Below are 72,089 nucleotides of genomic sequence, written 5' to 3' on the forward strand. Positions count from 1 at the left end.
GATTAAATGATATAGATATGTGTGTACATCCACATATATCCATATACTCGCCACCACTCGTAGCAACCCTACAAGACAGAGTAGCTAGAACTGCCTCATAGGGTTTCTGAGGTTGTAAATCTTTAGGAAATCAGATGCTTCAGCTTTCTCCCAGAAGTAGCTGGTGAGTTTGGACCATTGAATTTTCAATTAGCAATCTAATATTTAACCCACTGCACCACCAAGGTTCCTTATATATACATTTATAAGGGAGTATCTTAACAGAACAAGGGTACACTGCATGGTTTGAAATCAGAAAACGTATGTGACAGGGTTATAAGTTTCCTCCAAACCTGTTCAGTTTGTATGCTGAGCAAATAATTTGAGAAACTGGACTCTATGAAGAAGATTGTGGCATCAAGACCAAAGGAAGATTCATCAACAACCTAAGTTATGCATGCAGTTCAAATCCACCAGTTGCTCCATGGAAGAAGGATGGGCAACAACCTACGTTATGCAAATGATACAATATTGTCTGCAGAAAGTGAACAAGATTTTAAGTACTTACTGAAGAAGATGTGTTACACTCAACATCAAGGAAAAAAACCCTCTAGACTGGACCAATAGACAATGTCATGACAGATGGAGAAAAGATTGAAGTTTCAAATTATTTGATTTTACTTTGATCCACAATCAACAACCATGATAACAACAGTCAAGAAGGCAAAAGCTGTGTAATCCGCTGTCAAAGACCTCTCCAAAGAGTTAAGGAATGATGTCAGTTAAAGATTAAAGCACACCTGGTCCAGGTCGTGATATTTTCAATTGCCTCCTATGTATCTGAAAGTTGAACAATGAATAAGGATGATAGAAGGATAATTGATTCCCTTGAGTTGTGATGTTTGGAGAAGAATATTGAGTATTTCATGGACTGCCAAAAGAAACAACAATTCTGTCTTGAGAAAGTGCAAGCAGGGTGCTTCTCAGAGGTACAGGTGGCAAAATACTGGGTCTAACATATTTTGGGTGTGTTGTCAGGAGGGTCCAGCCCATGGGAAAAGATGTCATGCTGGGAAAAGTGGAAGTGAGAGAAAGAGCAGAAGACTCAACTGGATGAAATGACAGTGACTGTTAACAATGGGTATTGGGGATCCAGCCCCGATATGTCGGGAGAATTCCGCCAAAAGGAGGCACCAGGTTGAAATGAAGGCACGGAGAGGCTAATTGCTGATGACAAATAGCAAGTTTAATATTCTGGCCAGGGTACACACACACACACACACACACACACACACACACACACACCCACACAGACACAGATACACACACACACACACACACACACACACACACACACGTCTTAGGAACATGCCTGCAGGGTTAATTGCATTATCTCTTATCTGTCAGAGATGTTGACTGGTAGATCAAACATTCCCAGACCTCAACACAAAACAAAGATATCCTATGATATCTATTGGAAAACAAGAAGGTATCACATTCCTAGAATTCTGAGGCCTTTGGTCCCTCCTTATTCATTAGCATACTGCTTCCTGGAGTTGTTTACTGTAGAAAGGATGGTCAAGCCAAGATGAGTGGTCCTGCTGTTTTTACTATGCATCATTGATCCTGCTTTGCAGGTTAGCCAGGCCCTGACAAATGGGCTTGAGCCTATCGGAAATAATGTGCGTGGTTACCAGGCCAGGACAAGGTTCCGATCTGTTGTTCACAGGGCTGCTATGAGTCGTAGTGAACACAATTGCACCTAACAACAAAAAACCATACACATATATAAATATTACCTCTCAGCTAAAAATTAGTTCAATCTAAAGGTAGTGAAATTGAACAATCTCAATCTCTTAGTCGTATTGTTGTTGTTATGTGCAGTCAAATCGCCTGCAACTCATAGCGACCCTATGCACAACAGCCCTAAACCCTGCCCTATCCTGCGCCAATAATTTTGTGTCTGACACACCTACCCCCAATACCCAAGTCACTGAATCAATCCATCTCATCGAGGATCTTCCTCTCCTGTGTTGTCCCTCCACCCTCCCAAGCATGATATCCTTCTCCAAGGACTGGTCCCTGCTTGCAACATGTCCTAAGTATGTCAGACAAAGTTTCAGAATCCTTTCCTCCAAGGAAAAGCCTGGCTTCACCCTCTCTAGGATAATCCTGTTCATTTTCTTAGCAGTCCATGGTATATTCAATACTCTTCTCCAGCACCACAGCTCAAAGGCATCAAATCTCCTTCTATCATCCCTAGTCATTGTCCAGTTTCTGATGCATAACATGTAACTGCAAAGACCATGGCCCTTATCAGGCTCACCTTAGTCTCCAGATTGTGTGTGGAAGGAAGTGACTCAGCTCACCCGGCAACACATAGGTATGAACAACTACATCTCCCAGAAACCCGCGTGTCAAGACTGACACCTTCAAATTTTGGGAAGAACATTATATACCAAATCTATAGGATACATCAACCCTCCCTGGGAAACTATTGTAGCATAAATGGAGGAGAGAAAAAAAAATGGAGGAGAAAAGGCCCTATGGCACAAGAAGTCAATCCTGGAGCAGAAGTTCGAGACTCCTGAACTCAAGAGACACTGCTCGCAGTGGAAGAAACTGGCAGCAGCTTGAGGCATTAGAAATCACAGAAGCTCAGAAAGATTGACATACATGCCATCACATCAAGGGCTAGATAGGGGAGAGACGTTGAATGGAGTAGGTGGGAGTAGAAATGAATGCTGATGGAGCAGAGAAAGGGGTGAGTCAAAATACACCTGCCGTGGGCGGGGACAATGCGGAATCTATTGGGTTTTTTCTACTACTGGAAAATATATTTAATCTGCTCTTCTCTGTAAAATGTTTGTCGAGATAATGTTCTAAATCTAAGCATTAAAATTAAGACAGACTAGGAAGAAGTATTGGCCATCCACTTCTGAAATAGCAGGCCTTTGAAAACCCTATGCAGACATATTATTAAATGAATAATACAAAAGTGAAAAGACAAAATTACAAGCCAAACATACTACAATCTATTATTTACATAAGAAATAAGCAAACGACAGAACTTCTTTTCCTCTCTGCTTATGTATGAAGCACAGGACGTGATCTGTAAGGGTCCACAGTAAACACCTACCACGACCAGCAGAGAGACTAGATAGAGAGCAGAGGGTGGGAAGAGCTTCAGCTTCACCTGTAGATTTATTAATGGTTTTTATTATTATTACTATTATTATTGTAACTATGAGCTCTGGTGGCATAGGGAGTTGCATTGTTTTTTTGGTGTTTGGGGACTTTTTTTATATTTTAATAAAAGTTATATAGAACTTGAATTTCCATTCATTCATTGTTGCACATTTTCCTCCCTGGCCCCCACCCTAAGTTCACTTTTCTTTTTGAATAAAGTTCTTTCATCGTTGTACAATCTCCCCCTTCCCATCCCCAGTCCACTTTACAATGCAGTTTTTATTCTAGACTGTTGTCATGCAAATAATACCTAATCATATATTGCTTTCAAGCAGTTCTGTTCCTCATGCTTTCAAGCAGTTCTATTCTTAATCTGTTTCAATGCAGTATACATCATTTATCACCTCTTAGTTTCTCCAACTCTCATGTCAATCCTGTTTTATAACAGTGGTGTTATGCAGTATTTGTCCTTTTGTGAATGAGATATTTCACTCAGGAAAATGTCCTCCAGGGGCACCCATTTTGTATAATTCGTGAGTTTCTTGTTCTTCAGTGTTGCATAGTATTCCATTGTGTGACTATACCACAGCTTCTCTATTAATTTGTTTGTTGATGGGCACTTGGGTTGTTTCTATCTCTTTGCTGTTGTGAACAATGCAGCAATAAACATGGGTGTGCATATATCTGTTTGGATAGCAGTTCTGATTTCTTTAGGGTATATTCCCAGTACTGTGACACTGTTGTGTCAACTGGAATAATGGTTACCCATGTTGGACAGTGTTTGGTGGAGCTCCCTGATTAAAACAAGCTTGGAAGCAGGAGTGGAATCCACTTCCAAAATAGTTTGCCTCTAGAAACAATGAAAGTTATACAAATGTTCAGGTTTTTTGTTCATAGGGTTGCTATGAGTCTTCTACGATTTGATGGCACTTAACAACAACAACATATTCTATTCCCGGTAGTTGGAATTGCTGGGTCAAAAGGTATTTTTATTTCCAACTTCTTGAGAAAGTGCCACACTGCCTTTCAGAGTGGCTGCACCATTTACACTCCCACCAATAGTGAATAAGGGCTCCAGTTTCTCCGCAACCTCAACAGCATTTGTGGCTGCTCTGTTGAATTTTACTATTCTTACTAGGGTGAGATGATATCTCATAGTTGTTTTTATTTGCATCTCTCTTAGAGCTAAGGATTTTGAACATTTCTTCGTATGTTTGTCATTTGAATGTCTTCTTTGGTGAAGTGTCTGTTCATATCCTGTGCCTATTTTGTGATTGGGTTGTTTACCTTTATCTTGTTGTGGTACTCGAGTTTCCTATAAATTCTAGGTATAAGTCCCTTATCAGACATGTCATAACCAAATATTTTTTTTTCCCAGTCTGTGGCTTTCCTTTTTATCCTGTTGGAGAAGTTTTCTGATGTGTGTAGGGATTTGATTCTTTGAAGGTCTCATTCATCTATTTTATCCTCTCCTGGTTGTGGGGGGAGTTGCATTGTTAACCCAAAGGCGACACCTCTCTGGTGGTTTTAATCCACCTAGAGACCCTCCAAGAGAAAGATGGTAAGAAGTGGTAAGAAGCTGTACTGCAATCCAAAGGAACACAGTTCGAATCTACCAGCTGCTCCATGGGAGGATAGACAATCTCCTCCCAGGGGATTTACTACGGCCTCTGAAAACTCACTGGAGGGTCAGTGATGAGTCTGTTTGTATTCCAAAGGAATGCATTTAAGTTTTTTGGGTTAGGTTTGGTTTGGGGGTTTTGGGGGGGTTTTAGGGTGTTTTTTTTTAAGTTTCTGTATCACTTGCATAATTAAAAAATCATTTTTGAAGTTAATTTTTTTTTTCATTCATGCCTTTGCTGAAGGCACAGTATTTGCATGTCCCAGTTCCCACACCTTCTATTCTGCAACATTAGAGAAGGAAGGACAAACTCCCAGTTCCTCTCCATTGGCACTCTCTCAGGACCTTGGAGAAGCTGTGAATTCTCAGCATCCCCCCAGGTCTAGCACGGCTTGGCTGCAAAGTACACAGGCTTTGGCGCCAGACACTTCAAAGTCTGTTTTGCGCCTCTGCTTCATGCTGGCTGTGGGACCCAGTCAAACGAACCTCTGAGCCTCAGAGTTTCCAATCTAAGAGGACAGTACCTACTTCGCAGGGATCCTAAGGGATATTAAACAGATGTAAAAACCACTGAGCATTATAAAGTATTTTTTAAATGCAAAAATTCTAGTTCACGCCAGGTTTAGGAGTTGTCTTTCTAAATACTTTCCGCATCCCTCCTATGAACTGAAAGAAATAGAGATGGGCCCTGGTTCCTTCGTCCTTTCTTCTTTGTGTCCTGAGCTGTGCAAATGGCAATCTGCTTCTGGATGGTCGCAGCCTTGACGGCTCTGGGGAAGGGTCCCTTTCTGCAGAGATGGGCTCACTGAGAGTCAGCATCAACGAAACAGCAGGTAACATCCGCCCTCTCTCCCTCCACCGGTGCTCAAAAAGCTGTGCACACAGGTGAACAGTGACCCTGGTTAATCTCTTCCATTTAGTCTTGGTCTCGCCAACTCCCAAACCACACACTGCTCAGCAAATAGCAGAGGCTGCCCGGCCTCTGGTGATCACAGCTCCCCAGAGTCCTGAGCCTACGCGAACTATGCCGTTCCTTCTCTGTGCACGGGCCTGGCTGTTTCCTTGAAACCATGAAATGTCTTCTGAAACAGAGAGAGCTTATATGTCGTAATGTTTCACTCCACCCTTCCTGGATTCAGGCCTTCACACTTGCTCCTGAGGAAGCAGTAAACTACCCAGAACCCCTGTTCCACTCTCAGGCCTGCTGCTGATGGGCAGACACGGGAGGAAGAGGAGGAACAGGAACACATCTGACCACCTTTGGTCTGTTGGCCTGACAGGTCTCCCAGAATGCAGCTGTGGATGGAGACAGGGGGCAGCAGAGTCCTGCCCAAGTCATCTCCTGCAGCTCTGTATACCATCCGTCAGCCTGCCTCTCTACCTCAAAAATCATGCCAGTCACCTGGGAGGGTGCCTCACGCCTTGCTCTTTCTGCCTAGGACCATGGGAAACTGGAGGTGAGAGACCAAGTACTGAGCACAAGGCATTTCCATCTTCTTCGCCCTTTCTTCCCTCCCCATTTCCCAAGAGATATAACGACATATCTCTTCTCAGCATTGTGAAAGAACAGGTGTACACATGACCTCCTGTATAACCGCAGGATACACCCTGCAGGACCGAACAATGTCTCTAAAGTTCTCTCTAGTTCCTGCTTTTGGGTAGAAGGCCATGTGAATTCCACCTTATTTTTAGACTTAAAGACATCCAGGAGAAAAGAGCCTCTACCTTTAGTTACTTTGCAAGGCCTGACTCAAGCATCCAGCCTCTGTGAAGCCCTCCAGAGCTGCCCTCCCCCTCTCCATAGTGCCTTTTGCCTTACACCTTCACTTGAACAGTGAAAAGACACCAATTATAAACCTCACCTCATAGTGTTGCATGCTATGCTACCTACCTAGCTACTGGCCCACAATGTGTTATCCACTGAGCACAGTGTTGGCACTTCCTAGGCACCTATTGATGAATGGTGATGGAGGAATGGACGGAGAGCTTTCTTCCTTCATCTTCCTCAACCTCTAAGAACCTATATGAATACATGTCTCTTCCTTTTCGCTCTCAGCAAGCATAACTCTGTGGGTCTATGTAGGTATAGTCAAAGACCGTCCCCAGAGTGCAATCAGACTGAAAGACCAGTAGGTCTTGGCCTTATGGGGAAATTCCCTAAGACAAGAGAAAGAAGACAGTGTACATGTCTCCTAGGCTTCTGAGGACTCAGGTTCAGAATCCTGATGGTGGCCTACCGAAACCAGCACTCTCTCCTCTGGTTCAGAAGGACAGTGAGAAGTGGGCATCTAGTCTTTGTTGACTCTGGCTGAAGACCATTTCAGAGCATCTTTTAGTCTGTTGTTTTTCCAAAGTGCACACTTATTACTCCAAAATCAAATCCAAATTAATAACAAATAGTTCCTTTCTTTGGATTAACTGACTTAATCTTAGTAGTTGCTGAGTGGTACAATTAATGTTCTGAGCTGCAAATTGAAAGGCTGAGCTAGTCTCCCCAGAAGTGTCTTGGAAGAAAGGCCTGGTGACCTTTCTGAAAATACAGCCAATGAAAACCCTGTGGCTATAACCATACTCTGACACTCATAGGGCTGCCATGATTTTATTTTCTTGAACAACCTTAAGAATAGATTGCCCGTTGGCAGTGCTTAGGGTTCTGAAATCCTCAAGAGGGTCCAGCAGCCACAGAGTATGGTGGTGATGCCCATCTTGCATCATTTCGATGAGAAAGGCATCAAGCCCTTCCCACTTCCCTCACCTCAACAAGAGTTCTCTTCAGGCTCAGTGACTCGTCCTGGGCCTGGGAGTGTGCTGGTAAAGAGGCTCAAAGCAATCACAGAGTCTGCAGCCTAAGACCTGGGGGTGGGAGGCGAGGGAGGCAGGCGGGACTTGGCCCTTCTCAGTGGTAAAAAGCAATGAGGTTGAACTTTATATTTATTGATCACAGCTTCTCTAGACCTTTACTATCATTTAACTCTCGCTTCTAACCAAATCCCCTTTATCTCTTTTTGCCAACTTCACTGCCCAGAATCATTTTTTCCCCTCACATCGTAAACACATTTCCATTTCAGCGAGCACTAGGTCATCTTCGGAGAGCCCTCCATTGGCTTTATTTTTGGCCCTGTCCAACATCCTATTAATTTAGAAGGAGGAATGATCCGGAAGGGGTTAAATGCAATGGTTAAATAAACAGAGCAAGTTCTCCACGTTTGAAGCAAATGCAAGAGCTGCCCTATACAAACAACCTGAAACTATAGTTTAAACAGCATTTCTATGGCTTTTGAACAAGCTGAGCTGGGGGATGGGGAGTCTTTCTACAAGAATATGGATATTTCTCTAAGACGATCACAGTCCGGACTGTCCAAGAATTATAAACATTTCAAAGAAGATTGAAAAAATGACTATTTAAAGGAAAATAAATAATAAATAATAAATAAAATAATGAAATCACGGCTCAAAGGCTAATCTGACATTCCTTTCTTCCTCTTTATTTGGACCACTTCCTGCTGGGAGGTGGCCTCCTGGCAGAACTGTGCAAGGAAACAGCCTAAATGGATGTACCCTCTTTCCCTCTAAACTCTCTTGGTGTCTGACTTATCTTCTAATGAGGTGAAACATGTGCTACGTCTCGATTAGGAATAAATCTGAAGGCTCGCTCCTCTTTCTTGCAGAGCTCTGAGGGGGGCTAGGCCATGAGGTGGACTGTCACGTGTGGCCAGACGCCTCATCTCCAGCAGCCGCTGTGACACCGTCCCTTCCCTTCGCCGAGGCCTGTGACACACAGGTACATCTTGAGCACAAACGGTTAATTGGTGGAGCTAGATGTTGTCTTAGAGTAGAAATTAACTTGTTCAGAAAATAACTTGTTCTTTCCAACAAGCATGCACCTTCCTGGCCCTTAGAGGAGTCTTAGGAGGAACTAACTTTGGGGGTGACTCTCAATTAAAATGAAAAGCACAGGCCAGTGTGAGAGATCCTTATCCTCTTGAAAACTGCCTCCGCCCAGCTTAGGACAGATCAGTCTGGAAGCCTGAGAAGTGAGGAGAAGGTATAATCAAGTTTATAACACTATCCTCATTCTACCTCTTCTCTGAGTGTTGACTGCTGATTGGGCCACCTAAGGATGGGGGAAAAAGGCGCTCTGGTGGCATAGATTTTAAGGAATTACATCCACAGTTAACCCAAAAGCTGTGCATATCCACTGGTTTCAGTCCGCCAGTGGCCCCTCTGGAGAAAGATGGGCAGTTTCCTCCTGTGTTAATTTGTAGCCTCAAAATCCTACTAGAGAGTCAATTACTAGTTGGCTCCAACTTGATGACAATGTTCATCTCAACTCAAAGACAGAGAAGGCCAGGGATAGAGCCAGTGGAGGGTGGAGTTAATGTCCAGGGGAAGCCTTCCTTGACTCATAGAAGGGTAATGTCATAATTTATGTATTTTCATTGGCGTATTTTCAGAAGTAGATCTCCAGACCCTTCTTCCTAGTCTGTCTTAGCTCCCCTGAAACCTATCCACCAGCCTGTCGGTAATTCAAACACTGGTGGCATAGCTTCCTGCATCACGGCGACAAACACACAAACCTCCACAGTGGACAGAGAGGCAAGTGTTGGGTTGACACAATATCCCAGCAATGACTCAAACACTCGATGCACCAGTGACAACAGGATGGATGATGCGGGACCCAGCAATGTTTCTCTTGTTCGTGAGGTCACTGTGACTCAGAACCAGCTTGAAGGTGACTGATAAAACCACAGGATATCAATAAGCCCTTGAGATCTCTCTTCTGCATCCTGAGGTGTGAGTGATGCCTCTTCCACTTGCTGCTGACCCCAAAACCTCTCCACTTCTAAAAGTACATGTGTACCCCACACTAGCTGAGATCAGAGTTCTGACCTCTCTTTCTCCGAGTCTACCATCCCAGAGGAAACATGTCCCTTCCTGCCCTGCCAAATGCAAGGAAGGAGGCCAGCCTGAGGCCCCCTCATCCACCTCTATGTTGCCTCCTCAGGCCTCCCCAGGCCACCAAGCTCTCAGCATGGTTCTCTTGATAGCCCTTCAATGTGTTGGGTGAATGGCAAGTGGCCCTTTCCCTCCCCTATGCAAGAAGACAGAGCATAGTCAATCTATAGCTCCCTCCAGAGAGTCCACCCCACACCCAGTGGCCTTGTCCACCCTTCAGCATCCGTTTTTGTAGCTGTGAGGTGGACAAGGAACTAATGGTGGCAAACAAGTTTTACAATCTGGTGCTGATGGAGGAAAACCACTGTGCTCTCCTCAGCTCTAGGATCCCACTCACATCTTGCTTCGTGTGTGAGGGCTAGACTTGTAGAAGGCACCCTAACAAGCGTCCTTCAGCTCTCTGCTGTGTGCCAGGCACTTGCACTGTCCACCAAAGATAAAAGCTCCACGCGGCATCAGGCACCAACTATAAAGGCATCCACATGGCAGACCTGTCCTCAGTATGTATAGATTTATTAAGAAAGTTGTTTGTTGTTGTTTTTTACAGAAAGTCCCATGTGTACAAAAATAACAACACAGCAGTGTGAATGATGCCAAACAAGGGCTTAGAGGAAGGACTGGCAGTCTGCCAGGGCAATGTGTTTGGAGTGGTCAGGCTCCTGAGCTGATGCTGTGTGGGTAGGTGACCAGCAGACCGGTGGAGGTCATTTGCCAACCCCATTCCTCATCAGACAAAGGGCTGTTCCTTGGTACAGGCACTTGCCCACACAGTGCAGACATCCAGCACCAACCAGGTTGCATTTCAGTTGGCAGGTAGGGCCCAGTATTGCTCCAAGCTTTCTCAAAACACCTGACAATAGAGATCCAGGTCCTTGTTTTGGAGGCCCTGGATGGAGCTCGCAGTTAATGCACTAAGGCTGAAAGTCAGAGGTCACTCGAAATGCTTCAGAAGGAGTCTGATTACCTACTTGCAAAAACTCATCCATTGAAAACCCCACAGCCCACAGAGGTGACACATGTGGAGTTGCCATGCCTAAGACTCAATGGCAACTGGGAGCTGGCACCTCTAATTAGCAGCTGAGCAAACAGATTGAGATGCATAAGAATTCTGCATCTTCTGGATGGATGCAAGAACAAATCCCTTCTGTCCCCGAGAAGGTGGCATCCACTTAACCAACTAAACTAATTCAACATTGCCAAGTCAGAACGGATTCTTAGCTGACCCTCCAGTGGGTTTTCAGAGGCTGTAACTTGCATGGGAGGGAATTACCTATCTTCTATAGAGCAGCAAGTGAATTCGAACCATCTGCGATTGTGTTGGCAGTACAACTCCTTACCCAGTAGGCTATCAGAGCTACTTGCATCCATTTAGGAGAAAGCAAACTCGAAGCTATAGTTCCCACAGCCTGGGGAGTTGATCACTAAGAGGCTTCCACCCACTCCCCGCCTTTTCCTCGAAACCATAAAGGAAAGTTTGTCTAACTGCAGGTTCTTTGCATTTTGTTTAGATACAGAGACAAAAATGCGTTCATCATCCCATCAGTGGCCGCTGAAATGAAGGAAAAGTGCTTCTGTATTAGGCAACACAACCCACCCAAACCTTTTTAGTTCTATTAAAAAAGCATGAAGGTAATTTGCCGGGAGGCGCCTGTCACTGTTTGAAAAGCAGGAAGGCCTCCTTTATCTTCTGTTTTATTTCCAGGTGCAGTCTAGTGACAGAGTCAAGCGTTTTCCCAGTGCAGTGGCTCCGAGGGGCCGCGGGAGACGGCAGCGGTCAGGGTGCCCTTGCAAGGTCTCCAGCAGACACCTATCTTCACTGGTTCTGCCCGACAGAAGAGCCAGACTAGGTTTCTTCCTGATGTCCCCAAACTCCAGGTGAAAAGGGAAAGAGATTCCTGAGAGGGAGTCATTTGATCCTCAAGGCCAACGTTAAGTATCATCACCATCCAGGTAGGAAAGTGGAGGCCGAGCAAGAAGATCCAACAGGAGCAGTGACCAGTTCTGAAGTTTCCTACCTTCCTTCCGGAAGGAAGACATCCAAAGGACTCTCTCTTTCCAAGAATCTGCTGGGTTCACAATGTAGGCTAAGCATAGTTCTGACAGCATCCTTTTTTTTTTTAGTGGAATTAAAGAGATCTTTATCTTATTGGTTTTAATAAAATTTTTCTTTTATACTGGTTTACTTACAAAGTTTGTATACATTATTTTTCACATCTCTTTTTTCTGGAAATGTTGATGGTAGATCACGAGTCTCTCTAGGGTGGTCTTCACGTTGACTTACATTTTCACCAAGGTCCTCTCCCCCAGGGAGCCCTCTGGGTCCACTATCTATATCTCTACTGATGCTAAGAGGACCCTGAGGGAGCAGTGTGGTACAGGGGGAAGGTGATGGCACGCTGTGGCATACAAATCAACACAGGATTTGTCTGCAAATCAAGCACAAGGCTATTTACTCCCTCGTCAATAGTACCCATGAGGCCCCTCTGCAGCTGAGATGTGAGCCTGCTGGTGGTCCAGTAAAGGAGTCATGTGAGACACACACGGTCCAAAACATGAAGCAGAACTGAAAAGTCAGTAAGCAGAGGTTTCTGCAGTGTATTGTGGTAACACAGAAGAATTGCTTTTTAAATTGGAACTTTGGGAAGGCATTGTTTCCCCAAAAGGCAGCATTTACACTTGGTGTTGAAGAATGAAATATTTTCAGGAGAAAGTTGGGTGGAGGAGGGCTGATGGGCCTAGTGGTAGCATCTCGTACACATTCCAAGGCTCTGTCATCCTCCTGAGAAGGGCTCGGTCATATACTGAGACGGGCTCAGTCAGATACCCTGCTCTGGGCTCCCATCATCCTTTGGACTTCTCTCTAGCTCACTTCACACCCTGGTCCTCATTGCCATGTGCCAATGTTTGATACCAGCAAGCTAACCAGTTGCTATGAACATCCTTCTAGCAAAAATTCTTCCCTCCAAGCACCAGGATTCAGAGTGAACTGCATGGACAGGAGGCAATGGCTGGGTTAGAACTTTCAAAGCCACACAGATTGACCTATGTTGGAAGAGGTGGCCTGAGGGTGGGTTCTGGGTTCACAGCATTTTCTGAGTCATCCTGAAGGGAGTGAAGACACTGGGAGCCACTACTTCAGGTCTCCTTCTGCATGACAGCTAACAACCAATAACAGTTTCTCAGTACAGAAAGGGCCTTAGCCCACAGCTCTGAGCCTGGGCTTCACCCATGTCACCACCTGGTTCCTACCTGATTCCCCAGCCTTTGTGCCCCTGCATTCTTGGATCCTGTGCTCAACTTCAGCTGAGAGTCTCCTTCCCTCCATCCCCTTCTCTCCTTCCATCTTGTGTGCTCTCTTGCTCCTTGCTTGGAGCTTTCCTCTTTGGGAGACACTGCCATACTCATTTGAACCTCAAGGCAGGCATAATCGTCCCCACTTCCTAGATGGGGAGAAGGTGGTTTGTTCCAACTGGAATCCTAACTGGGTCTCATTGTCCCCTCTTTCTGAGCCCAGCGCTCCATCCCCCATGCTGATTTCCCTCCTTTAACTTCCCAGAACCCTTTATAGTCTATTTTTCTTCCCACTGAGCCCTGGAACACCTATGATGTCACCTCTAGCCAATCTGATGTCCTGAGTAGCTTGAGCTAACCACTATTAGCACTCTGCCTTGACACGATTCTGGCTAAAAGCAGAGAAGCCCGGTGTTTTAGTTCAGTGCAGCCTGAGTGCAGAGAACAGTGTGATTTCTGCCGGGCTATTTGAGACATTGACAGAAGCTCTCAGAGCTGATTACTACTTTCCCTGGGGGTCCAAAGACCTTTAGGTTGGGAACTACAGCACTATTTCTGCAGTGCCTACAATTTTCAGAAGAAAAACGAGGACCCATGGTGTGACAACTACGAGTACATGTGATGAGATAGGCTATTTGAAACTTGTGCTGTTTTGAGAAATCTAGGTTAGATGGCCACCGGTCACTTGTTTACTAAGCACCTACTATGTGCTGGGCACACCATGGCATTAGGTGCTGGGAGCATAAAGAAGACTAAGACATGCTCCTGCCCTCAGAGAGCAGCAAAGCAGCTTACACGTGATGAAGCTGTCACATCATTATGTGTCCTACCTGACGTGACATCTGTGTGGAGCTCAGCATGACTTCTGCCTCCAGGCCTTTATTTCCGGGCCCACCATCCTCCAAAGAGCCAATGGACCTCACAGGAGGCAGCTTTGAGGACTGGAAGATCTCTGGACATTGATCTGGGGCAGAAGATCTACGGTAGAGAGTCGTTATTTGGTTGCTCAGGATTCAGAGGAGTATGCGACACAGAAGTATGTGACTCAGCTTCCAAACCGAGTGTGAATCCAGGAGTACAAAGTTGTCTGTACTTCTTGCCCAAAAGTGTGCCAGGGACAGGGCTTGCCATTAGGAGTGAGGACTGGAGTAGTCAAAGGGGGCTTTCTGGAGGAGGTGACACTTGAATTGTGCCTATTGAGCAGAGAGAGAGGCTATGTGGTGAGTACTATGGGAAAAGCTAAAATGTCCAAGGGGCTAATAGAATGCTGAAGGAAGCATTACTAACTTGAGTGAAGCCAAGAGTTCAGGCAAAGGAGTAAACATTGTCTGCCAGGGGTTGGGCCTGAACTCCAAGTGCTTGAATCTCATTCCCTAAGATGCTAGGGCATGACTGGAAATGCATTGTCTATAGAGTGACATCATCGGGGAAGCATTTCAAAGGAGTCTGTGGTAGGGTGTGTGAAGAGGGCTCAGAGAAGGCAGGCCAGGGTGATGCTTGAGTCACGAGGGAGCTGCAAGGAATAGTGAGATGCAAGAAGGAGTGACCAAGAAGAAGCTGGAGCCCAGGTTCTCCAACTGAGAATCAGACAGCTTCAGAGGAGGCTCGGCCTGTGCAGAACAGAGGGGCCACAGCCTGATTGTCCGTAGGAGCTGGTGTCACTCCAAAACTCCATGACATCCACGTCTGGCTCTTCCACAAGATCATGCCCCAGTAAGCAGACTCTCCAGGGCTCTGCAAAGAGACTGGAGGCAAGAAGGTGGTATTGGGGCAGAGGCGTGCACCTCTTAGGTCAAGCCCATGGGATGTCAGGAAGAGGACGGTCCCCTAATGGACCAGGAACAGGCATTCACTTCCTGTTTCTGAGCATCAGCCCTCAGTCACTCCTGGCTCCCCACTTGACTCTTCTCTCAACCCCGGGGTTCAGCTCAGAAAAGTCCACATTCTGGTGCAAGAAGGCACTGCAAATACCAAAAGTCAAGGCCCAGAGTTGTGATCCATTCGTCTCTGCCAGGCACCGACGTTGAGGGCACTGAGGAGGGGTTCTCCCCGTGATTGATGATGTTTCCAGAGGATATTAAACTGAGCGGGACGTGGTCTCTTTGGGCTGATCTATGATCCTGGGACAGTTTTCAAGTATGTGGCTTTCTAGCACTGGATTATCGAAAAGAGCAAACATTGGAGAAGTCACTCAAAGCACTGCCATCTGTCAGAGAAGCTGGCCAGGGGCCTCGCAGGTGGGACAGGGCCATGGGGGCTGGGTCTCTGGCCCTTGTCATTTCCTGGGACATTGAAAATGCTTCCGTTGCCCTCCCACCACACCCCTGCTACCTCTGGGGCCTGGGCAGCTGGGTACAGAGCACAAAAGAAGGCCAGAGAGAGCTCGGCAAGGGGAGCAAAGGTGGGAACTTAACAGCCAGTTTCTCCACAGAGCAAGTCATTGTCATTGATAACTAATAGGAGTAAAATATGACTAGTTAATCTGGAGGGCAGGAGTGCACAGTAGTGGGTTAAGTGGTAATTGCTTGCCTTCTACTTGGGAGATGCAAGCTTGAATCCCAGTCCATGCATTTCATGGGTGACATGTCTGTTGGTGCAGGTTTGCTTGTTGCAACGATGCTGAACAGGTTTTCAATGGCGCTTTCAGACTATGAAAGACCAGGAAGAAAGGCCTGACAACCTACTTCTAAGAATCAGCCAGTGAAGGGTTTGATCTGTAGATGGCCATGAGGAGGGGGCAGGAGTGGGCAGACCCTTGATGCAAGGGGTTGCCACTCTGGGCTAACTCAAGAGCACTTATCAACTACCAAGTAAACACGCAATGAGAATGTGCTGTGGTCAGGCATTAATCAAGGTGCTATATTTGTATTGTCTTGTTTAATCCTGGTGGATAACCCTGGGAAATAGGAGGAATAAACTTGTTTATTGGTGGAAGCGGAAGGCACGGAAGGATAAAACAACTTGGCCAAGGTCAAGAGGTAGCCAGGATTTGAATGAAGCACAGCATCTGGATCACAGCCACACTGCTGCCATGAAGAGGTGGCCCGGATAACACACTGGATTCTCTCCTCCTTCCTTCCAGCCAAGCCGGCTCTGCTGTCCAGCTCAGCCAGTCCTGGCTCGCCCAGCTCACCCTCTGGATTCTCGGGCATCCAGATGGATGTCCAGGCCCCTTCCTGCCCAGGAGGCTCTGCCCTTTCACACCACTCCCTGGCTCCCCGCTCGGTTGCTTGGTGCATCTCGCCTGTCCTTTCTGTGCTGTCAGCTTCAGAGGGCAGGAAGTGAGTCTACATGTGTAAAGGTTCCATGAGGTGAGTGCCAGGGGTTGGGCTGACAGGCAGCCCCTTTGCTGTCCCCTGCTCTCTTCTTGGGGCCTGAACAGGGCTCAGTGGTGGGGGGATGGGCTGTGTGAGTCAGAAGCTGCAGGGCCCTGGCCTCTGAGGAGTCCCTGGGGCCAGTGCTGTCCAGAGCAGCCCTTCCTCACCACCACTGCCCCTCCATCTCCTTTAGAGACTCCCAGCAGCTCTTAGCACATGCCCAGGCCTCTCTGGCCTCTTCGCCGCGCTTTGCACTCTCCAACCCTCAGCCAGCCCCACCGGGTGCTCCAGCAAGACCATGAAATATTAATCGGGGATTAGAGCTGGCTGCTCATCCTCTCATGGAGAGTGTGGTCCAGAAACTGTGATGAGGGCTGAGGAAGGCAGGGGTGCAGGAGGGGCTGGGGAGCCCGGGTGCTGGCCACGGCCATCTGGAGCAGGCTGCAGAGGCCATTTCACCCCTGCTCCTGGCTGGCAGAACCCCACCAGTTCTGACGCAGGCTGCACCCTGGAGAGGGACAGTGGCTTGAGCCCCACAAAATCCCCATCAGTCCCCAGATCAGAGCACTAATACGCACCCTCCGATTCAGGCAGCTGACATTTCTCAATCTTATGTAAAGCAAGTGAATAAGAGTGTTTCTAATAAAAAAGTTTCTATTTTTGTCGATTTCTAAGAAACAATCCCTGTGAATCAATGTGTGTTGCCTGCGATGTGTGCTTAACATCAAGAACAGACAGTGCTCCCTCCCTGTCCCCCCTGCTACCTGGGTTAACTGACTTACTAGTGTCAGCTGCTGAGCTGTTCCCACCCTCACCCAGGCTAACCAGCTTACCAGTACCAGCTGCCGCCTAGTCAGTTCCAATTTGTGGTGACCCCATAACTGCAGAATAAGACTATTCCATGAGGTTTCCATGGCTGTATCTGTCAGAAGACTGCCAAGCCTTTCTTCTGTAATACATAGTGATGGGCCCAAGCCTACCATCGGAACCAATCCATAGCTGACTCTCCAGCGGGTTTTCAGAGACAGTAAATCACAGGGGAGGAAATTGTCCATCCTTCTCCCGTAGAGTGGATGGTGGCCTCAAACCATGTGCCTTTGGGATCGCAGCACAGCTTCTTGCCACTAAGCCACCAGAGAGGAGTGCTTAAACATGTGTGTCACCCAGGGTCTTGATGGTCCTTTATAGTAACCAGGTTGCTTTTCCCTGGAACTCCTCTTACAGAGCATCTTCTGGGGGCTAAGAGATCCAGCTTTCCTCCACAGTTTTGGGGCATCATCTCCTAGCACTCCTTCTCTGGCAGCAGCACTGGATGGAGCTGTGCTGGAGAGAGGCCTATTTCTAGCCCCAGAATGCCACAGACTTCTCTTCTGAGACAAAACCCTTTGGAGATTGGTTTCTTTCCCACCTTCCCCATCACATCCTCCTCCTCATGAAGGCAAGGACGCGGCCTGTCCTGGGTACCACCAGTGCAAGCTCAGTTCTGACAAACATTTGTGGATCTGCACAAAGGCCCCACGTTAGCTCCTGTCTCTGCTCGGGTGTTCTTCCCTTCCTGAATCCTCTCTTTCTTTCTGCTCCATTCTCTCAATCCCTCATCCCTCTCATTTCCTCCCCTCCATGTCTTGTTATTTTCCCCCATCATCTCAATTCCTGCTCTATTGTCTTAATGCTGCTCCAATGCCCTCCTCCCATCTCCTCAACTGACTTGGATCGAGATTTGATCCAAATGACGAGATCATCATAAAAATAAAGAAATAAATCAAACCATAAGCTGCTGATGGAAAACATTCATTTTCAAAATAAAAATTATAAGACATTGGTGGGGGGGAGCAGAATAAATCAGGTTGAAAACAAATTAGAAATGTTTGAAAAGCAGAGGGAGGACTGCAAATGGAAAACTCTAGATCTTTTCCTTTATTATTTCTTTTCTAGGGCTTATTTTGATCATTTTGCTCAATCTTCTTTTAAAAATCTTATTATAAAAGCAAAGCAGAAAAATATAGATGAGAGAAAGAACATAAAGTATAACTGTAAGTGAATCCATTACACACAGCCAGCTAGAGAATCTTGCTCCATATACTCACACGTAAGTAGTCTTCTCCGTGTGCGTATGCTTGTTCACAGCGCACTTCCTACTTCCCAAGAAAATTCCAGGACTTAAGTTTCTTGAGATACGTAACAAATAAAAAACTATCTGCAAAATCAAACTCCATGTTCAGTATCTAAAAAGTATTAAATATTTTATCCTCTTAGAGTTTTGTAATATTCATTTTTATGGCTATTCATTGTAAATGAATTTAAAGTTCTAGGGAGATCCACATTAAACAAACCTGCTTAACTTTGTTGTTTCATAAACTCTTTGACTCCAAAACTCCTTTTTCTTACTCACTCCTTTTTCTTAGTCACTGTTGTGTTTCTGGGGAAACAGTTTGACAAATAACTGTGTGTGTGTGTGTGTGTGTGTGTGTGTGTGTGTGTGTGTAAAGAGATTTATATAAACATAGATTGATAGATGAGAGAGAGAGATACACACTTAGCTCATTGTTGATAAGTGGGAACCAACTCATGACTAATCAATCATCTAGCAGAGTTTCAGAGACTGTAAATCACATAGGAAGAGATTGCCACATTTCTCCCATCAAGCAGTTGGTGGATTCAAACATCCTGCCTTTGGATTGACAGCTTGACAACACAACTTCTTATCCTCTAGGCCTCCAGAGCACACACTGACTCTCTCTCTCTCTCTCTCTGTGTGTGTGTGTGTGTGTGCGTGTGTGTAAGAAATCAGGAAATTAGAGAGCTGAACAGAAGATTTCAAAGGACAGCTTGGGAAAAGAAAGCAAAATAGTATAATGAAATGTGGAGTCAGAAGATCAAAAAAGACAAACTCACTCAGCATTTCTTAAGTTGTAGGAACTAAAGAACAAATTTGAGTGGCAATACTTACAGATGCTATGGGCAGAAAATGGAATGATCCAGGAAGCATCAAAAGAAGATAGTTGGAAGGGAGGTCTGGTGGTCCAGTGACAAGAAGCTGCCCTGCAATCCCAAAGGCACATGAATCCACCAGATGCTATGCTGGAGAAGAGGCAATCTCCTTCTGTGTCAACTGGATCCAATTCAACAGTACACAAAAAGAAAAAGGGGGAAGGGGAAGAAGAAGATGGAAGGAGTACACAAAGTCACGGTACCATAAAGAATTGATGACACAGATTAATTTCATGAAACAACATATGACAAAAAGCCTGTGGTGATGAAGGAGGAAGTTCAAGTTGCTGTGAAGGAATTGGCAAAAACCAAGATTCCAGGAATTGATGGCATACCAATTGACAAATTTCAACAAATCCCTGGGTGTGCTCACCAGGTCTTGCCAAAAAAATCTAGAAGACAATTACCTGGCCAACTGACTTGAAGAGATTCATATATATTCCTATTCCCAAAATAAAGTGTGTGGAGTATTGAACAACATCACTAATATCACACACAAGCTGGATTTAGAAGAGATTGTGGCACTAGGGACATTGTAACTAATGCTAAATAGATCTTAGCTAAAAGCAAAGAGTACCAGAGGGATGTCTATCTATGCAAAGGCATTTAAATTGGTGGATCACAACAAATTGTGGCTAACATTGAGAAGACTGAGAATCCCAAAACATCTCATTTTGCTCATGTGAAACCTATACTTGGACCCAAGAAGCAGTCATCACAACAGAGCAGCGAAACACTGCATAGTTCAAAATCTGGAAAGGAATATGTCAGGGATGTGTCCTTTCTCCATACCTTTACAAACGATATGCAGAATAGATCATCTGAGAGACTGAACTTTATGAGGAGTGATGCGGCATCAGGATAGGAAGTAGACTCTTGAACAATTATGTAACAGAGATGACACATGATGCTTGTTAAAACTGAGGAGGACCTGAATCATTTGCTGCAGAAAGTCAAGGACTGCTGTCTTCAATATGGATTGAAGCTCAACATCAAGAAGACAAAGATTCTCTTTGCAGGGTCAATTAACAACCCCCCCCCATGACAGATGGGGAAGAGATTGAGATTGTTAACAATTTCAGTTTGCTTAGTTCCACATTCAACACTCTTGATACCTACCAACAGTCAGAACATAAAAACATTATTTGCACTGGGAAAAACTGCTGTCAGGAACCTCTCTAGAGTGCTAAAGAGAAATAATGTCAGTCTAGAGACTAACGTGCACCTGATCCAGGTCATAATGTTTGCAATTATTTGCTACATATCAGAGAGCTGGACTATGACTAAGGATGACAGAAGAAGAATCAATGCCTTTGAGTTGTGGCACTGGAGAAGAGTATTGAACGTACCATAGACCACCAAGAGAACAAACAGGTTTGTGCTGGAGACAGTGAAACCAAGTTTCTCCTTGGAAGCAAGGATTTTTAAGCTCTCTCTCATACTTTGGACATGTGACAAGGAAGGGTCAGTCCTTGGAGTAGTATATCATGTGTGGAAGGGTGGAGAGACAGCACAAGAGAAGAAGACCCTGGAGCAGATAGACTGACACAGTAACTGGAGTATTGCTGGTAGGTGTATTGGAAATGGTGAGATTGGCTCAAGATAGGACAGGATTTAGAGCTGTTGTGCATAGATTGTTATAAGTTGCAGGCAACTTGACAATACATAACAACAAGGTGTGTGTATGTATGTGTGCCCGTGTGTGTGTGTACATAAACCCACTGCTATCAAGATGGTTCCAGTTCATTGAACATACAACCCTCCATTGGTTTCCCAAGGCTGAAAATCTTTATGAGAACTAATTGCCTATCTTTCTAGAGAAGGACGTCATGCTTATAAGAGTAGAGGGACAGCACAGGAGAGGAAGACCCTCGATGATGAGATGGATTGGCACAGTAATTGGGGCAATGGGATTAGGTGTGTCGGAGTCAGTGAAACTGGCTTAGGATAGGGCAAAGTTCAGAGCTATTGTACATAGAGTTGCTATGAGTGACTTGATGGCACATAACAACAAGAAGAACACCCTGATGACTTTAGTAGGTTAAATGTTAAGTGTTGGGCCATTAACCAAAAGATTAGCCATTTGAACCCTCCAGCTGTTCTACAGGACCAAGATGAGGAAGTCTCCTTTTGTAAAGATTACAGCCTCAGATTCTAATCAAGGGTTGCCCTGAGTTGGAATTGATTCAATTGCATTGAGTGTGTGTGTGTGTGTGTGTGTGTGTGTGTGTGTGTGTGTGTGTGTTCATAGATTGTTTACAAAACCCCAGAAACTTTATATTTTGGCTGGTAATACTTTATGTGTTTCCAACTGATTCTCATTATTAGATATTTAGGTTACTTCCAACTTTTTATTACGGTTTGTATTGCTGTAAACAGTGCAAAGCAGGAATAATACGTTGAATGGGAATGGGAAATAGAAAACACAAAAGGAAATAACTCAAATTCTGAAAAGTAGGTAGAAATGCTTAAAAGCACAAGTAAATTTGCAGAACCGTCCCCCTGGCACACTAACATTACCAATTCAAGTGTAAAAGAGTATCCACTCGTTTAACTGATATTTATGGAGGGCTCACAACATTCCAGGAGTGAGTCAGGGTTCTGGGGATACAATGAACAAAACAGACAGGAGTTTCCGTCCCCGTGGAGAAGACAGGCCAGTGGGGGAAACAGAGAATCCACTGAGTAAACAAGTGGAGGAGATTGTGCAGGAAAGCAGGGGAGAAGCGGGGTGGCACAGGGCATGAGAAATTTTAAGTGGGGTTTCAGAGAAGGCCTTACTGAGAGGGTGACATCTGAGCAAAGGGCTCGACAGAGGTGACAGGGAGCCAGAGCCTCCCACTCATCTGGAGGAAGAACATTCCAGACAGGGGTTGTTGTTGTTGTTGTTGTTCAACTACAACTCATAGTGACCCTGTGAACAATGGGTCGGAACTTTGCCGTGCTGTCCACCTTCCACATCATCTCTGAGACACTTCTTTCTTTCCATTGTGCTGCAGATACTGTGTAAATCTGTCTCATTGAAGGGCTTCCTCTCTTTCACTGACCCTCCACCTTTTGAAGCATAATGTCCTTCTCCAAGGACAGGCCTGTCCTAACAACATGCCCAAAGTGTGCAGGACAAAGTTTCACCCTCCTTGCCTGCAGAGTCACTGAGGTCTGTGTGAATGTGGCCTTGGTACCCCAGGCAGAAACTGACCCTCCACACACTCCTAAGGCCTGGAGACCCCAAGATCCAGGATGACAGAGTTCTGCCTGCATTTTCTGTTGCCTGGCTTCCCAGAATGGGGGCTGGATAGGATCATCTTTACTGAGGGGGCAGAATGGGACACATCCATTGCACCCTAAATTGCTCCGGGAGCAGAAATCTTTCTATTTGACTAAGTCATTATTTTTATCAATTACTATCAGAACCAACATATTTTCCACTAAACCTCCTGGTTCCCCACACTCATCACTCCTCTTTCCCTCCAAGGTTACTGTCTGCACACTGATAGCGCCTGACCAAATCCCCTCGCTCACCTGAAGCTCCTGGTCACCTGGTGCTTCCACCTCCCATCCCTCCCTCTCTGGCTGACCCTCTCCTGTCCATCAACAGACTCTGAGCAGAGGTCAGGGAGATAGGACTGGTCATGGAGTGGGCACACCAGGGTGTGGGAGAGCAGCCAAGAAAATGACCCCAAATCACCCAGGCTGCCTGTCAGGTGTGTGAGAAGCACCAACATGAGAAGGCTGAGGAGAAACCGACCTGGAAGAACCAAAAAGGAGCATGGAGAGATAGGGGAAATTCCCCGGAAAGGTAGAAACATGGGGATGTGTGCAGGAGACAGTGACAACTTCTAGGAGAAAGACTGAAGCAACAGAACAATTGACCCAAAGGGAAGAGAAACCAAGTCTTAGGGAAGACAGAGTAGATGTCAGGGAGCTCACCTTCAAGCCAGCTGCCCTTCCTCCACCAGCACAGGGAGCCCAGAAACCTCCTTCCTGGGAATGGGGTACTTTACTACGTGGAGGTGAGGAGACTCGAAGCACTGAGCAGGGGCTGGCCTCACCCCCATATGTGCAGAGAGAGAACCTGGACAAGCCTGACGTGTAAGCACCGTCTGCGACTGGAACGAGCTCAGCATCGTCTCCTGTGTTCATGCTTGAGAACGAGGAGGTCAGTCACCCCCTGGAAGAGAAAACACAAAAACAAGGTTAGAGGCACCGGCCCTTGGGCTGCTACTTGGGTTCATATTCTGGCACTGCCTATCATCTCAGAGCGATGTGATCTCAGGCCAGTTCAACCACTTCTCTGAACCCATTTCCCAGTCATTTAGTTGCTGAGAGATTGCAATTAGACGCTGCTCATGAAGCACTGGCCTCCAGTCCACCTAGTCCCTCTGTGAGTGCAGAGCACCTGTGAGAGAGCTCTGTGGGGTGTCCATTCCCCCCAGGCTGCCAGCTCCGAGTTCTGTTCCCACTCCAGGTGGACCTTGATAGGTGCGTGCAGCTTCCAGACCTGCAGACAAAGGGCTGCTCTCAGGGACCCAGGATCCAGTCAGAGCCTCCTTCTGGATCCTTTGTCCTATGGCGTGCCCCTACACCCTGCCCGTAGCTGCCCCCACAGCTTTCATTCCACAAGCACTCAACCAGTTGGCCCACAGTGCAGAAGGTCCAGACAGAACTGTACACAGAGTCACAGATGCTTGGGCCTGCATGGGTCCCTGCAGTTTTCCTTTTCCCAAATCTGAGATTCCTCCCTGTACCCAGCCTCAGCTGTAGACTCTGCCCCAGGCCTCAGCTTTAGGACTAGGGGATCAGTGGTTCTGTCCCGATGCCCTGAATTATAGCATCATGGCCCTCCATGCTGGTCCGGACGTGATAGCAGAGTGTGATAGCAGGACGTCTTTCTGAAATGCCCTGTCCTGCTATTCTCAGGCCATTCCCCTTCATAGGCCACCACTCCCCATCCACACAGGCCAGGATACTGCTGCCTGGATGAAACCATCCAAGACCACCAGATGCTGCCTCCATCACTCTACTCATTGTCAGGATACCTGCTGTTTCCTCTTGGCTGTTGTCCAATAACAACCAGCGCTGGGATCACTTGGGCTTCAAAGATTTCACCTATGTCCACCAGCTGTAATCTCTTATCTCCAGAGTCTGGCTCTGACACTCAGTCTCTTCCCTCACCCACCTCGGAGGGGTGGGTCTAGTCCCTGACCCTAATCCTGTCCCTTTGCCTGATCTGGCTGCAGACTACACTGAACCCTAGAACCCAGCACTTCTGAGCACTCCCACTGTCATTTTAGGCATCAGGTTCCCCACGAAGGAGGAGAAAGGATCTGTCACCAGGATGAAAGGGGAGGCCCCTGGATCCTCTTTGCACATGCTTCCTTGGGCCCAGGCTCTGCATGCCACACTGAGATCCTTTCTCTCCTCCCACAAGCCTGCTCAGCGCATCCAGGGAGACAGATGTTCTCCTCTGATATGTCAGGCTGGACCAGTTGCCATGGAGTTGATTACAATTCACAGTGACCCTACTTGTGTCAGAGCAGAACTGTGCTCCTAGGTTTGTCACCCCCAAATGGCTGTGGCCTTCCAGAAGCAGACCATAAGGCCTGTCTTCTGAGGCTCCTCTGAGCGGATTCAAACTTCTAACCTTTTGGATAGCAGCCAAGCACTAAAGTACGTGTCTGTGCCACCCAGGGCCTCCTCTCTTCTGATGCTGTTGTTCTGTGCTGTCTGAACATAGCTGACCCTCCAGTGGGTTTTCAGAGGCAGTAAATTGCCCTGAAGGAGACTGCTCATCTTTACCCCATGGAGCAACTGGCCAGTAGATTTGAACCCCATGTCTTTGAGGTAGCAGCATAATTGTTTACCCACTAGGCCACAAGAGCTCCTTTCCCTTCTGATAAATCTCATGACACACTGGTCTGCATTTCCTCAGTGTCTTCAGCTTCCTCCTTGACCCTCACTCCTTTGACAGGTTTGGATCTGTCCCAGCTCCCTACGGAATAAGAGGCAGTGTCTGTCCACACCCGCTGCCCAGGAATCTGGGCACAGAATAAATCTGACTCTGTCTCACCTTCATCTGTCTCGGTGTGTGCCCCTGGCTCTGACCCTCAGTCCCTCTGTGTGTTTCTGTCTCTTTCAGATGCTCCGTAAGTCTTCCTCTGCTCCTCTCTCCGTCTCTGCCTCTGCCTCCCTCCCTCCGGCTCCCCAAGTTACTGTGTTGTCAAGTATTTCCAATGTCAGCACTTGCCGAGTTGAAAGCTCCCCCACTTGTGCAGCGAGCCGCGTGGGCAGGCTGGGTAATGTCTGTTTTACCCTCTCTGTAATGAATCCCATCTTCTTCTCTTCTCCGTGATGGTTATTGATTCTGTCTTGACACCTTGGTTTGTTTTCTGCTGGTTCCTGCCTTCCCTTCATCTTGCAGTGGCCATTTCTCCTCTCTTATCTGTAATTTCCTCTCTTGTTACAGCGGCCTCCCTCCTGGGCTGGCTCGGCACCGAAGCCGGGAGTTTTGTATTAACTCAGTAGTGCAGTTCCATCAACCCTCTCTGATGGGGTGAGTTTGGGTGATGGCCGGGAACTGGCGAATAATGGCAGGAGGAGGGGAGAAGATGCTGGGAGCCAGACCTTCCTCATTGTTGGTTCTTCTCAAGCAGATCTTGGACCACACTGCCCTTCCCTGCTTGAAAACCTCCCACACTTCCTTTGGTCCATAAACAAGGGATATCTTTGGGGAATAAAGTCCTTCAATCACAGACTTGGACTACAGATTTAACAACACAGACATAGACAATTAGCTACTTACTCTTCCCTTCCAATTCTCCAGCCAGTTCGTGCTGTTGTCTCTGCCTGAAATGCTCTCACTCTATTGTTTACCTGATAAACTTCTGTTCATCCTTCAAAATCCAACTCAAATGTTACCACTTATGGGAAACTATTCCTGGAAAACCCCATGTACCTCTAAACTTTATGCACTGGGCTAATACAGTTCTTTGTATAAAATTACCATTCCACTGCTTACATGTCTGAGTATTGTTGATCTGGTAGGTACTCAAAAAAAATGTGCCGAGTAGAATTGAATGGTAATTACAAGTTGTGTTCTTAGGAGGTAAAATCAGACATTGCATTGGTTCTAGGAAACACCGTCTTTGCTAAGGCAAGGATGTGGGGACCAGGGACTTAGATGAGTCTGAAGTCAGAATGTGGGTACATACCAGATGCCCTAACATGGCTGTACTTCCAGCTTCCCAGACTCCCAGAGACCAAACAGCCTTTGCCATAGGCTGGCACCATCTTTGAGTAGCTCCTGGCACCAGAGGTAATGAGGGATCAATGTTGATTACTTTGGAGCTTCCACAGAACCGATGACACCACCATTAAATGAAATGAGTCAAGGGTTGGGGATAAGATAGAACTGAAACTCAGAGGCATTTACCAAACTCACTTTCCCTACACCCAGTTGTCTTACACAAACGTGGGTCATTAAAACCTGGCATCTCCCCCCTTCACTATTTCCCACCTTCCTCTGTTTTCCCTTGCCCAGTGCCTTTCTACAACCCCAGCAGCCTGCAGCGACCTCACACAAGGCTGGATGCTCAGGGCTTTTCCCTGATACTATTTAAATAGCCTTTTCTGGGATGCATTAGTATTCCATGCATTGACAAGCACAGCATGGTAGAGATTGGGCCTGCAATTACACAGAAGGAGAGGCTTAGGGGGTTCACTGGGTAAGAATTGAGGGGATGAATGTGAGATCCATGGGGCTGTCATAGGGAATGTCAGCCAGCCAGATAGGGAAGGAGAGGGCACATCTCCTGTGTTAGACCTCAATGCTGTGGTGGGCCTCCAGAAGTTTGCCCAGAGAAGGGAATCAGGAGCTACTTGGCCTGATCAGAAGACCCAAAAGGGGACCCTAGGCCAAAGTTGAAAGTCAGGTGACCATATAATGTAAAATACTCACCAACTTTTTTTTTTTACTCATCCACTTTTAACAGACAGGGAGCTGAGGCTATGAAAGTCAAGGCCATTTGCTCAAAGCCATATAGCTACTAAGTGTTCAAGGTTGGAATTCAATCCCAGATTTTTCTTTTTCTGATTCCAAGGTAAGCATTTTCTTATCCCCTAGGGTTCTGCTCCCAATTCTGTGAGAAATCTTAATCCTGATACTTCCTGACCCCAATCATCTCATCTCTGCTGTGGTAGCCAGGCTTCCAGGGAGCTCCCAGTGATCCCTTAGGATTCAAGCCCTGAGAAGCCCCACCTGAGACTATCTCTGTGGTCCAGAGAACAGGAGGAAAGTGATGGCATATGATTCCAAGGGTAGGTCAAAAAAGGCTTGTAGCTTCTGCCTTGACCTGTTGGGTGGGTCACAGTGGGGAGAAGAGTCTCCACACTAAGAGGACACTCATTCAGACTTCAGAAAACCCACAAGAAAAGAATCACCTTCTAGCCATGTCAGGGCACTATCTTGAAGGTGGACTTGCCTGCCCCAGTTAAGCCTTCAGATTGACACTACCTCTAACAAGACCTGAGTCAGACTCACCCAACCTGGATGGTCCTGGACACCAGACCCTATAGAGATGATACATTATTATTATTATTTTTGTCTTAAGCCACTCGGTTTGAGTGTTATTTGTTATATAGTGATAGGTAACTAACGAAAAGTAGGGAGCCTGAAGGAAGTTTCCAGTTGATAGCTTCAGAGCCTCCCATGCAGATCCCACAAGTTGAAGGTTGGAAAGTCCCTGCTGTTTCTCCTAGATGTAAGAAAAGTTCTGTGGTAGGTCTTAGAGCCAGATACCCTCTGGCAAGAATCCTTTTTTGTTCTAAGACACTTACCTTCTCTTACAGTGATCCAAAAACCCATCCCTCCCTGAGACCCCAAGATAGATAACACCCCTGGAAAATGCTTCCAGAGGATAAAGGTGAAGTTGTCCCACAAACCTCAGCAGAAACTATTTCTCCTTCCCTAATGAAGATAAATCCTTGCAACTGAGAAGGACACCAAATGGATACAAATGAACTGGCAGCTATCAGATGTGTCTACTCAAGATCTGCAAATGATGGCCCACAATCCTCGCCTCTGCTGACAGCCTGCCAGCATTCCCTCGGGGGACCCCAGAGAACGCCAAGTGGTCCTCCCTCTTAGAGAACCCTGAGATGATCTAAATATATATATATAGTCTCTCCTCTCATTTCCTCCATTTCTAACCACAGCGCTGAAGGATGTTGAAGGATGTGTGTTGAGGACACAGTGTCAAAACCAAGATGCCCAACTCAAAGACTTCAAGGATGAGTGGGCACTCAAGACCACATGCTAGTATGCGATCAAGTTCCCATAGACTATCATGCAAAGAAGACTCACACCACCACCTTGACTCCCTCTTCTTCTCCAATGGAGGCTGAGTGAAGTTTACTTTATACTTGTGTGCTGCAGAGTCAGAACCACCTCACAGCTGACCCCCCAGCAAGTTTTCCGAGACAGTTAAGCACATGAAAGGAAATTGCCTCTCCGCTTACTGAGCAGCTGGTAGATTTGAACCGCATCCCTTTGGGATCCACTCCTGCTTCCAAAGGCTTCAGGTCTTTTGTTCGTAGGGTTGCTATGAGTTGTGTTCGACCTGACAACAATCAACAACAACAACACCACTCCTTGAGAATGCAGAGCAGTTTCTTACCACTAGGCCAACAGAGCTCTCTAAAGTTTAAGACTAATTAATGACAGAAGAATGAATGCCTTTGAGTTGTGGTGTTGAAGAAAGTACTGAGTATCCCATAGACAGCCAAAAGAACAAACAGATATGTCTTGAAGAAAGTGCAGCGAGAGTGCTCCTTAGAGGCAAGGAGAGCAAAGCTTCATCTCACACACTTTGGGCATGTTTTTAGGGGTGATTATTCCCTGGAAAAGGACATTATGCTTGGAAAGGTGGAGGGTAAGTGAAAGAAAGGAGGACTTTCAATGAGATGGATTGATTCAGCAAATATACCTATGGGCTGTAGTGTGTCAGAGATGGTAAAGTTGGCACAGGAGAGGACAGGGCTCAGATCTACTGTTCTTAGGGTCGCTATGAGTCGTACTTGACTCAGTGATACCTAACAACCACATTATATTTTGTTCTTATCCGCAAGCCTGTCTCAGAAGGTAAAAGCACTGGCTGGTCTGACTAATCTGATTCATCAGTCTGTCACCCTCAGATGGGTTTAAAAAACTGTAGTTGTAGACATGGTGGTCTAACGTGTGTCAGTGTAAAATGATTCTCCATCGGGCCTTTAGTGGCTGCTTTTTCAAGAGTGAACCATCAGACTTTTTTTTTTCTTTTTGAGGCTTCACTGAGTGGACTTAAACTTCCAACCTTTCAGTTAACAGCCAAGTATTTAACCATTTGTATCACCTAAGGACTACTCTTCTCTGTCAATGTAGGGTTTCAGTCATTGCTGAATAATCTTCTGCAAGATTCTACTTGCATGTGATATTAATAGTTTTATTTAATAACTTTAATAACTTCTACCTTCTGCTGGATTTCCCCTTTTTTGGAATGGGCACAAATATGGAACTCTTCTAGTCAATTACCTATGTAAACTGTCTTCCAAATTTCTTGATATATATATGGGTAACCACACCCAAGGCTACATCTCTTGGCTGAAACATCTCAGTTGATATTCCATCAAATCCTGGGACCTGAAGACATTGGCAAAAAATGGGAATTGATGTGATACCATTTGTCATGTTTCAAATGACAGATGCCGTCCTGGATCCCCTCACTAGTCTATGCCAGGAAATTCAGAGGACAGCAGCCTGGCTGACTAACTGGAAGATATTCATATTTGTTCCCTTTCCAAAAAAATGTGATCCAACAGAATGTAGAAATTATTAAATTATATCAACAATAACACATGTAAGCAAAATACCACTAAAGATCATTCAAAAACATCTAGAACAGTACATAGACAGAGAGCTGCCAGGATGTGAAACTGGTTTTAGAAGAGGTCGTGGCACAAGGATATAATTTCTGATGTCAGGATGAGTTTTGGTTGAAAGCCGAGAATATCATAAAGCTATTTATTTGTGTTTTATGTACTATGTAAAGGCATTTAACAATGTGTGTCATAACAAATTATGGAAAGCATTGAAAAGAATAAAAATTCCAGAACACTTCATTCTTCTCTTGTGAAACATCTACACAGATCAAGAAGAAGTTATGCTAACAGAACAAGGGAACATTGCACAGTTTAAATCCTAAAAAGGTGTGCATCAGAGTTGCATCCTTTCTCCATATGTATTTAATCTGTATGCTGAACAAATTACTCAGGAAATTGGACTCTATGAAGAAGAATGTGGTATCAAGTTTGAAGGAGGACTCATCAACAACCTTCATTATGCAGATGATACAACCTTCTTAATAGAAAGAGACAAAGACTTGAAGCACTTACTAAACAAGTTCAAAGACGATAGCCCCTAATATAAATTACACCACAACATCAGGGAAACAAAATCCCCACTACTGCACCAATAGGCAACATCGTGATAGATGGAGAAAAGATTGAAGCTGTCAATAATTTCATTTTACTTGGATCTACAAACAACATCTTTGGTGGCAAGAATCAAGGAATCCAAAGATGTGTTGCAATGAGGAAATATACAGTCCAAAATGCTAAAGAGGAGCTGTCAGTTTAAAAACTAAAGTGGGCCTAAGGGAGTAGGGACCCCAAGAGAGGAAGACCCTGGATGAGATGAATTGACTCAGTGACTGGGGTAATGGAGGTAGATGTGTCAGAGGCAATGAAATTGGCTCAAGATAGAGCAGGGTTCAGAGCTATTGTACACAGGGTCGCTATGAGTCCCAAGTGACTCGACAGCACATAACAACAACTACAAGAATGCATGTCGTGATCTTTTCAGTTGCTTCCTATGCATCTGAAAGTTGAGCAATGACTAAGGACGACAGAAGAATTAATGCTTTTGAATCATGGTGTTAGTGAAGAGTATTGAGTATGGACCGTCAAAAGAACAAACAAAAATCTGTCTTGAAAGAAGTGTAACCAGAGTGCTCCCATAATTTGGGCAAGTTTTCTGGAGGGGTCAGTGCTTGGAAAAAGGCATTCTTGGAGAAGTCAACAAAAGAGGTTGAGCTGAACAAGATGGATTGACAGAGTGACTATAACATTGGGCTCCAGCATGTCGTAGATCGTGAGAATGGTACAAGACAGGGCAAAGTTCTTCATTGTTGTTCATAGGGTCTGTGTGAGTTCTGGTCAACTCAAGGGCACCAAATAACAACCACAGGGCTTCCTCTGATTGGCTTATCATCTTAGTTACCCCTCTGCCTTCAGGGATCTATTGTGTCTATAGCATAATGGACCTTCTGGAAGGAGCACAGGGGTAATCCTGATGCTTAGAGAGCTCAAGCCAACTGCCAAAAGGGTCATGGGCTATTTCTGTTTCTCAGTGTCTTCATAGCAAGGAGTTAGTGGCTTCGGGGTTGGGGGGGGGGGTGTGGAATATGATGCTAGAGACTCCCTTGATCTCAAAACTGAGAGCAAGCATTAGAAAGTTCATCCCATGGCCCTTTCATACCTGTGCTAGTCTATCAAGTGATGCCATTTTACACTGGCACGCTTCCTCGCCCCGATGCCCTCCCGATGCCCTCATTCCCCAGGCTCCCTGCTCAGCATCTGTCTCCTTATTTATTCGTCCTGGTTTCTTTGCTTTCTCGGCTGCAGCAGCCAACATGTTGTTTATCCTTGCTCAGGCCTGTCTCTGCGGCTGTCTCCAGATCCTGCTGGTCTCGCTAGCCCTCTGCCCTCCTCAAGGCACAAGCCATGGCTGCGGGAAGTTTCCTCTTTGACAATGTTTTCCAACCCAGCACCTGTGTCTCTGTGAAAAAGTCAGCCCTCAGCAAACTGTCCTGGGCAGTCCTTTTCCAAAAGTGTTTTCTGGTGTCACTGTGGGTGGTTTTGCCAAGTTTGCTCAGTGGCAGGAGGTCAGGTGGCATGAAGGATACAGTCTGGCACTGTGGAAGGAGCAGGGTGCTGGCTTCAGGGCATCTATTGACATGGTCGTTTTATTCAGTTCTCTGCATCTCAGTACATTCCCTGAAAGGTAAATTTCTTCTACTATGCAAATGAGTGAGAGGAGGCATATAAACAAGTAGCAAATGGAAGTTTTATACCAAGCAGAACAGTTATAACGGTGATAGTGAGGCTACGAAGAAGCTAGAGTGGACCTTCCCTGCACTAAGAACCAAGGAATCAAAGAAGGCAAAATAGGTCTGGTGGAACAGTCCATAGGAAACTACATTGCGCAGAGGCGGAGCCTCTCCGCTACTCCAAATCAACCCCCAGCTGCTCCACAGGAAAAAGCTGAGCAATCTCTTCCTGATGTGATTTACAGCCTCTGAAAATCTACTGGAGGGTTAGCAATAAGTCAGCTCTAACACAACACCTTGAATTGAGAGTCTGAAACCCTATTCGGAAAGCACTTAACCTGAATCAAGCCTAAAACAATCAAAATTACATCCTGGGTGAGACTTTAAACTCTAATACCAAAGGTGATGCCAAAACTCTAGTTCTAACCCCTCGCTCCACAGCAGACAAAAGTGAGACCACAGAAAAGCAGTGAGTGTCCGGAGGTCTCCCCTGCCCCAGTGACAGAACCCACGTCTCTGATGCCCTGTTGTCAGTTAACTTCAAGCTGCATCAGCTCTTACTCACAGGATGCTAAACCAAGGTCAGAAGAGGCAGATGACTCCTTAGGGACTCCATTGGCAGTAGAAGGCTAAGCATTGTATCAGTCTGGCTCCTTAGACCTCTTTCGGGATCCCTCCTAATCCTAGGATGTATTAAGCAAAAATAAGGGTCAGTCAAGAAGAAACAGTTGGCTATGGGACACCCCTCAACCCCAGAACAAAGGCATCCCGCTCTTTCTTTGAAAGCCATGGTCTTTTCGATTACTACCTATACATATTGGACAATGAAGAAGAATTGTGTCTTTGAATTATGGTGTTGGAGAAGAGTACTGAATATCTTATGGACTACCAAAAGGTCAAATGAGTCTGTCTTGAAGGGACTACAACCAGGGTGCTCCTTAGGGGCAAGGATGGTGAAACTTCATCTCACATCCTTTGGGCATGTTGTCAGGAGGGGTCAGACCTTGGAAAAAGGTATCCTGCTGGGAAAGACGGAAGGTCAGAGAAAGAGAGGAAGGCCCTCAACAAGATAGCATGGCACAGTGGCTGTAACAATGGGTTTGAGCACGATAAGAGACAGTAAACGTGGTGCAGAACAAGACAAGGTTCAGATCTGCTGTTCACAGGGTCATTCTGAATTGGAGTCGACGATGCCTTCCAACAACAACTATCCAAAGAGCAAGCTCTGTTGGTGGTCTGTAGAAAGTTGCGCTGCTCACTCAAGGCAGTGTCACTCTGTCAGTTCACATCTACCAGCAGCTTCTGTAATGTGATTTACAGCCAAGGAAATCCAATGAAGGGTCAGCTATAAGTTAGTTCCAAATTGATGACAATGAGGGTTATCCAAGATGGTGGGATGTCTGAAGATTCCACTAGTAGCCCGTTTCCGTGATATGAACTCCATCTCCCCCAACACAAGGAGAGAGTAGGTGCTGGGCATGGTGGAGGGTCCAAGTGAATGAAAGAGAGGGAATGGTCCTCCATAAAGAAGTTCTGGGAGTGGGCAGTGATCATCCCTGAGGGTCTGCAATGCCACTCATCAGACCAAGGAAAGTAGGGATTCTTCTTCCCCTAAGACCGCTTTCTTGTCCTACAGCAGAGCTGGATATGTCTGCACCCTGTGTGTTTGATTTCAAGACCTTGGGACTCCCAGAAGTAGGTGTGCATGGAGGAGATGAGAAGGAGCTCAATCTGGAGCTGAAAATGGGACAGGAATAAAGAGAGGGCAGCAGTCAAAACCAAGGAGATAGAGGGCTTTGTGTTGTGGAGACACCTGCCAGTCTCTGATTCTGACCTGCGGTGGGGAAGACCAGAGGCAGCACAGGAGTCCAGTCCTGGAGCAGTTGAGACCTGGGCAGTGTGCTGACAGTGAGAAGATGGTCATTGTGCTTCACCTCAGCACATTCTTGGGAACACAGGTGGCAATTCTGCTCATGTTCTGCCTTCCAGGCCCTGTGGTGTGTGCAGCACAAGTCCATGTACTGTTCTGCAAGTGAGGCAGCTAAAGTTCTCATCCAGGGTCACCTGGATAACCACAACTTTCCTCCGCATTATTTATAGTCCCCTTTGATTGCAAAGAGAATGTGAGGAGGCTTATAACACAAGGCATGCTTATAATAAAATTTATTTATTCTGCTGATGTTGGGTGCTTCCGATGTTTCTCGCATTGTTTTAGACTCAAGAGTGAATGAGGAAAGACAAGATACTTATCTCCATAGTGTTTAAGATCTGGAGGGTTATAATTTAGGGTAGAAGGAAATGAAGGTAAGTGATAGTTATTGGAAGGCACATCAACTTGAGAATGAGTAGTCAGGGAAGTCTTCTCTGAAGAGGTGGCATTTAAGCAGGTGCAAGGCCCGAGGCAAACTTGAGTTTGGTGTGTCCATATGGCATGCAGAGGACCTAGGCTGCTGATGCATCATACAAAGGGGAAAACATGATGGTACAGGACCCCCATTGGAGGTCCCCATGGTTAGGAGTTATATTTTATATTTAACTAAGATGAAAAGTCATGGGAGAGTTTTAATAGGACAAGGGGCATGATGCCATCTACATTTTAGAAGGTTCCTTCTACACATGTTTGCTGTGAGGAGAATAGGCCAAGGACAGGCAAGAAATGAAGTGGCTATGTCAGTAATTCGGTTGAGTGATGATGGGAGTATGCCAGAGGAATGGCAGGAGAGCTGGGAAGAAGAAGGAAAAATCAGGGCACAAGAGGGAGAAATGAGCTGAACACTCAACTTGAGGTCTGAGAGGATTGTTCTGGCCAAGTTTGGCCCTTTTCCCTGGCTTCCTGGCTAGGAATTTGAAACACTTAGGAAGGAAATAAGGTGGCAGTCACAGAGGCCTGAGTTTCCATTCAGAAAGGACTAATGAGAGAACATGAGGAGAATTGACACAGCTCCAGCACAGCTCCTCAAGTGGTGACCAAAAATGGGAAGGGCACCCAGCTGAGGAGGAGTTGCCAGAGAGGTCCAACCTGTGGGGTTCCTTCAGAGACTCAGGCTCTGAAACACTTACTCCTGAAGAGTAATTGCTTGCTTGCACATTACAGGAAAAGTTAGAGAAGCCTGGCATAGAACTAAGATGACACACAGACCTCACCTCCACACCTATTCCCATGGCAGACATCATTAATCAATCATAGCTCTCCTACAAATCTAGACTTAGCTTCACTTTCCTTCTTAGCACAGTCCTTCAAGCGGGCATTCCCAGTCAGCTGGTGTGGAGGTAACCTACACGCTATTCCCACTGTGGAGAAATGAGCACCAGGCTTAGAATCCAAAAGTCTGGAATTTTGCTTTGCTTCTCACTGAATTGTAGTTGACTCAACAGCATCTACCAACAACAATCTACCATTTAGTGAACAGTTTATTTAATCTCTGAGTCTCATTTTCATCATCAGTTAAAATGAATTCTTCTTTCTATGCATGTTTGCTGTGAGGACTAAATTGAGATGACGTCTGAAAGTACTTAGCCTGACACAAACCTCACTACTAGCAAGTTTTTTTCAGTTCATAGTAACCCTTCACTCGGTTCCTGAGGCGGGGAATCCTCACGGGCAGAGACTGCTGACTGCCTATCTTCCTGCTGTAGAGTCGCTGGATTTGAGCTGCAGACCTTTGGAGTATCAGCCCCATACATTATGCATTATGTCACCAGGGCAAGCATCAAGAAACACTTCTAAAAACCACAAAAACGTCTTTGCCCTAACCATGCTTACATTCCCAAATGTACACTCACACACCACAAACACACCTATGCTCTCACACAGTACACACTCAAAGATGTACACACTCACACACAGAGCACATAACCAGATAGAAAAACTTATCCTAACAGCTGGCCCCAGGATTGATCTAAAGAAAGGAACTGTCTCTTGTTTCAGGAAATTGTCTGCATAAATCTCTAAGGATATAAATGAACGAAGTCAAGGAAAGAAAAAGATAGTTAAACTGCTCTACATTAAAATTGAAGAGGAGGAAAGAAATCCCTAAACCCAAGGAGCACAGGGGATGTATACAAACCCAGCAGTGTATGCACCACAGAGCAGCTTGGTTAGTGGGTAAAGCACTTTTGAAGAATAGGAGCTCTGATGTCCTCAGGTAAGCAATTGTACTGCCAAACCAAAGGTAAGTGGTTCAAATCCACCAGCTGCTCTAAGGGGAAAAGATAGACAATCTCCTCCAGTGAGATTTACAGACTCTGAAAAAATTTACAACTTTGACCTGCCTTTGGACAGGAGATGGTCACCATGAGGCTGCTTTCATTTGGGGAGATGTGAAGCCACTCTGTCTCAACAAGCGTGCATGTTATATCATTCTTTTTATGAGAAACTAGAACTGAAGAATAATCTGAAATGATGGTAAGTAGATTGGTGGTTGCTTGGAGTCAGGTGAGGGAAAGGAAAGAAAGGAAGCTTCCCTTCTTGGGGAGGGGGGTGGATGTGTTCACTCCCCTGATTGTGGTGATAGTTTCACATATGTATACATATGTCAAAACATCACCAATGGAACACTTTAAATATGTGGAGTTTATTGTTTAACAGTTATACCTCAATAAGCTGCTAAAACATTCTAAAAAGTGGTTTCTATCAATTTGACCCAAATATTCTTTGTCTCTTGTGCTTTTAGATGTGTGAATCCTGCCCCTCTTCCACCTTTCTGTAGATACTGACCTAAAAAAAAGGTTTTTTTCGATCTCCCCACGTCTTCAGTCAAGTCTGCTGAAGGTGTAAATGCCTGTGTAAGTGGTTTTAGAGTGAAATTTGAAGGAAGGAGTTGAATCTCACATTGAGTAGACACTGTATAAACTGCAAACACAGCCATAAACCAAACAGTCAACACCATTATGAGACTTAAACGATTATAAATATTGAAAGATAATGCTCAGCTTCTATAGGACATGAAATGACAGTTCAGTTGAATCTTAGACCATAAGTAACAGGACGATCCCCATCAACTTCTATATCAGCTGACGTGTTAGCTGCTGTCAAGTTGGTCCCAGCTCATGACAAGCCCACACACAACAGAACAAACCCTGCCCAGCCCTGTACCATCCCATAATAGGACACAGATCAGACGATGTTCCTCTCTTTCAATACAGCAGAGAGAAAACCAAGAGAGGCCTGGCCATCTAGTTCCTCAAATCAGACAACGGAAATTCTATGCTTCTGTGCTACTTAAAAACACCTGCTCTCAAACACATTTACCTTTTACCCAGGCTCCTCTAGCCATACTTCCACCCACTGCCTATAAATGAGGCCACTCACCACTTGGGTCTGTAAAGGACAGATCTGGGAGAGGAGGCAGCTCCTGCCTGCACTGCACCTTCTCTGTAAGAAAACTGAAGCCTTTCTGTCCTGCAAGATGCCCTCCTCCAAACCAGAGCACTTCTTACCTCTTCTCTCCTCTCCCCTCTCACTATCTCCCAGCACCACTCCTGGAGCACACAGCAGAAACCAAATCAGCTGCTCCCTCCAAGGGGATAATCAAAGTGCAGCGTCTCTGGAGAGGTCTCGGCTCCATGGAGCAAGTCTTTAATTTCAAGCTGACAAGGTTGGGAGCATGTGCCGTGGGCTCTCCAATAGGCAAGATGGATGGATGGCCTGGGAGTCCAGCTGGTGAGCAGGAGCATGCGGAGGGGGAAGAGTACCCGAAGCAGCTGCAAAAGAGTCCAGGTGGGGAAAGAGGGCGCTCTGTTCTGGGAGGTCTGTTTGCTCCGTGCAAAGTCAGAGCTGTAGCCATCTCCTCCTAATACCCAGAGATATCACTATAGTAAATGCATCCCCTGCCTTCCCCCATGCCCAACAGGACTTAAGAGCCAGAAGAAATCCTGAAAGGCAGAAATAAAAACATAACAAAAAAATGCAGGCCAGAATAAAACTGCTTTATAGGGGTTTTAGAGCTGTGAATCATTATAGAACTAGACGACCACACCTTTTTCCCTTGGTTTTGAACTGCTGATTCTTTGGTTCATCACCAAATGCTTAACCATAAAAAGAGCAGCATTAGGCCATCATCAGTCTGGATGGGGCTGTGAAGCTGCACAGGTACCTGGTCCCAAATGGCAGGGCTTCCTTGGGATCAAGGCCTTGCTCGGGGGTGTGTGTGTGTGTGTGTGTGTGTGTGTGTGTGTGTGTGTCTTGTCCAGACTCCTCAAGGTCACAAAGCAAGTAAGTGATGACATCAAGAGTGGAATGCAGGGGACCTCTGGCATTCACCAATAATATACTGCAAAACCAGTACGAAGCTGTGCTCAAGATCAGTGACGTTTGACATGTGGTTGAATCAGGTCCCCACATGTGAGCACAGCACATTGTCTTCAGTGCTGGGACAGATTGTGGGTCTAGTGTCATGAGTTAGTTGTGCAAAATGGTTTTCCTTTCATGACATAAGTCGGTGAGAACATGAAATAGGTTGTGAATAAACATCTCATCATGGGATAGGTCAGTTTTCCCATCCCATCAGATTTAAATTCATTAAGTTCAGTAGTAGAAGGTGGCTATCTCATTACTAGCAAGGGGAAAAGCATAGAATGCAGTGCACATCCTTCTGGGCCAGAGATTCTTGCACCAGTCAGAATGGGACTGACAGACAGAAGCAGAAGCCTCAGTGAAGAACCAGAGACCTCATATAAGAAGAACAGTTTTAGGACTGCTGCCCCATGGAGCCAGCTCCAAGGAGAGGAGATCTTTGCTCAGCCTTGCTGGAGGAATGAGCGAATACGCTGTGATTGGCAGTACTAAAAGAACTTTGTAACCCTGACCTGAGACATGAAGATGAAGGTCAAGGGGCCTGAAAGTGTACTTGAGAAGCTGTCCGGACTGAGGAATTTTTTCCTGTTGCTAATCTGAATTGTAACTTCCGTCATTAACACCATATGAGTATGGTTCTGTGAAGTTTGTGTAGCTGTTGAAGAGGATTTTGGACCCAGTAGCAGAGTAGTGCAATGGTGTTGGAATTAGTAAAAGCAGGTACAGTAGCATAGGGGGCATGCCTGATCTCATCAGAATTGATTTTATATTGTGGATATTGTTGTTGATGGGGACTGTTCTCCTTTGTGAAGTTAATAGAGATCTGATTCCACCACCACCACCCCTCGTTTTTACCCTGGCTATCACATGCAATAGTTGTAGAGGGGCTTCAAGCCTTTTGTTCATAGGGTCGCTATGAGTTGTGCTTGTCTTGAAGGCAATCAACAACAAAATCATCACATGAAGAAACACTAACCAGCAGTAGGACACCCTCAAGGTCTCTTCAACACACCCTCAGAGCCACTAATTAGACAAGGCTCTGTCTTGTCCATGACCAGAACCATGACTGCTGAGGTCACACTGCACTGGGCTGGGCCTAGAAACTGGAGTCTATCAGCTTCATTACTTCCAGCAGAAAACAGAATCAGAGTGTGGCACAGGTGATATGCACAGGTGGGACTTGTTTCTCAGGGTTATTGAGGGAGGCTGTTGGGAGCATTAGGGGTGATCATCCTAGAAGGCATTATGCACTGTAGGAAGGCACGAAGAGGTGAGGACCAACTGATGTCCATAGTGGAGTTGGGGGTGGTGGAGGACTCAGCCTTGATAGTGCTTGGCACAGCCCTGGAGAAGTTGCCTGTCTGCCTTCATCCATCGACATTCCTTAGAGCTAAGGTTCCTCTCATTGCCTGAAGTATGCCAGCCCCTTGTGTTGTCTGGCACCTCTGGGGAGTCTGTTTTGTCTCCTGACTGACTCCTCTGGAGGCCCCTGGAAGGTAGTTTTGGGGTCTTTCCAGAGTCTACCATAATGCTGATCAGTCACTCCTCTCAGAAGTGATTCTTTTTTAGAGAGTGACTACCTTTTTCTACAAACCCTCTATAACACACCACTGAGATTTGACACTGCCTGTGATAATGGCCCTGTTCTTCCAGCTTGTAGGAGCAATTAAGGATGGCATGGAGAGGGTCTTTAGGGCCTTCCTAGGCCTGCCACCTTCTGCTTCCACTCATACCTCAAGAGCAGCACTACCCATGTGCTCCATCCTCAAGAGCAATGCGGGACACTCTGCTCTGGGTCTGAGAGATGGATGAAGCAATGACATCAACTCCTAGTGACAGAGCTGCTGAAGGCCAAGCAGACCCGGACCCCTGCCCCCACCAGGACCCTAGCTGCCCTTTCTCTTTGCCCACACACCGCAATCCCCAGGGAGTCAAAGTAGGGGTGCTGAGTCGGCTGCTCCTGCCTCTTGCCGGCTTCCCCAGTCTTTAATATTCATGAGCACTCCTAGCAGGGGAGCTAAAAATGTTCCGCTCCTAAATCTAACTGCTTTATGGAAGCCTAATTAAATTCTTTGGTGGAAGGGAAAAAAGTGACCTTCAAAACTGCCAAAGCTATTTGGAGTGGTGAGTCCCAGAAACCTTTCCCCTTCCCCTCCTCCTGCTGCCCATGGCCTTTCCTCCAGCTCTGGGATTCTCCACCTCCCCCTCAGGACCAGAGTCTGCAGAGGGCTAGCTGATCTGCAGGTGGGCACTCCAATGGCAAGCCAGGAACGACGCGGTGTCCTCTAGTGACTTTATTCCTCACTAGGAACTGTGACCTCCACCAGAGGATGGGGTTGGAAATTAAGGAAATGGCACTGGAGGATGGGTGGATTTTGAAAGAGGGAGTCTGGGACCCGCTCCCCTCTTGGACTGGAGCTCCTATTGTAGACTAAGAATTCCAAGCTGCTACTTTCCCTTGACCACCCCACATGACAAGCCATTTTCAGTGGTAAGTATTGACAGACTTGGGTCTTTTAGGACCTCCTAGACCAGAAGTAAAGGAGTTCTGTTGGCATAGTCCACAGGGGGTTACACTGCTAGCCCAAAGGCCACATCTCTCCACTGGTTCAAATCCACCAGCAGCTCCTTAGAATGATGGGCAGCCTCCTTCCATGGGATTGACAGCCTCAGAAACTCACTAGAGGGTCAGCTGTGAGTTGGTCCTGATCCAATGACAATGAGTTTGGATTTTGCTTGGGTTGTTTGGTGGTTTTATTTTTTGTTGTTTTTATTTGGTGGTTTTATTTTTTGTAGTTTTTCTTTTTCCCCCCTGGATCCTACCAATGTATTTCAGCAAGAACCAAATATAAACATGTGGATAGAGGATGATCCCTTGTAAACCTGCCCTGGAAGCCTGGATTGGTGTTCCAGCTCCAGTGTTCCTCCTAGTTACTAGGGAGGGACAAGGAGTCATGTCCCACAAGGTCCATGAAGGTACTTGCTCATTCTCAAGGGCCACTGAAGAGAGGGACAAAAGATCTCACTGTCCCACACTATTCCCTGGTCTCCAACAAAGGTAAGTGAGATGTGAGCGCTAGAAGGTGAAAGATATGAACCCCAGAACCAAAGCAGTGCCAGGATTCCCTCTTGAGAACTGGTCAGTCCTCCTCAATGATGAGTGTTAAAATACTCAGAAGTTGCTCCTAGGCATGAAGTAAGGGGCTTCCTGGGATTCCTCAGGCAGGGAAAGCAGATGGCCAGAGGCCCAGGTTAGAACAATGTCGCAGTACAAGACCTGGCACCTAGAAGGCCTCAGGTGCAGTCAAGCCTTCTTCCAATCCTGATGTCACATTCTTCTCCAGACAGTCCCACTTCTCGGATTATTCACTCAGCATACAGATTGACTAGCACAGAGAAAGGATAAACTGTGACACACTCTTTTATTTTAAACCATGAATCATTCCCTTCTTGTATTTAAATGACTACCTCTTGTTTTGTGTACAGGTTCTGCATGAGCACAATTATGTTTTCTGAAACTTCCATTTACCGCAATGTTACCCATAATTTGTTATGATCCACACAGTTGAACGCTTTTGCATAAGCAATAAAACACAAGTAAACATCTCTCTGGTATTCTCTACTTTTAGCCAAGATTCATTTGGCATCAGCAACGATATCCCTCATTCCTCAGCCACTTCCAAAGCAAGTTTGAATTTCTGGTCGTTCCCTTATTAATGTACTACTTTGGCCACTTTTTCATTATCTTCGGCAATATTTTACTTGCATGTGATGTTAACGATATTATTCAGTAATTTCCACATTCTATTAGGTCTTCTTTCTTTGGAATGGGCGCAAATATAGATCTCCTCATTTGGTGGCCAGGTGACGGCCTTGGAAATTTTTCAGCGTTAATGAGTGAGCATCTCCAGTGCTGCTTGTGTTGGATCCTGGAGTAAAATCCCTGTCATGCCTGCCTGAATGGAAAGGACCAGGGGCAGAATCTAAGAGGTAAGAAGGGAATCTTTCTAATTGTAGTAATTTGTACCAGAAGTACCTGGGTGATGTGAATAGGTGTTTGACTAGTAACTAAAAGGTTGGAAGTTCAAGTCCACCTAAAGGTGTCTAAAAAAAACTGGCCTGAAAATGTGCTTCTGAAAGAGCATAGCTCTAGAAACCCCCTAGAGCAGTGCAGTATGGCCACATGGAGTTACCATGGAATTAACTCAGTAGCAACTGGCTTTTAGTTTGCACCTAGTTCAAAGTTGCCTTTCAGTCAGTAGGTCATCCCCAGACAAAGCCACAGACCAAAACGTGATAGTTGTAGCTGGTGGACCTGGGCCAAAGCCTCTCATTCTTCAGAGTCAGTGGTCATTCCAAGACCATCAGATTAGCTCTGTCGAGAATGCGCATTCCAGCCCAAGTAGAATCTGGGAAGTCTCTGGACTCTGGTCAGTCTACAGAGGGAGGGTCCTACCATCAACTCCAGACAACAACAACAACAACAAAAAGAGTGTATCCTTCCCCTCACAGCCATCTCCACAGGCCCACACCTCTTATCCCATTCGCTCTCTCTTCTCATCCTTGACTTCACCATCACCTCTGTTGTTTGCCCCACTGGGCTCTCCATGCCCTCCCCTGCCTGCCTCCTCTTCACCATATGGTTCAGCTCTATGGAGAAAAAGTTCTGAAGTCAGCAGGCCAGCTCTCAGTGACCTCCCTGCCATGACCCTCAGGCTGCCCACACTATTCTCCAGCCTCTGAACTTCTCCCAAAGTGGAGCCTCCATTCTTTCATTTGAGCTGATTCTTAACCCACACACCCCTGTAGTTAGTCCTACAAGGTTAACATCACTTTTTCAAGGCCCACAGGCTCCACTACGATACCCTCAGAGCTACTCCCTAGTAACTTCCGCTTTACTAGGGAGTGAATGAATGTAAAGTGGAATGAATGTGAAAGTAATGGAGGAAAGGGATTCCTGTAGGAAAGGCACTACTGTGCTTGCTGGGTGCTGTAAAGCAGACATGATGCCTGCCTTCGTGACCAATAGAACAGACAGGTAAATGAATGGATGAGTCAGTGAACAATGAAGATGATAAGGAACGACCAAGTGGAGGAGCCTGAGCTGGAACTCAGGCACCAAGAAGCCCACATAAAATAAGGGAATTGAGCTGGTTGTAAACCTACTGGCATGCAGCAGTTGTTCTTCCTACCAGGGTAAGAGAAGAATCCCTGAAGCAGAAAGAGGCAGGCCTCATGCCCCCTATCCAGGTGGGCACATAGGCAATATCCATCTCCAGGCAGGAGCTTCCCAGCCCCAGGGTCATGCACCTTTTTCAGAGTAACCTAAATCCGATGACCAGCCCATCCTGACTATAGAGGCTCCACTCTCCTACCCATTCAGGGTAACAGAAAAGGACTATCCCAGCCTCAGAACAGCTGGGACTGGCTGAGGCCTTTACTGTGATACCGACACAGTTCACCTCCTTCTGCCCAGAGCTAGTTTTCTTACCCTCTTACTATCTGAGAGTCTCTCAAAAAACATCGTGTCCACAATTTCCACCTAGGAGTCTGTTTCCTGGGGAACCTGACCTAAGAGAGTAGCCAAGTTGCTGTCAATCAGATGTGATTAGGTAAGAGAAAGGACTTAGTGCCATGCGTGACATGCAGAAAGAAACCAATTAATGACGGCTGGTGTGATTCTGCATGGTCGCCATTGTTCTTAATGCTGGCTGGACATCAAAATCACCTGTGAGGCTTTAACAAAATGTCCATGTGCCCAGGCCTCCTCCCCTGAGATTCCGAATCAGTAGGACTGAAACAAGTCCCAAGCTTTTGCAATTTTTGGAAGCTCCAAAAAGATTTCTGAAGGACAGCCAGGACTGAGAACCTCTGACCCAGGTCATCTCTGCCTGCCACCAGCACCCCTTTAATTTACAGGCAAAAATCATAGACCCACATAGGGCACAGTGACCTGCACAAAGGCAGACAAGTATTTAGTTGCCCCAACTCTTTAATCTCAACTTCCTGGGGGTCATTGTTTCTGGGGAGCTGTAAAAGGGCCTTGATTTTGTCTCCAATGTAGTCATAAGGTAGTCACATTTACTAAGCAGACTGTAGAATATTTGGCCTGACTGATAGTACAAGGCTAATAATATAAGCAAGTGAGCAATACTACATTCATTTATACGGCTTATGAGCACTCGGAATCCTCACTGTGGTTTTGGCTACCAGGGAGGGCTTCATGGAGGAGGTGGACCCTGAACTAGACTTGAAGGAATGATGAGGCTTTGTGCAGAGAGCAAGCAGTGAGGATAGGATGCCAGGCCCAGAATTAGCCCCCTCACAGTGAGTTCAGTTTCTAAGGAAACCAGTCTTGTTCTGTATTCTTGTCATCCTTCCAGCAACATGGGTGCCCTGAGGTGCATCAGGATTCAAGGCCTAGCAGTGATGACTGCCCGGTTCTATAGAAGAAAAAAAAAAGTATTTGTTTTAAAGCCTTTGTTCTTCACTCATTTCTTTCTAAGGGTTGAGTCCACAAGTTTAGAGGGCTCTGGGGTGTGGTGGGCTTGAATCCAGGCCTTGTCACCTACTGGCTGTGTGACCTCAGCCAAGTTACTTAACCTCTCTGAGCCTCTATGTCTTCAACTTTAAAATGGGGGCCATAATCTTTGCCTTCTTCCCTCTCTGAGATGTTAAGACAATTAAATGAGATCTGAATCACAAAAGCACTTTGGTTAACAGGAAAGCACAGGCAATAGTGAGCTAGGCTCTTCTCTTCTTACTCTGCAGAGTTAGGAAACAAGGCAGGTGTCTGCCATCAGCCAGCACCCTCTCATGAGCTATGTAGGAAGGAGAGGCAAAACCAAAGTTCCCCCAATCCCACTCTAATGCCTTTTCCAATATAGGTGCATATCATTCCTACAAAGATTTCTTCTAATTTCTCAGTCACCGTGGGGAATCGTGCATTCTCACCTTGCCCTAAATTTGTATTCTTTGATGCCTCATAATCTTTTGATCCCATGCAGCATTTTTTTCCAGCCTGGGTACCTTGGCTGCCTCCCACCCATCTCAAGGGCCTTTCTGTCTGTATCTCTCCACTTTGGACTAAACTCGAGTTGGGCTCAGGCCCCACCTAGATGAGCTTCCCATCCATCCTGCTCTACAGCCAGTGGGATGTTACCTTCTGGTTCATATACAGGGACTCTTACCTAGACCCTAGGGAGTTCCGTGCCCTAATGGGAAGGAGCTGCGCTGCCATCCCAAAGGCATGCAGTTTGAAACCACAAGCTGTTCCACAGGTGAAAGACAGGCAATCTCTTCTCAGGCGACTTATTGCCTCTGAAAACCCACTGGCAGGTCAGCTGTGGGTTGGTTCCAACTCCATGGTACACAATCATTAGGCACGAGGGACATGGGTCAGCCCTGGGTACTGCAGGGCAGTGAAATGAGGCCATAATGGAGGGTATCAGGCCCTTCATGGGGGCTGAGGCTGGAATACTGAATTCCCATTCCTGATTCCCGCCTGCTCCTCTAGACAGGATATCTGTGCCTGATCAAATAAACCCTGAGCTGCAGAAACCTCAGCTGCTCCACGCCAGCCTCCAGTCTCCCATGCCAAGTCCTCGCTGCCTCAAGCTCCCCACCCCCAGCCCACTCCTCTCCCAGCCCTGCTCCCACTCTCCCCGCGGAGTCCCCTCCAAGTCCACCGGCCAACTCTGGCTCCCGATTCTAAGAGACAGGTCACGTCCACCACCCCAGGGTGCGGTGCGAGCCAAACTAATCAATGGCAGAGCGGTGGATTAAGGGGCCCGGCTCAAAGCCATCCATCACTGTCGTTTACCCGGGCCTGTCAGCCTGCAAATGGAAAAGGAGATGATGTGAAACAACCCATCTGCAGGTTTTTAACGCTCTTTACAAATTGCCGTGGTGAATAACTTGTTGCCTGTATTTATCCCTTTTCAAATTGTCTCTTAGCTACAGTCATCCGTCTTCATTCTACACCCTGATGGTGCGTGCATGCCAGTTGGGCAACCTCATTATTTCCCTGACACCGCTGCCTGAGGAGGGAGGGGAGGCGGACCAGGCAGGAGCGAGGAAAGAGATAGAGAGGATGAAGAGCTTCGAGGGGAGGAAGGATTTCTGGGAGAGGAGGGACTCCTCGGTGGAATTCGAGTTCCAGTTCATTGCCTGGCGGCATCCTGTCAGTTTCAACCCTATCATAGCGAAGCTGTAAATCTTTACTAGAGGAGACTGCCCAGGGAGGCGCTGGTGGATTCGAACCTCCAGAGAAACGAGGCAGGACACACTCCACCAAGGCAAAGAGCTAGTCGTCAGATCACAGTGTTTCCCCAAAGGTCCCTGTACCCCTGCCCTGAGTGGTGTAAGCTCCTAATGAGAGAGGCTTGTGAGCAGAGACTGCCCTCCCTAGAGGGGGCCTGGCCCCCACCCCTGAACCCTGCCACAAGTGTGAGAATTCATAATCCAAAGCCCTGAACTGTGTCCCCTCTCCATCCGCCACTCTCTCCATCCCCCACTCTCTCCATGCCCCACTTTTCCCTCCCCACTCTGTCCATCCCCCATCTCTCTATCCCCAACCTTTCCCTCCCCCACTCTCTCCATGCCCCACTTTTCCCTCCCCACTCTGTCCATCCCCCACTCCATCACTGATGAAAGCTCTACTGCCAACCCAAATGCAAAACTTTTCAATGTAAACTTGTTTTTAATGTTTCCTCATTATCAGTCCACATGTCAAGACTTGCCACTTGTCTCTATCTCAAATGAAAGCCTTCCTGTGTTCTGGTTTCCCTCACCCAGGTATGGCCAGCAGTTCTTCCTCAGCTCGGAGCAACTCCACAGCCCAACTCATAGCTCTAGAGTTAGAACTGACTCATAGCTGACCCTCCAGAGGGTTTACAGGACATCATGCAGGAGGGGATTGCTCATCTGTCCCCTGCAGAGCAGCTGCTGGATCCTAACCACTAAGAGACACTGCCTTTGAGTTAAACAGAGCATCACTAGAGCGCTCTGTAACTCAGAGCCCTTGTCTCTGAACTAGTCTCCCCTCCAGTCCGCCTTCCTCACACTCAACTCAACCAACACGCAGTATTAGTCCACGATTCATATGCTACCTGAATCTGAGTCAGTTGATCACCTGTTCCCAGGTCTACAATGCAGGGAGGCCAAGGCTGCAATTTAAACAATTGTTCAGGGGAGCAGGGTGCTGTGCAAAGGCTAGGAATGAAGCCCTACCTAGAAATCCCATTTGGCAGGTGAGGCACCTGAGGCACCAAAAGATGCAAATATTTGCCAGAGGATACCCAGCAAGTCAGCAGCTCAACACAACCCAGCACATGGGTCTCTTTGCAGTGCAGGGCTCTTCCTCCCATCCCATAGTGAAGCCTCTATGGAATAAAGGCCGTTTATAAGTCCTTGGGTGTTTCAAATGGATAGAACACTTACCTACTCAGCTGCTATTAGAAAGGTTGAAGGTTCAAGTCTGCACAGAAGCACTTCAGAAGAAATGTCTGGTGACCTATTTCTAAAAAAAAAAATCACCTTGAAATTCCTATAAAGTACAGTTCCACTCTAAAACGTGAGGTTGTGATGAGCTGGAGTCAGCTTAACAGTAACTCTTTTGGACTTGTGTGTTTGTTTTTAATACCAGACACAAATTTAAGTTCCTCAAGTGCAGGCAGAGACGATGTTCTGTGCCCTGCTTTACTGCCCCAGTCCCCTCCAGTTCAACACAGGTTTTGTTTATTTTTGACAAACCAGAAGAATGAGGAACGCCATGCGGGAAGGCCAGACCCACGTTCGCTCTTTCTCTGGGGCAGGAAGCCCGTGCAGGTGCGAGGGCAGCAGGCTCAGCCCCTCCCGGCGGCCATGGCATGCTGTGGACCAAACCCAACTCCACCTGCTGTCAGAGCTGCTTTTCAGACCCTGCGTCCAGCGCTTCCACTTCGTCTCCCTCAGCAGACCTTTAAATATTTGAAAGCAACTGTCGGTTTCCACTCAGATCTTCCCCTTTTGAAGGTTTTAGGTCCCCAACTCCCTCCGTCACTTGTCACAGGGCCTCGGATGTTGACCCCAGGCATCCTCGACCCCCTGCTCCAAATGCCATCCCATTCGTCAATGTCCTCCCTCAATTGTGGCTCCCAGAATGAAATGCAGGGCTCCAGATGTGGACTGGTCACTGCCAAGCACAGAGAAACACACCATTATCTCCTCCCTTCTGGGTTCTGTGCATCCACTGATATAGTCCAGGGCTGCATTTGCTTCCCTGGCAGCATCGCCCTTCTGCTGGCTCGCCTTGCACCTGTCTGCTCATCTATCTAACTCTATTACTGTCTCGTCCAGAATTCTCCTTATTGTCTACAAGGATTACAGCAGCCTTTACAAACCAGCTTCCTGAAACCAAGATGTGCCATATCTACAGCACACCACGTGTCTGCCAGTCTGGAGAAGCCATCAGCCAGAAAAGAAAATAGGTCATGAGGATGGACTTGTGCTGGGTGAATCCAGGCTGAATCCTAGTGGTCACTATTTTTTTCCTATAGGCTCATGAAGGAAGCCCTCAGTAGTCCTTCCTCAGTGCCCGCTAGGGCATTTTCTTCACCCAAGTTACTTGCTCAGTATCAGGACTGAGCAACTGTGACAGATCACCTGACTGAGTATATCGGTTGTGAGGTTTGTGCTGGTGAACAGGGGCTGCCTAGGGGAAAGCAGAGAGGGGAGAAAGTGCAAATACCACAAACTCAAGAATGCCCATGGAGTTTGGAAACAGCTTGATAAAGGGACTTAGAGCCCCTGGGTTGGAAAATTTATTAACGACGCCTAATGCATTCCACTCTCCTCACACAATGTTTGATTCAAAGAAAATGCAAAAACATCACCGGAATCCCAATTTTGCCAAACCATTTCCTTTCTCCTATAATTAGGTACTCTGGGTTTTTAAGGGGAGGGGGCATTTATTTCTTCTGATTTCCACAAGCTATTTTTAGACCAACCATGACTCACTTTTTGAAAGGCAGAAGAATAAAGTCTTTTTCCACAGCAATCAAACAGTCCTGTCCTCTGAATGACATGCATATAGGTAGCTGGTGACTAAGGGACCACACAGGAATGGCAGGAAGGAAAACCCCCCACTCAGACCCTATCAGCCGTCAGCCAGCTCTTCCTAGTTCACCTTCTGCAAAGAAATAGATGCGTTCAGGTTTCAGGGGAGCCCAGCCATAGGAGGAGCAGGTACATGGGGGTAGCACCCTGCCCCAGAGCCTGGGCCACCATCAGGCTCTTTATCCTGTGGGCAGAGCTGGGGGAGCAATCACGAGGGTGTCCAACTGGCACCAAGAAGGAAAAGGTGCTGATGAGCAGCCGTAGAACAGAATGCTGGGAAAGGTGGTGAGCTCCACATCTCTGGAGGTGTTCAAACTGAGCTGGATAGCAATCTCAGTGGCCAAGGCCCTCTGAGGTGGCCTCTAAGATATCTTACAGGGTTGGTGGGAGGATTCCAGCCCTGAAAGAGACACTGAACCCCAACTTTTAAATCTTACTTTGTTGTTACAGTTAACAACATACACAGCAAAACATACATCAATTCAACTTGTTCCTACACATGCAATTCAGTGGCATTGGCTGCATCCTTTAAGTAGTGCAAACATTCTCATCCTCCTTTTCTGAATTGTTCCTTCATCATTAGAATCAACTCGCTGCCCTCCCCCTAAGGTGCCTATAACTCTCTGAGTTGCTGTTACCACTTTGCTTCCACTATAATGGTGGTTGTGATTAGGTGTCGTCCAGTCATTTCCAACCTAGGTTGTTGCTCTTGTTATGTACCAAGTCAGAATCAACTCATAGTTGGCTCTCTCTAGCAGGTTTTCAGAGGCTGTAAATTACTTGTGAGGAGATTGCCCATCTTTCTCCCTCAGAGCAGTTGGTAGATGTGAACTACCTGGCTTTGGGTTGGCAGCAACACTCCTTACCACTAGGCCACCAGCACATTCTGTTATAACAGAAGGCATCAGTGCTCCATCCTCACAGTATTTGAACCCATTATGGTAGCCACTGTGTCAATTCAACTTGATAAGGGGGTTCCTCTTTTTCTTGACCCTTTACTAAGTGTGAAGTCCTTACACATATTGATCCCATATAGATAGTTCTTTTGTTGTTGTTGTTGTCTAGTTTTTATTTCAGTCATACATTTAAGTCTGCAATCCTGCTAACCCTGGAAAGGAATAAAGAAAACATGGAACCCAAAGAACTGTAGCAAGAATACAAAGATTAAAAGGCACAGCAAGCACAATGTGAGGTCACAGAGTGATATCAGGAGCAATAGAAGGAATGATGTGGTAATTAAAACATGATATGCAGATCCTAATTAGAGTTGTCCACAGTCAGCAATAGTGATCTTCTTGCTGGTCGCACCATTCCTGGACCCGAAGGGTTCTATGGCTTCCACAATGTCCATGCCTTCTTTCACCTTGCCGAAGACTACATACTTGCCGTCCAACTACACAGTCTTAACAGGACAGGTAAAAAACCGGGAACCGTTTGTATTGGGTCCAGCATTTGCCATGGAGAGGATGCCAGGACCTGTGTGCTTCACGATGAGGTCTCATCATCAAACTTTTCTCCATAGATGGACTTGCCACCAGTACAATTATGGCATGTGAAATCTCCACCCTGGCACATAAACCCAGGAATGGTTCTGTGAACACAGGAACCCTTGTAATCAAATCCATTTTCTCCAGTACTCAAAGCACAGAAAGTTTCTTCTGTATTTGGGACTTTTAAGGAAATGTGGCTTAAAGGTTTACCGTCAGTGGTGATGTCGAAGTACACATTGGGATTGACCACGGCTGGGAGAAGCGTAGCGAACAACTATACTGCTGAGGTGACAGCATCTGCAAGGCAGCCTAGACAGTTCTATTATTATTATTTATTAATTTTAATGAAAGCTTACAGAGACTTAGGGTTTCCAGTCATTCATTGTTGCACTTTTCCCTCTCCCCACCCCTTCCCCCCAATTCACTCTTCTTGAAAAGTTGTTATGCAATCCCTCCCCCCAAGTCCACTCCACTATACCGTCTTCATTCTGGACTTCTGTAATGACAAGAATACCCATTCATATGTCCCTTTTAAACAGTTCTCTCCCTCATCTGTTTCAATGCAGTGTACATCATTCTTCCCCTCCTTCTCTGTCTTCCCTCAACCCTGATGTCAGTCCTGTTTTACAACAGTGGCCCTATGTAATATTTGTCTTTTTGTGACTGAGATATTTCACTCAGCATAATGTCCTCCAATCTTAAAAGAGCATAATGCTTAAGGGAGGTTTTTGGGTTTTGGTTTTCTTTTACTCATTGAGCTAAATTACTTGATTTTAAGATGACTTCAGGGGATATTTTTGGTTTGAGAGTTAAAGATTATTTCAGGCCAGTCATTTCAGGATTTCATCCATATCTCCATGGCTCTAGTAGGTCCGGTGTTCATGAGAATTTGAAATTTCTGTTCTATATTTTCTCTGTTTTGATGAGGATCAATCCAATCTTTTTTTCTTTTTTTTTTTTACAAAGAGGGCAATTTTTCATGGAGGCATTTAGTTACAAATTCCATATCCTGTTCCTAAATCCTCCACCTTCTGTTGTGCCAGTTTGATAGAAACCAATGGCTACACTTGCATGACTGCCTGCAAACTTCTATGATCCCAGGCACTACACAATGAACTAGGAGGTAGAGCAGAAGCAACAAGTATGCCTTTAGGCCAAGTAATTTGAATGTCTGATGACATCAGGACTCTAAACCACCAGATAAAGGAAGCAGATTCCATGAGGCATGTGGTTGTACATAAGCAGCCCCAGCTGCTTATTTTGTTTCTATTGTTGTAAATGTATTTATCACACAGCTTTTCTAGTACAACTTTTTACAGGTGTGCAACTTATTAATGACAATTACAACAACCAGTTGTGCAGTTCTAACCTTACTCAATAAGATGTTTCCATCGCTGTTATCACATCTTCCCCATTTTCTATCCATCCCTAATTAATTCTAATCTCTCTATATTTGCCTTTTCTTATCTTTTTATATATGTATCCTTTACTGATTAAATTATCCCACTCAGCATAGTTTCTTCAACCTTCATCCCTATTAGCTTGCATCAAGACTCTGTTTCTTTGGGTGAATTACTAATATTCCATTGTACCACATTTTGTTATGCATTGTTCTTTTAATGGGCATTTAGGTTACTTACAACAACATACGTTTTGGCTATTATGACTAATGCTACAATGGACAGCAGTGAATAGTCCTTGTTTGAGTCTGCTTTCAAGTTTGTGGGGATGTATTCTTGGAAGTGGAGTTGCTGGGTCATACAGAAGTTTTAGGTTCTTTTAGGAACTGATACACAGTTTTCCACAAGGGCTGTGCCATTTTGCATTCCAGACAGCAATAGATAAAGTTTTCAATTTCCCCACATTCTCACCAATAGTTGTTATTTTCTGTTGTTTTGTTTTCTCCTGTTTTCAATCTTAGCCATCCTAGTGAGAGTGAAGTGGTCTCCCACTGTGGTTTTGATTTGCATCTCTCTGATAGCTGATGACATTGAAAATCTTTTCATGGGTATTGGTGGTCATTTAAAAGTCCTCTGGTAAAATGACTATTCAAGTTCTTTGCCCATTTTATGATTGGGTTGTCTTTTTGTTGTTAAGTTCTTCATATTTAATATGTATTTATATAATTTTATGCGTATTTTTTCTTACCAGATACATGGTTTTCAAAGTTACTCTCCCAGACTATGTCTTGTCTTTTCACTTTTTTAAAAGCCTTTTTTTAAATATTAACATTTTTTAGTGTTCATATACATTGTGTTTCATACATATACATTGTGTTCCATACAGCCGTTCATTTATATTCAGGTTTTTTCATTAGGTTGTGGGTTATTTTCCCCCCTCCTTTATAGTCATCTCACTGACAACTACTGTCATGAAAGCACGTAAGCCAGCTACCCCATACCTAGTGTCTCAATATCCATTGCCATTTTAAATAGCCAATTGCTGTTTTGCCCATCCCTATCAAGCCCGTACTTTGAGAAAACAAACATGTCCCTTTTGTTGAAGGATCCTCTATTCAACTGGGAAACTTTGAGCATCTGCATCCACAAGCATCATCCAGTCCAGATCAAACCACTTCAGTAGTCTTTTGATTAATAAGTTCTTCCTTTTTATGAGATTTAATTTATTTATTTTGCTTCTTAGTTTCTGTTTTTTCGTGACTATGTTAGACAGTCCATTGTCAAAGATAAGATTAACTAAAGAGCAGCCTTTATCCAAAGATAAAGCCTAGAATGCAGAAAGGAGTAGGATAAAAAGATTCATGGAAATAGTTACTACAAAGAAGAAGAGGGGAAATTGCAATTACATTATGGGTATTGAAACCCATGTTATAAAACAAAATGTGTATAAATGCTTAAATGAGAAGTCAATTTGCTTTGCAAGCTTTCACTCAGACTACACATAGACACACAACTGGGACTGACAGCATTGTTCATGCATTTTCTTCTAAGAATTTTATGCTTTTAGTTTAAGGTGTTAGGTCCCTAATCCATTTTCATTTCTATATGTGTATGGTGTGAGATATGGGTCTGAATCACAACTTTTGAGACCTCTCCATACTAGGAGAGATCTCCAATACTTGCAAAGGAACCAGTACTTGGTCTAGAAAGCACAGACCACTCAGGAGTGTGGAGGGGAATTTCACCTCTCCAGGAGAACTTTCTGCAGTGATCCATCTAAAAGGGAATCCATTTGAACAAATGACATAGCTATTCGTCCCATTGCTCAGACAACCCCAAGATATATTCTTGATTCTTTTCTTTCACCGCCACCCTCAACATTGTTCCATACCCAAGCCATCTCTTAGACGTGTTGACCCTCTCACCCATCCATGGCCTGAATGGCCTCTGCTCTCCACCTCCTCCACTTTCATCTTGCTTAGAGCTCCAACTGTCTTTGTCAGGGAATAATGCAAACGTCTCTAACTGCCTGCTTCTCACTCTTGCCCACACTGCTCTCCACAACCTCTCTTTCTCACAGGAGTCAAAACCATCAGACCATGTCTATGAACACAAACTCCTTTAGAGGCTTCTCTGCACATTCAGGATGAAATAGCCAATTCTTTACCAGACTAGGAAGTTCTGCATGACTTTCCACCTTATCCCACACCCTCTCACGTCCCAAGCCTGCTCCACCCATCCTCTCTCTGCACCTCACTCTGCCCACCTTGTCCAGCCCTTAGAGCCTTGTTCCTCTGTGTCAAAGATTTACTGCCTCCTGCCATCCCCAAGCGCACCTTCATTTCATTTAATTCTCCACCTGAGTGTCACCTCCTCAGAAAGGCTTTCTCTTCCACCTTTTGAAAGCAGACACCTGGTCCTTCCATCACACCACCACATTTAAATTCTGTGCTCTATTCTCTTCACCATCAGGTGTTCTCGTATATAAATGTGCTTGTTCCCACACCTCTCCCGAAGTTGGTCCTGTCCACTACTGCATCCCCAGAACCTAGAAAAGAGTCTACTCACAGCAGGTGTTCCAAAAAGTATTTGTTGTTGAATGAAGACATAAATGAATGAACAAGTAAGGATAAAGATGATGTTTGGTGCTAAGAGTAAAGAATAAAGAACCCATCACTGAAGATACACGACGATCAAGAAGAGAGGGGCTATGCCAGAATAGAAGGAAATGACATCTTTACTGAATGAGTCAACGTGAAAAGAAAAAAAATTGAATTGGGAGACCTTGTAAGATTGGGATCCAGAAGCACAGCTGAGCTTAGCAAACTGGTTGCTGAGAAGCATGGTGTGAGCAGTGGAGGGGTGGCAGACAGAGTGCTGAGGGTGAGACTAGTGAGCTGGGGTGTGGGAGTGAATGCTTCTGTGTGTTTCAAGGGCTCAATTGGGATGCAGTGACTAAGGTAGATGCTATCTGGGTATAACAGGGAGATGATAGTGCCCAAAGAGAAGTTTTCTCCTTAAGGCTGATTCCTAGACTTATAAGCAGCAGTAGAGACAAGGAAGGGAAGGGCCTGACAGCAAGGAGCTAGTGCTGAAACCCTAGAAGAGTCATAGAAATATGCAGATATCCCAGGCAGGGTCATAGCTGAGTGCTTATTGGATCTTCCAGTCCAAAATAGACTAAGAAGGAAGAAAGGCCTGGTAATTTCCAAACATCAGTTCATGAAAACCCCATGGATCACCACGGTCCAATCTACAGTCGAATCCAAGCCTAGTCTTGACCAGAGGGATGGAGCAGGATTAAGCAGTATTAGCTGTGCATGGAGTTGCCCTGAATCCTTGACCAACTTGAGAGTAGCTGATAACGCAACAATTAACTGATTTTTTTCCCTCCACGAGTTGAAGGTGAGGTGAAAGCCATTTGGATAAAGAGAGCATGGCACAGCTTCTCCTCCATGTCTCAAGCAATATAGCCCTAAACACAAGTCCACCCTGAGCAGAGTCAGGGCCCTGTGGCTAGCTTGGCCATCCAGATTAAAGGCTGAGTCCCTAAGGCATTAGCTGCTGCTCCTGGGCTGTGATCCCTGGGAGTTCACACTTCAATAAGGTTAGCTGTTCTCCCTTCCAATCACACATTGTCCCTGCTCAGAGTTCTCAGAGGAGCCTAAGGGTACAGTTCTCCATCTGGTCACATTTCTGATGATAGTTCAGAACGCATTTGAACAAACAACCTAAGCAGTTTCCCAGTCTTGTTTCAATTCCACACCCGTTTCTACGGCAGGTATTTTATCATAGTCCCAAGTATATAATATTTTTTAAAAATGTATTTGCAATGGATAAATCACTGATTTTACAAAATTCAATTATTTGATCTCCAACCTTATCTGTCATCAAGTCTGCAATTTCTGACTGCTAATCTTCCTTTCTTGTTCCCAACTTTTGGTGTCCCAGCCACCAAATATTATTAATGAATCTTGATCTCATATTTGCTTGATTTCAGACTGCAAAAGTTGCTAGAAATCCTCAATTTCCTCATTTTTGGCTTTAGCTGTTTGTGAATATAATTGAATAATAGGTGTGTTAACAAGTCTTCCTTGTAGCAAATGGGTAGTATTCTATTGCTCACAGCATTTTACTCCAGGCTGAATCTTGAAATGGTCTTTTTTTACTATGAATACAACCCCATTCTTCCTCATTTCTTTAATCCCTTGAAATAATAGATCATATGACTGTCTCAATCAAAGAGGCTAATGCCAACCCATCTCAACTCATTAATGCCTAAAATGTCAATCTGTATATGTTGTATTTCATTTTTTTTACAATGTCCCATTTTCCTGAATTTCCTACATTCCATGTTCCAATTATTAGTGGATGTTTGCAGCTCATTCTTCTCATTTCTCAAATTCTTTCCAATCTGAAGGCTCTACCCCCAGTGCTATATCTAACAGTATTCCTCTAAAGCACAAACAGCCAACTACATACACATTATCATGTGATGCACTACATAGGAATCACATGGATTACATCTATGGAAAGATGATTGACTACAACTACGGAACCACTGGAGAAGCTCATTAGAAGCAGTCAATACCAGGGTTAGTGTTAACTATGAAACAGACCCTCTACTACCCATGTGTAAGATCAAACTGAAGCTGAAAAAATTAAAACAAATCAACAAGAATCAAAACATAACCTTAAGCCAAACACACTGAATGTAAAAATCATGTCAAGAATAGGTTTGAGGCATTGAGCACTAATGATCGAAGACCAGATGAGCTTAGAATGACACCAAGGATATCATCCAGGTAGAAAGCAAAAGGTTCTTACAAAGGCAGGGAAGATAAAAACACCAAAACATATATCAGAAGAGACTCTGAAAATTCCACTAGAACACTGAGTAGCCAAAACAAAGGGAAGAAACAATGAAGTAAAGAGTTGAACAGATTTCAAAGGGCAAAGGGCCGCTTGAGAAGACAAAGCAAAGTATTATAATTAAATGTACAAAGAACTGGAGTTAGAAAATAAAAAGGGAAGAATTCACTTGACATTTCTCAAACTGAGAAAGCTGAATAACAAATTCAAGCCTCAAATTACAGTACTGAAAGATGTTATGGGCAAAATCTTGAATGGTCTAGGAAGCATCAAAAGAAAAAGGAAAGAAAATGTAGTTACTGTACCAAAAATAATTTACTGTCAGGGAACAATTTCAGAAAGTACCAAATGAGCAAGAACTGATGGTAATAAAGGAAGACATTCAAGTTGTACTGAAGACATTGACAAAATATAAGGCCAAAGAATTGATGGAATGCCAATTGATTAATTTCAAGAAAAGACAATATTTTAAACAACTGACTGGAAGAGATTAATACTTATTTCCATTAGCTCAAAAAAAAGTAATCCAACAAAATGTGGAAATTTTTGAACAATATAATTATATTAGTTCAAATTGATATTCAAATACAAGTAAAACATTGTTGGAGATTATTTAAAAATGGCTAGAACATTGACAGAAAATTGCCAGAAATTCAAGCTTCCTTTAGAAGAGGCTGTGGCACCAGAGGTATCATTGCTGATGTTGATGAATATGACTGAAAGCAGAGAATATCAGAAAAAAATCTACCTGTATTTTATTGACTTTGCAGAGGCATTTGACTGTGTGGATCACAACAAATTACGGATAACACTGAGAAGAATGGGAATCCCAGAACACTTAATTGTGCTCATGCAAAAATCTAAATCTAGACAAAGAGTCTGTGGTCTGTAAAAGAGCAAGGGAACAATGCTTGTTTTAAAATCAAGAAAGGGGTGTGTCAGGGCTCTATCTTTTCTCCATACCTATTCAATCTGTATGCTGAACAAGTCATTTGAGAAGGTGGACTACATAAAGAAGAATGTAGTATCAGATTGGAGACTCACCAAGAATCTGCATTATGATGTAAGTGACTCAACCTTGCTAATTGAAAGTGAAGAAGACTTGAAGCTCTTGCTGCAGAAGATCAAGGATTATAGCTTTGAATACAGATTACATCTCATCATCAAGAAAACAAAAATTCTCACCATCAGGCCAATAAGCAACAACATGATAGATGGAGAAAAGATTTAAGTTGTCAACTAGTTCTCTCACTTGGATCCACAACCAACAACCAGCAATCAAAAAATCAAAGATGAGTTGCATTGGAGAAATCTGCTATCATGGACCTCTCCAAAGTCCGAAAGAGAAATGATGTCAGTTTAAAGACTAAGGTTTGCCTGATCCAAGCCAAAATGGTCTTAACTACTTGCTATGCAGATGGAAGTTGGACAATGCCTAAGGAAAACAGAAGACTCATCAATGCCTTTGAATTGTGATATTGGAGAAAAGTACTGAATATCCTATGTGCTGCCAAGAAAACAAACAGGCCTTTCTTGCAGAAGGTGAAATTAAGGTGTTCCTTAAATGTAAGGATGGTGACACTCAGTCTCACATACCTGGGACGTGTTATTAAGAGGAGTCAGTGCTTGGAGAAAGACGTCATGCTGAGAAAGGTCAATGAAAGATAAGAAGATCCTCAACAAGGTGGATTGCCATAATGACTAAAACTATGGGCTCAAGTGTGTCTGAGATGGTGAAGATAGCACAGAATAGGACAGGATTCAGATACATTGTTCATAGGGTCGTTATGACCAGTTGACTTGAGGGCACATAACAACCACCAGCAGCATTTATAGCACAAAGATGAACTTGCTACTGGAAAGTTAATGTGAAACTTGTGAAGGAGTAAGTTTTCAGGATTCTTTCCTGTGAAGTATAGTTAAGGGTCAGCTCTGGACCTACTCAGAGTCTGATGGATTATGATTCAGGACATGTAGGTTTCAAGTTTGATTCTGCTCCTTACTAAATTTGTAATTTTAGGTAGGTCACTTATTCCCTCTGGTAAAAAGAAGAAAAGAAAAGAAAAGAAAAGAAAAAATCCAAAATAGGAGAAGGAGACGGGTTAAAATTTGACCTCAAAAATCTTATCAATTCCAGCTTTCTCAGAGGTACCCTGCATATCTGAATCTGGTAAATCTTTGCATTCCCAAAGGTCAAGAGTAAATTCTCAAATAGTATGTGATTTATACACACTTCTGGTTAGTCATTTAAGTCAGAGTATGGGGAGGTGCTGAGCACCCCTACTTCTGAAAAGTCTTCAAGTAGGAGAAGTCAGGTATGAGGATCCTCTGAAAAAGAAAACTTGTTTTAGAACAAAAGGTAAAGGAAGAAAAAGTCTGTTCTGGGCAAAATGTGTAGTCTATGAAGAAAGAGAATAAAGCCCAGGAATCCCGAAATATACAAGGAAACACACTAACAACAGAGTTGAAGGGCGGGGGAGGTGACCACTGGGAGAGCTGTTGAGTCTCAGTGTCCAGGCAACCTGGAAGGGCTGTTAATTCCAAACACTTCCAACAAAACATCCATTTTTAGCAGGTTTTCAGGAAATTGAGGATTATTAATTGGCCAGAGGCCGGAGAAGGCTTAGCCAGCCTGGAGTCCCAGAAGGAGATGAAGCCACCAAAAATCACAAAAAAAAGGATGCTTTACAAGGAGTAAACCTATCCCACAGCGAGCAGCTTGCCTCCAGAACCCTCTCTTGAGGAGTGATAAAGTCCTGTCGCTTTGTTCATTGGTAAGCAGATGGGCCAGAGCCCTCAGAGCATGGACTGTGGGGTGCTGCATCGTGGAGAGAAATTTATTTAAATGCGTCTGGGGTGGACTGCAGGACTCCGCATGCTGTGTAATGAACTCGGCAGGTTTGTAATTTCCTAGAGCCCGCAGCCCTTCCATGAGGTGCCCTGCGTCTAATGAGGAGTTACCAGGCTCAAACGTGTCGTCTCTCAAGCTCTGTGGCCTATTTTCCTAAATTTCCACTCCTTGTCCACATCACCCCAAGTCCCAGTGAGGAGGGAGGCCTAGGACAACTCAGTGCTTCAAATGAAATATTATAATAAAGCCAGCTCCCTTCGCCAGTGTACCTAGAAATCCTCGGCTCTGCCACTTAAGTGGGCCTGGGCTGAGCACTAAAGAAGTCCAATAGAGAAGTCTCCTTTTATCTCATTTCACTCCCTACTCCACAAAGCTCCTCTGGGAAGCCAGATTTAGAGTCTGGGAAGTCAGCAGCCAGTGTTAGCGAGACTAACGCCAGTGTTTAGAAGAGTCCAGGGTCGATGCCCAAGCAGGACGCACCAAGAAGGGGAACCACACTGGGAACGGTACGGTTCGGAGAGTCCTCTGGGCTAACACAGGGGGCGCTCGTGGAACCAGGAGCCACAGGTTCCCAGTGCACCCTGTTCTGCTGAGCTGCTCTGATAGGGTGCTTGTCTTTCTCCCACCTTTGCCAACCTCCTCTTCCCAAATCCCTTTGCCAATCAGCTTTGCCAATCTGAGCTCAGAAAAGGCAGCTAATGAGGCCTTCTCCCCACTTTGATTAGTATAAGGAAGACAGTGACCACATTGAGTGTCTTAGGTGGACACTCAAAATAGCCTGCCCACTGCCAGGATGGGCCCAAGGACAAAAGAAAGCCAAGGAGTGTGTGACTCCTCCAGCCTCCTGCCCCCAGGAGAGAAAACCCCCTACCCCATGGAAAAACCTTCAAATATTGTCAAACTTGTTACCAACTCATAGCTGACCTTCCAGCAGGTCTTCAGAGGTGACAAATCTCACAGAGGGAAATTGCCCATCTCTCTCTCACAGAGCAGCTAGTGTATTTGAACTGTGTGACTATGCTTTGGTGATGCAACTCCCTACCCACTCAGCCACCAGAGCTCCCTGTCAGGCTCAGTGACTAAAATAAGGATACCAATTAAATCTATACTTCAGTTAAACAACAATAATTTTTTTAGTACCAATAGACCTCAAACATCGCATGGAACATAAAACTCATTGCTATCAAGTTGGGACCAACTCATAGCTGACCGGCCAGCAGGTTTTGGAGACTGTAAATAACACAGGAGGAGATTGCCCATCTTTGTTCCATAGAACCGCTGATGAATTTGAACTTCCAAAGAGGTACCACCTTTGGGTTGGTAGTACAACTCTGCACCAGGTATGCCATTAGTGCTTCCCGCATGGGTTGTAACATACTAAAAAAAAAAAAATTAAATTAAAAAAACACATTGTTTTCTGAAATGCAAGTTAAACTGGATATCCTGTCTTGTACCTGTCAGTCAGTTTTGTGGGGCTTCTATGAAGGGTAGGTGTCCTGAAGAGGAGAGGTCAGCTGAGGGGAAAAGTACTCCCCAGCAGTCAGGGCCAGGCTTCTTATAACATTCCCATGGGGCGCTGAGAAAAGTCAACTTAGAGATTTCCTATATTGGTTGGTGTAAACAACATCTTCAGCTATTTATCAAAAGGTTGAGAGTTTCAGTTAACCAAAAAGTAAAAAAAAAAAAAAAAAAGTTAACCAAAAAGTGCCTCAGAAAAAAGGTCTGTCAATCTACTTCCCAAAAAAATCACCCATGGGAAATTGTGAGGGTCATGGTCATAATCTGACACTTATGGGTTCTCATGTTGTTGTTTTGTACAATTGCATCAGAATCAACTCATAGCCAACCCTCTAGTGGATTTTCAGAGTGTTGATTGCACAAGAGAAGATTAATCATCTTTCTCTTGAGAAACAGTTGGTGGTTTTAAAGTGCTTGCCTTTAGGTTGCAAACACAACTCTATACCCCTCACTAGAGCTCCCTGAGTTTCCCATGAGTCAGAATTAATTGGATGGTAATTTATGGATTGGAGCTCAACATCAAGAAGACAAAGATTCTCACCACCAGGCCAATTGGCAGCACCATAATAGATGGAGAAGAGATTGAGGTTGTTAGCAATTATAGTTTGCTCAGATCCAAAATCAACACTCTTAATACCAGAAGTCAGGAAATCAAAAGATTAATTGCAATGGGAAAATCTCCTGTCCTGGACCTCTCCAGAGTAGAGTACTGAAGAGCAACAATGTCAGTCTAGATACAAAGGTATGCCTAATCCAGGCCATGGTCTTCTCAATTACTTGTTATGCTTGAGAGAGTTGGATGCCCTCGAGTTGTGGTGCTGGAGAAGAGTCTTGAACATACCATGGACTGCCAAGAAAATAAATAGGTCTGTCTTGAAGATGGTAAAACCAAGTCTCTCTTTGGAGGTTAGGATTTTTAAGCTCCACCTTGCTTACTTTGGGCACATAGCCAGGAGAGATCCATCCTTGGAGAAGGACACCATGCTTGGAAGAGTGGACGGACTGTTCAGAAGAGGGACAGCCCGGATGAGATGGATTGATACAATATCTGGGGCAATGAGGGCAATGGGGGTTGGTGTGTCAGAATTAGTGAGACTGGCTCAGGACAGGGAAGGGTTCAGAGTTGCTGTACATAGGGTTGCTATACATTGCAGGTGACTCAACCATTAACATTCTATGACAAGTTTGAAAGCAGCAGTGGCATCCACTTCCTAAAAATCTTGCTTCCAGAAACTCTATGAACTTTGATCAATGTCAATAGTTGTAGAGGGGCTTCAGGTCTTTTGTTCATAGGGTCGCTATGAGTCGTGCTCGACTTGAAGGCAATCAACAAAAACAATTGATACATTGTCTCCCATCTATCAGTGAAGCCTGGTGTGTCTTGATAATGTTGAACAAGTTTCCCTGGAGCGTCCAGACTAAGACAGAAGAGGAAGAAAGGCTTGGTGGTCTGCTTCTGATAATCAGCTATTGGAATCTCTGTGGGTCTCACTGGTGGGATCTATATAGTCCAGGCATGACAGCATTTCATCCCATCTGGTCTCCAGCATGGATGCTGAGCTGGTGCTCCAAACCACACCTGCAGGCAATAACCCCGGCTGTGGCCTTGGTCCTCACACACCTTATACTAAATAGCAATACAGTTTTCTACAGAGGGCCTTGACCCCTACCTTCCTGTCCACATTTGCTAACAGTGCTGCCTAAGAGAGCTGGGGCCAGTCCAGGCTTCAGCTATTTCCTACCCTCCCCCCACCTGCTACTCAGTCTGAGAAACAGCTTCCCGCTTGGTTTCATCTCACTTTTTTAGCTGGAGTCCATTTGCTTCCACTGAGCCGGGGTCCAGATGCTTTCAGCAAACGAGAACTTCCTGTCCAGTCCAATCTGGAAAGTTTTCCTTCACATCAGGAGTGATAAGAAAGCTGAATATCTGCCTTCTCCCCTGCCTTCCTTCACAAGTCCCTCATGCTGGCTCTCTCTGGGCCCACCGCTGAACCCAGACCCCCAGCTGTCCTGGGGTTCCCAGGGGCCTGGAAGGGGTGGCCAGCTCCATTCCACCTGGCTGCAGATTTTATTGCCCATGCTGCCCTTTGCTCCAGCTTCAGCTAATTGAGGATGGCGAGAGAGCAGTGGCCACTAATGGCTTCCTGCACACAGGCCCTGCTCTCAGCCGCAGATGGAAGTTACATGATTGCCTCCTTTCCCGGCCATTAAGCAGAGCAGCCAGCACCACGCACTAGCTCCTGGCTTACAGCATGGCATATGGCCTGGTGGGGGATGTGGGCTGTGCATCCCCCTGTCCCAACCCTGCTCAGATAGTCAGGGGCGGAGAGCTCAGGAACTAACGAAGATGCTGGGTTCTGAGACTGGGTGGGGAAGTTACAGGCAAATGCCTTGACAGGGCTCAGGCCCAGGATCTCGGCACCCCCAGCCATTTCCAGCAGAGGTACCCAGTGTCCCCAGCCCTGATACAGACGCTGAGGTGGCCCACCCCTCAGATGAGTTGTTACATGGCATATTAAAAGGAAGGTTCACCCACTGTCTTCCCTTTGTTCTCCCCTTAAATATTTCCTGATTTAGTCAAACCTGTAGAACGAGACTTGTATAAGCAGAAACCTGTTACTATGTGCCATTGGGTCACTCATCACTCAGAGCGAACTCTATGTATAATAACTCTGAACTCTGCCATATTCTGAGCCAGTGTCACTGTCTCCAACACACCTAACTCCATTGCCCCAGTTACTGTGTCAGTTCATCTTACCTGGGGCCTTTCTTTCCTACACTGTCCCTCCAACCTTTCAAGCATAATGTCCTTCTCCAGCGATTCGTCTCTCCTGGCCATGTGCCAAAGAATGTGAAAGGGAACTTCAAAATCCTTGTCTCCAAGGATAAACTTGGTTTCACCCTCTCCGAAACAGACATATTTGTTCTGCTGCCGGTCCATGGTATGTTCATTGCTCTTCTCCAACACCACAACTCAAAGGTATCAATTCTTTTTCTGTTAGCCTTAGTCATTGTCCAGCTTTCTGATGCATAGCAAGTAATTGCAAAAACCATGACCTAGATCAGACACACCTTAGTCTCTAGACTAACATCATTGCTCTTTAGCAATTTGGAGAGATCCCTAACAGCAGACTTCCCCAGTACAATTCATCTTTTGATTTCCTGACTGCTGGTGCCAAAAGTGTTGATTGTGGAGCTGAACAAGCTGAAATTGTTAACAACCTCAATCTCTTCTCCATCCATCATGGTGCTGCCAGGTGTCCCAGTGGTGAGAATCTTTGTCTTCTTGAGGTTAAGCTTCAATCCATATTGAAGACTACAGTCCTTGACCTTCTGTAGCAAACACTTCAGGTCCTCTTCACTTTTTGGAAACAAGCAAAAAGCTGAACATTCAAATTAAGACAAACCAGAAAGGAAGATTAGACATCCACTTCTGAAATAACAGGACTTCAAAAACCCTATGTATGATAGAGAAGCATGATGGAAAAGGAAAACAGAAACATTTCTTACCAAAATGAGCAACATAAATGAGATGGCACCTTGTGAGAGGCAAAAAAATTTGAGAGACCCAGAAAAAACACAGTCCATCCTGTGCCAGCTCCCCCAGGTTCAACCGTATGAACACCTGCCTGCAGCACCTGAGGCTCCTTTGCCGCCCCATGTCACAAATAAGTCACATCATATAAATGGAGCTTACACACAGTGGATGAAAAGGGAAATCTTGTTTTCTAGAATTACCCACTTCATCCTCCAGTTCTCCATTCTAGTCTAGGGTAGAGTGAGTAGTAGGGCAGAATTTGCCTGTCAGTAGCTCATTTTAAAACATTCTCCTTCTTATTGTTAATCACAGATCCATTTCTTCTGCTTCAAGGAGTCCTCTCCTTGCCCCATCCGTCTTCCTTCATTAACTGGCCTTTTGAAGGAGAAGATAGGATGTCTGTTCATCTGGCAGCCAAGGGAGGAGCTCTTTGGGCTAATTCAGTCTCCATGGGATAGCATTTATGTCACCTGGCTTCTGGTGTCCAACTTGGAGTTTTCTGGCCCTGATACTTTCTGATGTTAGTACTCCTGGATGAAGACCATGGTCACTGCCAACATCACCTGATGTGATTCCTCATCCTGCCCTCAGGTTTCTTCCATCCGCAGTCATTTTAGCCTTCTGCAACCCTCTCCCTGGGACCCACTGGCCATCCTGTGTTGTCTATGTGCCAGATACAGAGCACTGGCAACCAGGGGCACTAAGGTAAACCCATCCCTCTGTCCACATCCCTCCACTGACTGACATCGTCCCATGCCACACATCCACCTGCTTCTGAGGCTGGGCCTCAACCCCAACTGCACTTTGAAAGCAAGGTCCAAGCTCTAGTATTCTCAGTAACCCACACTTTCCTGTGTACATCCATCTCCTACCCCTATCCCAACTTTGAAGTTCATACCCTGAGAGAGGGGGGAGAAGGAGATGTCCCAACCCCACCCCTTCTCTTTACCTGCCCTGTTCAGCAAACAGAGCCTCCTCCTTCCTGCGGAGCAGGCCATCCCGTCCCTGTATCTCTCCACCTCACCTTGTATTAACTCTCTGCTCCATCCACCAAGGTTTGCTCTCCCTGCGCAAAGAGATGCTTTGTAAAGATAGAAAAGCATTTTATCTCTGCAAATTAGGCTGTCAAGATCGTGGTTTCGCTGGCGTCTTTTTAAAAGTCAAGCAATGACCTGTTTGCTCCAGAATCATTCTCTTTCTGCTGTGAATGAGATACACTTGCATTTGAAATCCTAGTGCAGGTCTCCAGTTTTCCCACTCAGATTTCTACAAGAAGGCTGGGAACACACCTGGATGAGCATCACAGCTCGTGGGCACCTGGTGGAGGGTGGATGGAGAGAGACACTGGCTGTCCAGCTCTGGCAGGGCCTGGTCCCCTCCAGCCAGCAGTCAGGGTACGACCCGGTGCTGAAACGAGATCAATATATAACAGGGCACAGAGAGTGCCGGAGAAAGGTGCAAAGGGTCCTTGGAAGATTAAACATGGGTGAAGACTCATCAATTAGAGCCCTGGTTCTCAACATTTTTTTTAACCTGTGACCCCAATCATGCTTTCCCTTGCTATCTACTATATAATTGCACCATCAGAATGGGTGTGTTAGCTCTACTCTCCGCTGTTTCATGTGCCAAAACAAGAGACGTGTTGATTGCGATTTTTGAAGCTGCACCTCCTCCCGTGCCACCCCCACCTCCACTTCTCACAGATTCTGAAGTAATTCAGCAGGAAAAAGAAAGTATTCTGTGATTTATTAAACCCAGGGAGGCGTTCTGGGTGACGTTGAGGTGGTTCTTAAAAGATGAGTCTCATTCTGTCAGACAAAGGGGAGAGAGGATGTTCTGGGCAAAGCAAACAGCCACTAGAGCAGGTCGGCAGAGGAGGGAAAGTGTGGCTGTGTCCGAGGAAAGGTGGGAAGCTGAGTTCGGCTGGTGCTGGGTCTACAGAAGGAAGCAGTGGAAGTTGGGAGTACGGGATGTCTTATGGTAGAATTCACATTTGATTCCTTATCAATTCATCAGTCTATTGCACGTGAAGATTTTTATGTTGTTATGATGCTGGACTTGGTGATATGTACTTCCTAAAATAAACCTTTAAAAGCCCTCTGGATCACAATGGTCCAAGCCCAGTATGCATGGGGTCATCAAAAGTCAGGGACCAACCTGAAGGCAATTGACGCCAGTGAGAGGTAGAGCCCCAGCCTGGTGTAAACAGGTCATGTTCTTGGCCATGAATCCAAAGACTGGAGGGGGGTTTAAACCTATGCAGAAGCACAAAGGAATAAAGGCCTGATGATCTACTTCTGAAAAAGTCACTGACAACACTATAGATTGCACTTGAACTCTGACACACCTAAATCCCCATGAGTCAGCATCAACCCTTCAGAAGCTGATCTTATGGTGGGAGGTGAGCCTGAGAGAGTATATATGGATGTCAGGCTCTGGCATTTGATCTTGGAACTAAAAGTTCACCTGAAAGCTGATGTGGGGCTGAGAAGATTAAAGTGTTTTTGCTCCGCAGAGTAGGAAAGCTCAGACTAACCAGGATATGAATCCTCTCATCTTTTACTCCTCCCTCCTTCCTCATCCTCCCAGCTTCCTCTCTCTCCAGGGCTGGACTAAGCTTCTGGGAGGGGAGTCTGTCCAGAGCCCTGCCCACCCTGGGCCAGTGGTTACATTCTAACAGAACCTTCACAAGGCCTACAGTTGGAAGAAATGAAGGGATTTAATTTAAAAACATTACATAAACTATTAAACTTTCAACAAAATGTGACAAAACATTCAACTCAAAATTACTTCAACAATAAGGAAGCTAGTGGTCTATGCAATGGGTAAGTGCAGAGGAAAAGTGGGCTTCAGGATTAGGTTGATCCAGCAGTTTGAGATGTCTTGTAGGACTCCTCTGTGATTCTCTCCACTCTGTGTCCAGGCTGAATGCTTCCAAGGTTGTGAAACAACTTCTAACAACGCTGAGGTCTCATGCTTCCTTTTCTATATTAGTATAGGGAAAGTTTTGTTGTTTTGGTTGTGGTTCTTTTTAGATAATTTTAAAAAATCAACTTTTTCTGTGATTGGACCCACAATGATCACAAGACAGCTCTCAACCCTATCACTATAGCCAGGAGAATGTTATTCTTTGATTGGCCTGGTTCTGGGTCACATGATTATTTTTCAATAATTGTGATAGATAGAAATGCTTAACTGACTGAGGCCAATTAACAAATCTCTCAAAAGTCAGCACCACTCAGATAATGACTACTACACAATGGGAGCTCTGACGGTAAGGAGCTGCACTGTCAACCCAAAAGCACACAGTTCAAATCCACCAGCTGCTCCTCAGGAAAAAGATGGGCAATCTCTTCTTGTACAAGTTACTACCTCTGAAAACCAACTGGAAGGTCAGCTATGAGTCAGTTCCTACTTGACAGTATATAACAACAATAACACAATGAGAGAAGGCTAAGTGAAGGCTGGGGGGCCAAATAGCACAGATGTCCATGTTGTTGTTAGGTAAAAGATTTTGTGAGAGAAGAGACTGAAATCAGAAATTCCAAAGTAGTCTATGAGTCATCCATGGTGTTAATGTACCTGTATCTTCCAGATTGCACAAAAGGGCAAGCTGACTGTAAAATAATACTCTTTCATCTTTCTTTCCATTTCCTTCCTCTTACATTCGCTTCCTGTTATCTTTCCTTCCTTTCACCCTTCCATGTTCCTTTCTCCTGTGTGCACTACCTCTCTTTCCCATCTCTGCCTCACCCCACCTCTCAGGCCTTCCATCTCAGGCCATTTCTGCACACCTCTGCAGCCATCCTCTTCGGATGCCTCTGAGTTCAATTTCATCTCGTTCAAATTGCTTTATTGGTTCTGCAGAAAGACAAGTCTAGCTAGAGCCATTATGGTCACATACGGCGTGCATTAGCCTCAGAAAATATTTAAGGAAAACACTCTGGCAAATGGAATCAATAAACTACAAATCAAACATTTTCTGGGAAGAGGAAGTTTACCTTCGGCTAAGTGGACCAGGAAATGGTTCACCATTCAGAAACAAAGCCTGAAACTCCTTCACTGCCTCACTCACAGGGTACGTTGACCAGACTATGAGTAGCCCATATCCATACTTCCTCTCCCTCATCCTCTTTCTGCTTGGATCACAACTCTCCATTCCCCCCAAGAACCCACTTTCCCTTTCAGCTACTCAAGATCCCAATGGCTTCCACCCAGCCCCCCAGTGTCATTATCAGTGGTGCTGGTGAAGGAAGAGAACAATGATGGGGAGAGAGCGAAGGAGGTTGGGGAACAGAGGCATTTACATTGGGGTTATTTTTAGACCCCAAGATTAAATCTTTAATAATCATCATTTTTTTCTTAAAAGAAAATGAGAGTTTGGTGTGTGGCATCTGTACCCTCCCACCGCTTTGTGTTCACCCTGTAACAAAGGAACGGGGAAGCAAGAGGAAGAAGAAACACAAATGGATAGAAGGGAGGCCTTGTGGAGGGGAGGGAGCCCCCTGGAAGTGGTAGCAGCACCAATCTGCCCTCCTCCCAAGAACCAATGGACTGGAGGAGTCCAGGAAGGGTAAGCTCAAGACAAAACCACCTTCAGTCACTCTGGCCTGAGCCTTGGGTTTCTCTGAAAAATCTGTTTGATGTGATTGACGGAAGACAGAACATGACTGCAAGAATCAGCTTCCTCTAATGACACTTTAATCAAGATCTTATTTATTCAAAAGATTTCAGGTATTCCCTGGTGCCCCCTGGACTAAAAAGCAACTAGTGCTGGCCTCCCAGGTCCCTCAGGAAAGTGATGTCTGCCTCCAGGAGGGGTTCCTCTCTCATGGCTCTGCTATCAACTCCCAGCTCACCCCCTGAACCTGACTTTATTCCAGGTGTCTGGATGAGCTCACTTTCCTCCGTAAAACACTGACTGAAGAAGCCACTTCTCCCTCTCTGTGCACAACCATCACTCCACACCAGAAACTCCGGAGGGAGACAGAGCATTGGAGTGAGGAACAGCACTGGACAAAGGGCATAGCTTCCTGGAGCCACCATTATCTATGCAAATCTGGGGAAGTCCAGTCAATGCCGACCTCAGTGTCTCCAAAATTATAGAGAAGAATTGGGTAGATCAAAGGATTTTAGATTAAAACACACACACACACACACACACACACACACACACACACACACACACACCAAATTTGCATTGGGAATGTTGTTTGTAGTACTTTGTGGAAACAAATTATCCACATTCTCAAAGGTGTTTGACTCTAAGTTACCTAGTGTAACTGTAACGAAATATACTGTACATGAGTGGCTTTAAAAAATAAGAATTTATTTTATGACACTTTTGGCACTGGCTTTGAGGGAGTAAGAGCTTTCTTGTCACTCACTCAGAAGTTCCTTGCTGGTCTTTGACCTTTGTGTTCCCTGTGTATGTGTGTATATATTCTACTCTTTTTATCAATACCTCTTAAAAGTGACTAGATTTAGGACCCATCCAACTTTAATTACTATAATTAATATAAAATCAACAGTCAATAAAATGGTATTTCCAAACAGGGTCTTTTTTACAAGTGTAGAACAGATTTTTTTAAAAAATGTTGAGAGCCACAAAAGCCATTCAAGTTTACACGGGCATCAAGTGTTCTAAAATGTCCCAGATCTTCAGGCAGGAAAGATGGCTATTCAAATAGTTTTGGCATTGTCCCCTAAGGGTATGCATGGAGTGTCCTCCCTACTCCCACTGCCACCATTCCATTTGACCCTCACAGGGTGTTGTGCCTTCTTCACCTGCAGTACAAGCCAGCACACAAAATCCTTTCTTTAGTCATCTTTGCCTCAAAGTTTAATGCTAAATGGAAGAAAATGAATAAAATATAAATACAGTAAGTAAACCAGATTCTCAAATACTCACAGAATCCCACTCAACATATACAAGAGCTTACATGGAATCCAAATTTTCTTTACCTGAAGTAATTGTCATCCTAAAATATGGGCCAGCGATTTACAGGTATTCATCTGAGCTGTTTCCATGAAATTTCTTTTTCTTCCAGTTGGTCTCTAATTCTGTGCTCTTGGGCTTCCAGTTGCCCAGATATTAAACTCTCTAAACATCTTTCTTTTTTCAAAGATGAGCACTTCTCTACAATAAAGATGTCTCTATTTTGTAACATAATGTAAGTACAGTGACTCCAATTTACTAGTAAGTGCCCAAAAAATAGATATTGAATGGGTACATAAGTGAAGTAATAAACTTATGAAGTAAATTAATGAAAATCCCACTGTCCTTCTTTCCCCAATTCCCACTTCTCCTGGACTGACCATATTCCCACCTAGGCCCGGTAATTGACCAGGTGCTAGTTGTGCTCAAACTACTTCTGAAATCTTCTTGGATTATTGAATTTTTTCTAATCTGTACTCTCCTCTTCCTCTTTTCCTTCAGAGGCTCCAATTAAACGTGTATTAGACCTTCTCATTATGTTTCTTTGTTTTTCACTGTGTCCTATATGTCCAGCTTTTAGTCTTCAGTACTACAATCTGAACAG

Source organism: Elephantulus edwardii, unplaced genomic scaffold, assembly GCF_000299155.1.
Source record: "Elephantulus edwardii isolate Elephantulus edwardi_28Jun2011 unplaced genomic scaffold, EleEdw1.0 scaffold00171, whole genome shotgun sequence".
Lineage (NCBI taxonomy): Eukaryota > Metazoa > Chordata > Mammalia > Macroscelidea > Macroscelididae > Elephantulus > Elephantulus edwardii.